This window comes from Wolffia australiana, chromosome 4 (genome assembly GCF_029677425.1).
Source record: "Wolffia australiana isolate 7733 chromosome 4, ASM2967742v1".
NCBI lineage: Eukaryota > Viridiplantae > Streptophyta > Magnoliopsida > Alismatales > Araceae > Wolffia > Wolffia australiana.
The window spans coordinates 1,147,932-1,215,159 of record NC_135838.1 but is presented as its reverse complement, the minus strand read 5'-3'; the positions used below and the strand labels follow the sequence as shown (position 1 = coordinate 1,215,159).

The 67,228-nt window shown below is 41.2% G+C and overlaps 2 protein-coding genes across 3 annotated transcripts; both read right to left on the bottom strand.

The window, feature by feature from the left end:
- Positions 1–7,437: 7,437 nt before the first annotated feature.
- LOC144702724 (putative polyribonucleotide nucleotidyltransferase 1, chloroplastic) lies at positions 7,438–32,785 on the bottom strand. Of its 2 annotated transcripts, none has more exons than XR_013581340.1 (25): positions 32,448–32,785; positions 31,363–31,431; positions 30,635–30,741; positions 30,515–30,557; positions 29,100–29,183; positions 28,369–28,433; positions 28,034–28,190; positions 26,842–26,898; positions 26,129–26,242; positions 23,510–23,767; positions 22,462–22,536; positions 21,575–21,688; positions 17,733–17,825; positions 16,844–17,022; positions 16,435–16,618; positions 16,319–16,366; positions 15,986–16,058; positions 12,541–12,614; positions 12,309–12,416; positions 12,150–12,244; positions 9,441–9,504; positions 8,268–8,321; positions 8,154–8,195; positions 7,667–8,073; positions 7,438–7,589 (listed from the first exon to the last, which is right to left on the bottom strand). XR_013581340.1 is itself a non-coding variant. In XM_078574740.1 (25 exons), exons 1-25 carry the CDS (start codon positions 32,712–32,714, stop codon positions 7,564–7,566), a joined length of 2,667 nt encoding a protein of 888 aa, XP_078430866.1. In that variant the 5' UTR covers positions 32,715–32,785; the 3' UTR covers positions 7,438–7,563. The 2 variants fall into 2 exon arrangements, 1 of the variants encoding a protein (XP_078430866.1); XM_078574740.1 differs by having other exon boundaries at positions 7,857–8,073.
- A 16,412-nt stretch (positions 32,786–49,197) lies between these two features.
- On the bottom strand, positions 49,198–50,004 carry LOC144701878 (uncharacterized). Its single transcript, XM_078573678.1, has one exon. The coding sequence runs from the start codon at positions 50,002–50,004 to the stop codon at positions 49,198–49,200; it is 807 nt and encodes a 268-aa protein (XP_078429804.1).
- Between the last annotated feature and the right edge of the window lie 17,224 nt (positions 50,005–67,228).

The following is a 67,228-nucleotide window of genomic DNA, read 5'->3' as shown; positions in this document are numbered from 1 at the left end:
TGCATCGCATAGAAGCACCAAACAGAAATAGCTCCAAATCTAGTTCTCTGGATCTGTCCAAGGCCTTGGTCAATAATCAGCCTATCTCTTATGGTGGGAATTGAGAAGGAAGAACATGTCATCCTCACCTTTCTATGAAACACTACGTATGGTTGAGCTGGAATTTGATCATACATACACAAATGTGAAGTTTCACATATGATCTTCCAAGAATGAAGGTCATATCTCAAAAAAATAATGAGGGATGATGGGTAGATAAAAATTCTAACAGTTCACCTCAATTTAAAGAAAAAAAAGTAGTTGAGACTTGAGAATTGGGGAAAGAGAATGGAGAAGAGGAAGAGAAACAAGGAGGAAGAAGGAATTGGGAATAACAAAGAGGGAGGAAATAATGGCTCTGGAGAGTCAGTAAATGAGAGATGACTGAGGTTTACTTTTTGTCATGATGAATCAAAGATTCATTAAAACAAATAAAATGCCCTCAAGGTCGAGAGAGGGAGGGAGAGTGGGAGCACGACAGAGAGAGAGAGAAAGGAAGATCGAGTGAGGGAGGGTGATTGGTGATTAGGTAAGCAAGTAAGAGGGAAACAGAGGATTCTGGGAGAGAGAGAGAAGGAGACTAAGAGAGATACATGGAATCAGAGAGAGGGAGAGAGAGAGGGAGAGTGGGTGATGCAGAACTACTTGTGATTGATGATTCTACTGGTGGTGCGCGTGAGTGGATGTAAAGAAGAGAAGGTAGCAAAGAGCCCACACAATGAGTCAAAATAGTGAGTTCTAGTAATTTAGAAGAGGTGACGGCCCCAACCCCGTACGAGGGCAGGCGCACTGTATGTTAGAGTCATATTGATCAGGTAAAAATGGGTAGCTCCCCGGTGAATATCCCTGAATGGTACTCGTGCTACACTACCCAATCTATGTCTACCCAAAGCAATTTATATATCCCAAGGCAATGGCAAAAGGTGAGGATATTAGATGAAGTAATAAACGCCGCTTAGAGTAGAGGAGAGAAGATGAATCTAGGAGGACTGGCAGCAATGGACGGCTGAAGGAGCGATGCTGCAAAATTCAGTGTGATGGAGTGTGGTGGAGACGGGCCGAGGCAATGCTCCAATGCTATGCCCAAGGAAGGAATGTTGGGGGGGGGGTGTGGTCGTCTCTAATGATGCAAGGCATGATAGCACAGTGGGGTCCGTCAACTACAACACATGTCAGCATGGTGGAAACGACGCTTATGAGGGATGAGACTGGTCAATTCTGTGCCTTGGTTCAATCATGGAAAATAAGTTTTTCCATGGATGCATCACATAAATGTTTATAGATTTATAATCGATCTATGAAATCATACTCACATGTACCTTATGGGGAACTTGTTTTGCCCTTTACCTGTTTACTTTGAGATTGTTCTAAAGTCGTTTACATGCCCAGCCTCTAGACGTATCCACATGATCACATTGCTCTTGGATCTCCACCAGTTCTTATTCAACTCTCCTTGAAAATCTTGAAGATCTTCTAACCATGAAGACAATCGCCTTGGTTGACTGGAGAAGAGATCAGAGTGGAGAAAGGGGAGCTCTCAATTCTGGCTGGCATGGGTGCTTGAGATGAGTGATCCTTCCCTATTTATATTTTATTTAAGATTTTTCCAGAAACCTTATAAAGTAAGATATGTTCAACAATGTCCTTATGACATTATGTGTGTGACCCTCTAGGCCCATGTATCATTCTAGTTAATATCTTTAGTGGCCCAATAACAGTTACTGGCTAACCTTATTAATTAACTATATCAACATAGAGATTAATTAACCAAGTATTGATTTGACCCAATTGATAGGTTAAGTTTACACCTTGTGGGTTTGTAAGCTACACCTAGTGCTCTAGAGGATACTGAGTAGTGTTTGAACTCTCTCAAGGAACCTTTACCATCATAGGTTACCGTATATATATAACCCATCATCCGTGTGAGACTCTCAAATGACTTAGTGTATGGTTTATCATCAAACCCTAATCCGTCATTTGATTACTACTGATCTGTATCAAAGATCATTAGAGAACACCTTCTCCAATATCCTCACTACCGTGGCCAGGGATTTTATGCATCGTCTTCTTTGATTCAATCGCGTCTTATACCGAGGGCAGATAATCCCTTCTTGACTACCTCAATCACCTCTGTGAGCTTCTTACTACATCCAAGCTATGACTTGTTTATCCCATTATTAGAGGCTTGTAAGTCGTACTCAAAATGTAGTCATCAATCCACGAGATGTCATTGGTGTCTTAGCTCAATGGATCACTTATACAACCGTGACATGAATCAACCTGATTGACATTTAGGTTTAATACCATTGAGGGATTTTTTGCATCAATTCAGAGAACTCTTTCTCCAAATATCACCCACTATACGTCCTTAGGTTCCCCACACTAATAGCCACATGATCAGCTATACTTATCGTATAAGTAGGATCAGTTAGTGATATTCTATCCAAATAATTTGATGTCCATCTCGACTATCCATCGAATAGGAATATTTAGAATACATGTTTAAAGACTAGTGATCATTGTATTATTATATCATCATAATTCACTCTGTCATTGCATGTATTCATGGATTTCATCATAAACATCACAATGGAATAATAATGAACATAATATTTTATTCAATGAACTTCAATAAACATGGTGGTGTGATTTGGCTTAACAGCCACATAATATCCATTAGAGACGGTGCATCCCCTAATGTGGTGGTGTGGCGGTGGATGCGATGGCATGGCATAAGACCATGGCAATGGGGTGCTATGGCGCATTGATGTGGGGATGCAATGGTGGCACGCGGAGGAGATGGCAAGGAAAATGCGGCATCACGGCAGTTGGCGGTGCGGCAGTAGAGCACAGCAGCATGGCAAGCGGTGGTGCGGTGGCAAAGCGTGGCAGCTCTACAAGCAGCACTGTGGCGGAGAGCAACAGCATGCAATAGGGAGCAGAAGGAAGAAGACGAACAATCTATTTTGTGGGGGCATATCTCAAAAATAAATAAAATTAGGGTCTTTTTGTGCTGGTTGTCGCGGGAAATGCCCTGCCTTGTCTCCACAAATGGGGAGACCATGTCTTGTTGAGCCAGCGGTGCATGGCTGTTGTGGTCCCCACAAGTGGGACTATGGGAGGGAGCTAGGTTGACAAAGTTCAGAGAAGGAGATAAGGGAATGGCAGAGAGAAGATAAGGAGAGAGCACAAAGAGGCATGCCTTTTATAGTGGTAGAGTCATAGGTAGTGAGGCAGAGTTTCAGCCTGTAGTAGAGGAAAGCAAGCAATGCGGTAACAGGAAGAGAAGAGACAAAAGTGCAGGTGATTTGTCCAGGCAAAATTGCAGGCAAGGAGAGGTCAATTTGTCCAAGCATAAGTGTAGGCGAACTGGCAAAGAGAAGAGGTCAATTTTTTGTCATTCCCTAGTGTCTAAATGTTGATATATTTTGTTTAATTAATTACTCATAGTTTTATTAATTGTCGATATGTCCTTTCATCCCATGTGATGGGACGATGGATGCAGTGGCGTGTAAAAAATATGTGACAGATTTTTGAAAAATCTAGGGACGTGTGACAGGGCAAGATACGTGAAAAAATTCTCGTCACACTCCTGTCCATCACCAATCATCATCCATCCCATCACGTCCGACCCCTCATGTCCCGGACGTGCCATTCCCTAGCTTGATCCTTCTCACTACTTGTAGCCTTCAAGGAGTTATTACCTCCCTGCATTTCGGCTTTTAGAGTAAATTTTTGTTATTTTTTCACTAAAAATTTGTTTATTATTATTTTGTACATTTTCCAAGATCACTTGCATCCCTAATGTCAGATTTCTCCCAATGATTGTTGGAGAATTCTCAGAAAAATCTCCAAGTATGAAGGTCATTCCATCCATCTACATTTAGGTGACAACTGAAATATTTGAGGCTTCCTTTGGCCAATTTCTTAGCCTCAAGAAGTTATAAGGGGGCATTGAGGTGAACACAGCCTTACGAGTCAGTCATTTTTATAGAACAACCAAGGGGGTGATGAAGTGTAGCAGTAACTAAGCCCTTGTCTCTAGAGGTAGAATTTTAATGCTTCTCAATTCTTTCCTGTCTATCTATCTCTTCTCTTCTATGATTTAAATGATTTTGGTTTTTTTATAAACTTAGGATCCATATATTTCCAATCATTCAGATTTTACTTAATGGAGTTGAGTTGAGGGATAAAAACTATGGTCAAACTTAACTTAGTTTCTTGTCAATTATCCTTATCCTTCACTCCACGGCTTATTTAAGAATATTTTGACAAAATTCCAACTGTGTTTTTAAATTCAACTTTGTGAAAAAAAATCAAGCCAGAAGTCCTTGCAGATTGACCTGGTGGATTACCGTAATCTTTTTTTTGAAAGTTTCCTACTTTAACATTTTTATATTTAGGTTTGAACTTCTGAAACAACAAAGTCTAGCCCTAACAATATGATATCTAGTAACTTATAAACACTCAGCTAAAAATTATACGAAATGATTGAACATGGATTGATATACAACAAAATGGAAGTATAAGAAACTGCATATGTCCTCTGAAAAGTTAGTACATTTGCCTTCCAATTTTTTCTTGATCTATTGTATTATTTCATCACATGGAAATTTTCACTATATCTTTCAAAAAAAGGTGTTTTTCCCAAGACATGAAGAGGAGGCAACCTTTAGGAAAACCAATGTACCTTTAAATAAGTTTTTAACAGTTGTGTCTTATTCAACAGACCTACATAGGAAGTGGTTTTTTCAGTTTTTCAAATAATAAGATAATACAAAATAAATTATTTGGCAAAAATAGTATTTTCGAATGGTGGAAAAAATTCCTCCAAAAAGTGTACAAACAATTATTGTGGGTCTTATCCAATCTGATTCAATTTGCACAAAAAAATTACCCCTAAAAATAAATGTGAATCAAGTAAATTTGGTGTAGAATCAAAATACAGATGGCATATTTCCACTAAAAATAAAATAGAACCATTTTCAAAACAAAATTTAGAGATATATGGGTGAGAAATTAAAAGAAGTTCAAAACTTGACCCTATAGACTAGGACAGGTCTAACTGCGATGGATCATTATCTTAGGGACATGAAGAGTCAAGGGATAGTAAGGAAGACATGTTATTCATCTCCACACCCTCTGCCCTTTGTTTCCAAGCATGTATAGGTGACATTTGAAGAATGTATCTATGATCAATTTAGTCCACCTCAGCCTCAGACACTTTGAAAAGATTTTATAAGGATTCATATGAAATAATGGCCATCAGGATGAAATATGGTTAAGAAAAAGAGTATAAGACTTATGACCAGAAGGGAATGATATATTTCCCACTGAAACCTAGACAAAATAAAAGGATAGAATACCTCCTGAATTTTAGAGCCAGTACAAGGTTCCCAAAAAAGAGGAGTGGAGATGTGAAATAAGAGTGATAAGGTTAGGGTTCTCCTACTAGACTTTGGTAGGCATTCGGGACATTTCCCTTTTTAGCATTGACACAAGGGCTGTAAATATCATCAAAGAAACTTACACCAAGGCCTTTATATTTTAGGTTTTAAATGCTAAATAAAACCTAAAATAGGCCATCCTACATTATAAATGGAGAAGATAACTTAAATTGGATTAAGAATAGGTCATAACCCACTATTGGATCATGGCCAACACATGTTAGGCAGCTTGGGCATAGGATCAGATGCCGTGGTCCATTAATGGACTGTCTATATTGTCCAATTGTTCAATATAGTCAACTCACCATGATGGCAGTCTAGGTGGCAGGGTGGTCATGTTTGAATTAGCTACCATGCCAGAATGATAAGGGCAATGTGATGGGAGGTTTATGGACCTATTGGCTGGGAAGAATAACCATGTCATCTCATATGAGATATTGGCATAAAGGTAGTAGGTTTTCATTAGCTAGTGGATTGAAGACATGGGGGATTTAGGGATTCTCCTATCGACTGACAATTGACGTGTTTAGTCTCGTACTGTTGAATTTTGTAATGTGTGAATTAGACAGTTTTTTTAACCAGATAGTTCCCTCATTAATGGGTTTGATCACGTATCAAAATTTTATAAAACTTGGAGCATTATGACCTCGAACCCCTGTAAAAAATTTAAATATAATACCTGGTCCCATATGCCCAACGTCCCTCTTTTAGACAGTTAGAAGGGGCTACTTATCCCTCGCTAAGGCTCACTTTGACTAGCATTAGTTTGCTTGTCAGACCTGATGGCTGATTTGATTGGGAAGATCTGGTCATGGATAACCTTGGTTCCCAACTGACGTGACTTGTTTACTGGTGGTCATAGTCTAGATTAATTCACTTGAGATCCAAATGATTTTTCCTTCTCCTTAAAAAACCCCAAGGCAACTTAACTTTAAGTACGCAAAAAAAATTCCCGAAAACTGGAAATTTTCATCTCACATTTTTTTTCTAAATATTGATTTCAAAAGTCAAGGGGTTAGCTGAAAGTAAATGCATGCATTTATATGCATAAACCTGTGTATCTAAATCCCTGATATATGCATATGATTGGATTCATTACTTCCAGAGTTTCTTAAGCTGATATGTGATTATTGAGTTGGTTATAAAAAAATACAGTAAAATTTTACATGTTTTAGTGCGTCAATAACCAATCAGAAAAGTCTCCTGAAATTTGTCAATTTCAGGGGATCTGCCCTACAAATGCGTCAACAGTCTCTTAAAATTTTAAATGTGTTTTAAATGCTTTATTTTCATGTTTTATGTCTTGTTATAAATAGATTCAAAGGTTCCAATTAAATTCAAAATGCTACAGAAAATTTAAATATTATATATTTATTTAAACCTATTTTATAAAATCTGATGAGCCGATATCCTACATAATGTTTCAATTGTACTTGTGAATAATTATTTAAAGAAATAGAGAAAAAAGACACGTAAAAGTTTTAATGGTTATTAACTTTGTCAAGTGGGAAGGTCGAATTATCTCACTATTAATCAAATATCCCCTTTGCTGCTAGTGTCTTCAGCCAATCTTAGCGGCACCCTGTATCCTCAGTATGGTTAGATATCGATTAAATTATGTGGTATCTAAAGTAATGTCTGCGGAAGGCCTTCAATACTACTACTATTAGGATATCATTTGGGATATTTTAGGATATCATGTTCTCTCATCACGAAAGTATGTCCAAGAAGAGCAAAAAATAGTCAGATATTGTTAAGACTATTGTTGAACTTGAATATTAGTGGTTTGACAACTCCTTATGGAGATAGGCTTCTACTCTACTCTGCACATGTCCAGTGAGTTGAATATAATCATACACCTAGTTCATTCATGCATCAACAAGGGCTCTACTCCAGCTTTGTACTCCATCCCTCAAGAAGGGATATGATTCCATGAAAAGAAGCGAAGAGATACAAGTAAAATGATCCATTCTCTTGTCGGCTTTGTCATTTCAAGTATAAGAATGTTAAATCATACCATATAAAATCAAGGAGTATATCCATAATCATGCCCACCACTTCCATCCTCTAAAAATGTTCACAGCCCTCCGATGCCTCCAACTCCTGAATTCAAGAACCAAAAAATTTAGAGAGATAGAATGAAATTAAGACAAACGGAAAGTGGATGGGCTAATCTTGACCTTTCATGTTCAGCCCATTTGCTCTTCATCTTCAGGACTCAACAGCCCAAAAAGTCAATCAAAAGCCATGTCAAAAACATTGGCTACTCAGCAACAGAGTCCGAGGCACCGGCATTGACCTTCTGACTCTCCTTGCTGACAATTGGTTGACTTTTAGGCTTGATGAGCTTGTCCTGTGATGGAGCCTTACCCATCAATCTCTCCTGATCTGATGTCGTCGACTTTGCCAGGCTCGGCCTTCGAACAACCTTAGGTTTGTCCTGTTTTGGGGCCACTTTGACTTCTTTCGCGTCAACAGTGCCAGCTTGAGGCTCAACGCTGGCACTCTCGGCACTGGGTTGGTCCGAAGGACCCTCATCTGGTAGGAGTGCTCGGCGGCTTAACCGCAGCTGCCCCTTCTCATTCACCTGGATTTTATTAAAAGAAATAAAGAATCTTGATAATTCTATTTAAAATGATAAAAAGATTTAAGGAATAGTTGCCAAACCTCAATGAGCTTGACATCAACACGGTCTCCAACTTTGACCACCTGTCAGCAAATTTTGGTCAAGGCTTTTGAAAAGAGCTAAATGGTGGAAAGCAATATGAAACACTTCCTTACATCCTCAGCTTTTGCCAGCCAACTCGAACTTAGTTCACTGATATGACAGAGACCCTGTTGCAATCAATATTTTCAATAGATAAAATTATTGTTCCGATAACTGTATCAAAGTAACAATGAGTTGAAAGTTAAAAAAAGGTGTCCTGAACCAAAACACGTTAGTAAAATTCATAAAATAATGAAATACTAAAATATCGGTGGATGTCCCAGTTACTATTGGAATCATAATAAGAAAACTGCATCAAACTAATCATAAGGTGTGAAAATTAAAAAGGTGTTATGAACCAAAATACATAGGAAAAAACTCAGATAAATATGAAATATTATCTGTCGATGTCCAAGTTACTATTGTCGCAATTGTTTTTTCACAGGCTTAGTTATTATTTGGAGAACCGAATCGAAGTAGCCGTGAGTCAGGAAAGATATTATGAATCAAAATAGATAGAAGAACTTCAGATAATTAAGAGATATCAAAATACTAGACGCAGATGTCTGGTCACTATTTGACATATGTTTCATCGGAGTACATGACTAGCAAAATATCAAGTGAAACCCTGATTACCAAATACTAAATATAATAATATGCCCAGTTCAGAGATATGATGGAGACAATGTTTCCACTTGTTAATGGGCTAAACCAGTCACATAGTTTGAGGTATTGGCCCTGTTAACATAGCCTTCGTATTCTCGTATTGGCCAGGATTCCTTTATACCCAATATTATCAATATATATTCTGAACCTTAATGTGAAATATAGGGCGGTTGTTATTTCTCTCTACTTATCTCCTGATTTTCCTTCCCAACTTGATCATCTTCATCAAGAGTGAACTTCACACCATTTTTTCTTCTTTACAGGTTTGATCGATATTAGAGAACCATGAGGTGAAAATTCAAAAAAATTATTAAGAAGAAAAATGTAATAGAAAAAAATCAGATAATTGTGGAATGCTAACATATATTTCCTGATGTGCGAGTTACTATATCTCATATGAGTAGAAAAATAACAAGTGAAAGCCAGGTCACCACAGATTCAAATTTAACGTTATGCAAGAAATATAGCTTAGATCCATGAAACATAATCGGCAATCATAAATTTACAGTGGCTCTTTTGGTACAAGCTAATATCATTACTTCAGATAAGGCCCCTGCATGGAAAAAAGTTATGAGACATACCTCGCGGCCAGGAGCAATCTCAACAAAAGCTCCATATGACGTAATGGACTTAATCTCGCAATTCCTGCAGAAGAAAGTGAGAGATTGACCATGAGGTAGTCAGTCAATAGTTCAAGTAAAAAAATGGGCAAGAATAGTGGAAGCTGTAAGCCATAATTTCATCATTTAATTTATCATCTGAACCGGAAATCAGTGCCCAAGTTTGTTTACTCTACAGCATGAGGAGACGGAGATCAACCAATATCGGTGATTAACCCAGTACTAAAGATATATGAACAAGAGTTAGGGATGCCAGACTGGCCACTCCACCATTCACACCCTTATAAACCAGCCTGAAACAAAACCCTCCACTTCATGAATAATGTCGTCTCTCGAAGCCGTCATCCCCTTGAAAACAATATCATTATGCTGCAGCCAGATGGCCCATAGAACCTCTATAGCCTTTCCCACTCCACCTCACTCCTGAATACTTTACCTCTAATCGAGGCCCATAAGGCTTCATCTTAAGTAACATCCACCAATGGAATCTTCTGGCTGACCCAAACCCCGAGTGGGCAGGTACTCGAAGAACAGATAGAAGCAGTTCCGAGAATAGTCTCTTCCGGAAGGCTCACTTCACAAGTCTATGGCAGAGTAGCAGCCAACCAAAGATACGCACATTTAACGGAACCTTCTGCTTCCATATGATTCAGCGTGCATGAATGGTGCTTATCTCTTCTTCAATCCGGTTGTCTTTGATCTTCGCATCACCCTCGGACAGAGAAAGATCTACTCGCCAACTCCCAGTCATCCTATGCCTCGTCGATAGGTCTAACATGGATTAAAGAATGCTACATGGGTATAAAATCTGCCATCATCTGGTAAGATAGAGTGCCCTCAAAGATCGGATTCCACATGCCCTCTCAGCAATCTCCGACCGTGGCACAATCGTCCAGTGTAAGGGTAAAAAGCTGTGGAAACTCTTGTAGAATGCCCTTAGCCGACCAGCCCTCTATCCTATGATGGAATAGTGAAATATCCCCCAGTTAGGCGTAGAACAAACAGACTTGAGGGAAAACCTGCCTCAAACCTGATACGGTATTTGCTAGAAAATGTATCAAATCAAAGACAGACGCACCTCTACAGCTTAGCAGTGAATCAATGCTGGGCCGGATCAGCAATGTAGCGGTCCTGATACAACCACCTCCAAGGAAGCTTCAAGATTTGGAGATTTGCCGCTCCTCTCTGCCTGGTCGAATGCAACCTAGAGCTGAGAGAGAACAAGACTTGCAACCGCTTCTTTGTCGGGGATAACTCCTAATGGCCCCCCCCACATCTCCTTATATACTTCTTCTTCCCGCCCTTATTCACTAGTGGGCCTTTATTCTCCTAAATGGGCCTGATTTAGCCATTTTATTGCAAGGTCATCATGTGCCCTCCACATGACACCCTTTTTATCCTTTTATAAAGTTGACCTAGGGTCAGCCCTTGGTTGACCCCCACTGTGATCCTTATTGATCACTGCCTCCTTAGTTAGGATCTCATCTATTGGTTCCTTCCTTGGTCTTTTCTTGTATGAGATGTATAGTACCTTATCAAAACCCTACCAAAATGCAGATGCCCTCCTGATTGGAGTCATCCGCCCCTCCCAGTCTAGACACCTGTCATAGGTTTCCATCAGTACTTTCAGCATCAGAGCCTCCCCAGAACTCATAATCTTGCCCACCACTTCGTCAGAAGTTCATTGTTTGTAAGTACAAAACCTCCAGCCTCCTTGGTTGACAGACCTGCAAACCACATCCCAAGAGACTATGGCCATCCCCGAACCTTCCCCTGACCCTGAGCCTTTCCAAAGAAATCTTCGCATCAAACTTCCAGCTGCTTTCCAACTTCCACAAGTAACTTGAAGACCGAGAGATAAAATATAGGTATCCCAGAAAGTACCAAGCACAGCAGCACAAGATATCCCCACTAGATAGTACCATGGGGTAACACCCCTCCAGCTGCCTCTCCACTTTCTCAATCACTGGCTGTCACTCTGTGATTGAAAGCTGATTCCTCATCAGGGGTAGGTTCAAATAATGCATGAGTAAAGCCCTAATCTACATCTCCAAGGCCTCTGCACACTGAACCACCTACTGCGATAACACTACGCCAACGAAATTGGATTTAGTGCTCTTATCTTGGAGACCTGCAAATTCCGCAAATAGATCCAGTAGCATGGAAATGTTCATGGCTTCCTCTAAGTAGCCTTCCATAAAAAAAGTGGTGTCATCAACATATTGCAATAAAGGGATACCCGCTGGGAAACTCGCCTTCTGCAAAACCCTTAACAAGTCGTATGAGCAAGATTGAAGCATTCATGAAGGTATCCACTGCTAGGACAAAGTGTAGTGACGCCAAGGGACATCCCTGCCTGACCCATCTATGCGGATGAATCCATCCCCCCTCTGGACACCCATTTACCAAAACAGAAAACAAGTGAGAGGTAATGCATATCTCCAACCCAGGTCACCCATTCTGCGGGAAAGCCTCTCCTCATGGAAGAACACAAGAACCTCCCAGTCTAGCAAATAATAAGCTGGCATTATGATTTACTTAGTTTACTTTATTATATATTCTTTGACTTTGTAATGTTCTTCAACTTCATAATGTGATTCATCAGAATGTAAGAAACTGAGAAAGATGAAATATCGGTGTCTTCAACTCGGAAATAAGAATTCGTTGCACCTGTAAATTTCGCCAACGATGGGAACCATAGTAAGGCTGGCAATTATGGCTTTAGACTTCTCCAAGCTCACCAAATCCTTCGCTGTGATCTTGACCTGAAAAAAAACATCGGAAAATAAGACAAGAGTTCAAGAGAAATTCACAAGGTAATGGGCTTACGATGCCATCATCTTGAGTGTCTATGGATTCTACTCCAGTCTCTTCAATGATGCTCTTCACCTTCTTCCCACCGGAGCCAATGATAGCATTTATCTTTTCAGGTTTGACCTAATTGAATTTTTTGAATCAGAAAATTGGTCTCTTTCACTTAACATGATGTTGGACCTCAAGAAAAACAATGAATGGTAAATTTTCAACAAATATGTGAAAGAGTATGTCAAGGAAAACAAACCCTCATCACGTGAATTAATGGTGCATGCTTAGAAAGCTTGCCAGATGGAGGAGGAGAAGACATATTCATTTCCGCTGGAAAGGAGAAATGAAGAAGACAAAGATGGTTAGGTTCTACACGGGTCTGCAGATTTTTTAAACCAAGTAGAAAATATATGCAATCAATAACGTACAAAAAATACAAATTAATCATTAGAGAAAAGATATAAGTAAAGTTCCGTGCATTTTCTATAAAATATCAAGAACATAAATGGGAAAGTCAAATCTCTATAAAAATATAATTCTGAACCAAAATGTATGTAATAAAATCTAGAAAAGTATGTCTGGGGGAGACTTTAACAAGACCTCATGGAGCTGGCCGTTGGAACCCCAGTTCAGCTGCTTTTTGATCCATATTTGTAGCACAGTTGCAGGAAATGGGGGCCAAAAGATTGTGTGTACACTTGGAGAAGAACGAGGGGCCTACCATGCTTTCTCGCACAGAAAGGATTTATGCTAGGGGTAACTTTTGGAGAAATTCCCCTTGGACGAATGTGCAATCACTAACCAGACTGCTGTTGGGTCACTCCCCAATAGTATGGCAGGCACATGAGGGCCAGAGAAGGTCCACATATTTCAAGATGGACAGAACGAGGCTGCAGAAGAAGGGGTTTAAGATAGAGGTGATGTCATGCTGGTTGTCACATTCTGGGCAGGGTGCAGCCACAGAGGTTGGACAGTAAACTAGCAAGTTTTAGCTAACAGACTACAAGAAGTGATTGATGATCCCGTCGGACATTTCCAATCCACTGTCAAACCAGACAGCAGTTAGTTGATGGTACAGTGGTGGCAGGTGAAATCCTAGCAGCTTGGCAACAAAATAGGAATAAAGGTTTCAAGTGAAAAGTTGATTTTGCAAAAGCCTAAAACTCTCTTGAATGGAAGAGAGAATTTCCAGCCGATTGGGTGCAATGGGCTAGGAGATGTGTCACGTCCCATTCGTTCTCAGTGTTGGTGAAGGGAAGACTGAAGGGAGGGTGGATACACCCCCAATTAGGGGTCAGGCAGGGATGCCCCATGGCACTGCTACTACTTGTTCTAGCAGTGGAGCCCTAGCCAACTGTACAATCAGCATATATGTTCATGGCTTGCAGTGGGGCTTACAAACGATAGGCTTCCCCACATGCTTTCCGCTACTGCAATATGCATCAAATATCACCTTTCCCGTGGAAGGCTCTATGGAGGAAGCTAGAAACTAGAAACCTCTCCATTTTGTTAGACCTTTTTGCAGATTTCTTGGATTCTCAGATCAACCAAGCAAAATCAGCATCTATAGGTTTTGGCCTACCACAGGAGGAAGAGGTACAATGCTCAGGCTCTGGGGACGCCCATTGGGGCATTACCCACACGCTATTTGGGATTACCACTGACAAGGGGAAGACTTTTGAGCACGGATTGGACTCTGGTGATTCAGATGGTGGAGATGAGAATAGCGGGCTGGCAAACCCCCATGATGTCAAGGGGAACTGTCTGGTACTGCAGCGATTGGTGCTGACTGCCATTCAATTATTTTACCTATCAGTCTTTGTTAGACGGAGTCATCTTCCATTCTTATATATCCTTCTTTTTTGGCTAATTTTACCTCTCTTTCTATTTGCAATATTTATTAAATCCTCTTTCTTAACGTATTTGTAAATGTGCCTTTAAGATGATCCACTAAAAGGGATCCTCTTGATGGGATAAGTGGGTCAGGCCCAACAGGCCAAAACATGTATTTCTACTGGCTGTTTGACAGCCTTAAGTGTATTTTGTGTTCCCACAAAACCCAACCCTAGTTAGGGCTTGCATCTGGGGACCTCCATAGAGAATTCAAAATCTGTCAGCCTTAAAGTTATTGGGAATTACACGGCACCTGGATGCCTTGATGAGGATTTTTTTCTGAAAAGGACATGAGGAGGAACGTCAGGGAACCCGCTAGGGTCTTTTAGGAGGTTATCTGCTGAACGGTGGAGTGAGGGGGACTGGGGGTGGTAAAACAGCAAGACATGAACATAGAACTGCAGACAAAATGGGCAGGCAAATATATGGGATTGGAGGGGAACATGAGCATCAAGGTCTTGAGAAACAGCTATTATACAGATGTGAACTGGGAGTGGCGCACCGCCTCAAGTAGAGGGGCATCTCCCTTCTGGCAAGGCATGAGGCAGATTTTTCCCCAAGTCCAGAGGTTCTTTGAAGCCTGCCTTGCAGACTGTTCATAATTCCACCACCAGATGGATGACTGATCTGCCTGAGGTCAGTTACGGGAGCAGTTCCCACACCTATTCCAGCTGGCAAGGAACCCTCAAATATTGATAAGAGAATATCGGAACGACACATGGAACCCAATTTTAGAGGGGCATTCTTTCAGACTAGACGTGTAGTAGGCTTTGTTATACTTGCAGGCTTTGAGAGAGACAAGAGACTGCTAGATGTGGAGAGGCACAGTTTTCTAAGTTCCTGATGCATACAAGAAGATTCGAGAGGGCCCAATGGACAAGGAGTCTACCATCCTTACCATCCGACTTCTATGGAAGCACAAGTTTCCATTAAAGGTGAGGATTTTTGGATGTCAACTCTTAAGGAGAAGAGTTATAATACCAGCCCTACAGAAACATATGTTTCCGGATACATCGCAGTGTGTCCCACGTGCACCCAAAGAGAAGAAAATTGTTCTCACCTTTTCTTCAATTGCTTGTCTGCGGAGTCCATCTGGAGTCAGCAGAAGCTCACAGGGTTGGATGTGGCTCAACGAGGCCTGTTGGGACTCAATCCGCGAGGAGCTGTGATCACAGGGTTGGATGTGATCACAGCTCACATGGAACTTATGGAATGGGGAAGGCTCCTCGCAGTATTATGGACGATATGGATGCGCCACAGTAAAGTTCTGTTTAAAGGAAGGGCCATATCTATGCTCAGTATCCTACATGATGTGTAGAGCATTATCTCATAATGTTTTCGGAGAGAGTGAAGATTGGAGAGAGGATCCTAGCAGTCGGCCATGTATTTCCCATTCATGTGCATATTATTTAATTTGGGTTCATCACCATTTGCAGGTGATCTTCCCTCTTTTCTTCAGAATTTTTTTTTTCAAAATTACTTTCAAAACCCCCAGAATAACTTTTAAGGAATAACTTTCAGGTGGTCTTCCCTCTTTTCATTCAGAATAACTTTTAAGGAATATAATTCACTCTCATGAAAAAAGTTCTGACGAACCTCTTGTGTATTTTATTGATGTAGTCAGTGTCGATATTACCTAAGGCTGATAAGAAAAACCAATGAAATTTAAAGAAAATATTTACAGAACCAGAAATGAGGCAGAAGAGGGTCAAATGAACGCCCAATTATATAGAGACTAATCAAATTTTCAATTAGATCACATAGTATCCCTCATTAAAAATTGCCTAGCGAAAATTAGACAGATTTACCGAGTATGTGTTTTCGCCCTTGTTTTGCCTGACGGAGTGCTTTCTCCATTACTTCTAAGGTGATTCCTCCAACCTTTTTTTCCAAATGCCACGAGTCACAAAGAAGAGTCAGAGGATGATTGAGTTAGTCCCATATGACTGATACAATACCTAAATATCTCTTTCTCATTTTATAACAAAGTACTAAACCAGTATCGAGAAAAAGAGAAACTTTTGGGATCAAGTAAGAAACCTAGAAAATTTTTCTTATTAGTAACAGAAAAGGCAAGCCAAGTCCAATGTTATTATGATATGAAGAGAGTAGAGATCAAAAACTCGACCACTTTTGGTTACCTTTATATCCATCTGAAAAGCTGTGATTCCGTTCTCATCTCCAGCAACCTAAAATCGTAGACATTTTTACAATAGAAAAAAACCTGATACAAAAAAGGGCAACCATGAAAACAAACCTTGAAATCCATGTCTCCAGATGCATCTTCTCCTCCACTAATATCAGATAAAATTAACGGGGTTCCATCCCCACCAAATTCTTTCGTGTCCAGAACCATGCCCATCGCTATTCCAGCAACAGAAGTTCTCACAGGAACACCGGCATCTAATAGCGCCAGGCAACCTCCACAAACAGATGCCATACTAAACAATGGAAAAAGAAAACTGTAAGACGACAGGGTAAGAATGATAGATTATTCTTTATTAGGGTGTTTTATTTAATTCAAACAGAATAGAGTGGAATGAAAGGTGTGTGATTCTCAGCCCAAGTATGTTCTCTTATCTTCTGTATCCAACAAAAAGCCTTGGATACAGAAGGTCATCTGAAAGTTTAATTAAGATAGAGAAAGACAGCGACAGATCTTTTACCTTGATGATCCATTGCTTTCAGTAATAGTGCTCTCTAATCGGACGGTGTAGGGGAAACTCTCTTCAGAAGGCAAAATCCGTTCAAGAGCTCTTTCTGCAAGCATTCCGTGTCCAATTTCTCTCCTACTTGGTGCTCCAATACGACCGACTTCTCCCACGCAAGACGGTGGAAAGGAATACTGGAAAGAGAAACCATAGCCTTTTCACATCCTAACGTGTCAGGATAAATAAGCCATGGAGCAAAGAAGTATCAACAGTTTTAAAATAAACCGAGTAACCTAAAAATCACATGACTTCTTGGGTGCACACCAGTGTACCCTTATATATTTTATTTTGATACTTATCCTCCATGTCGTAAACGGATGACAATCTGCTAAGGCGGAGTGGTATAAGTACATAGAGTAATAGAGTAAAGTAGGTCTTCTCGACATTTTTTCTTCAGTTTTTGGGCTGGAGAGGCATGAACAGGGCGATTGTTCTCCATTCTGGCAAGCCGAAGTTTTAGCCAACGGCTAGAAGCATCTAGCTTGTAAAGCTCTTTAAAACGGATACTGTTAAACATAAATTCCTCTTTATTATTCTTCCTCTTTTTTTACCATTTCTCAGACCCTTAAATTAGACTATCATTAAAATTCAGAAGAACAGAATTGAAAATCCACATTAATAATTGACTTTGGTCAACAAGGAGCAAGAGAAGATGAAAAGATGACCATACAATTAGAGTAAAACAAGGTAATGTTTTTCCTAGTTTTTTATGAAGAGAAACAAGAGAGCATAGGTATTAAGAAATGCAAGTTGCGATGAAAAATACGCAATGGAGGGATAGAGAACCTAAAGACTACTGCCAAAAAATATATTTAAACAGGAGTGCTAAAGTTTCAAGCTGAACCTGGAGATAGAAGATCTTATGTTCATCTGTATCCACAAGGTTATCAATCCTCTGAGCCATCTGCCTATCTCCCAGAGTAACGACCGCAAGTGCCTGACAAAACATGAAAGTTTTCAAAATCAAGAGAGTGAGATACTTACCAAATTTTGGAGAAATATGATCATGCATTATATAGGGAAAGGTCCCAAAGTGTCGTCTTTACACGCTCTTTCTCTTCAGATGGAATAAAGAAGAAAAAAAATTTAAGCACAAACATCAACCATCCCACTTCTAGACACTGACGCCTCAGCGGCTGAGTTGGTAGTGGGCTGAGTCCCATTAGTTGCAGTGACACGTCAGCAGTAGATAGCATTATCTGAGGATTTCCTCCGCCTGCACGCACCCTCCAAGCACGCATGAAGTAACTTCATTTACCAGCTTGAGAGGGGTGTCAGACAACTGGCGGAGAAAAGAAATTACAGTACTATTTGGGTGTGCTACATTAAAAAATAACATGTTATTTACCTATTTAAGGCAGATAGAATGTGTTTCTTCATTTCTGAGAGTTTTTTTTTCAAAGAAAATGTGTTTCTGAGAGTTCATAAACCCCCAATTGTGCTTTATGGAGGCAGGGTTCTTTCCATGCTGCCCTACCTTCTGTCATCTCTCTCCACAATCTCAAAACTTGCTACTTTCCAAAGACAGTGGCAAAACATGAGAAAAATACAAGCAGTAGATTAATATAAGCCAATGATTACAGTTTACTGGTCGAAAAAAAATCTATCAATAATAATGCAGATAATACTCTCTAACAAATAAATCATATTATCCTGATCTGAGCTGATAAGAAGAGTGACAGCACAAAATATAGCGGGTGATCACAGCAATCAAGTTAATATTTGAACATATTTTTTTGCGGAAACACAACAAAAACTTAGAGAGAGGATCCAAGAGGAAGATTTTCCAGTGGTCCTTTTGCAAAAGAACATCTTCTGTGGTCATGATTCTCAACTACTGAGAGGAGATGTGCCACAATCTCACAGAAATCGGTAAATAGACGCTAGAAGCAGCACATTTTCGGAAGTTCTATGCTTATGGCAATTCTTGAGTTTTGAAAAATCAAAGTTCTGAACACCTGAGAGACGTTCGACCTAATTCTTACCACGTAACTCAACAAGGAAACTTCTTGCACAAATCGACAACCTAGTACCTCCGTCAAATATAATATGATCACTCATGTAGGAACTAGCTGGAACGCTTTTCAAGTGATCATAATCTCCATTGCCTCATTATTAATTTTTCAAATACACTATTTTTTTAACAATAAAGAAGACCACACGGAACCGGTGGTCTACCTGCTATCATTAACAATAAAGGTTTTGCACAAACAAGGTACAATCAAACTCAAAATAGGCTATCCTCTCCCTCCGCTCCAAAACGACTTCAGCGCCTCCACATCATGAGCGGCATTCTCTACTGAAGCCGCCCTCCCGTTAAACACTACCTCGTTTCGATGCAGCCATATCGTCCAGAGCACCACGAGTAATCGGCCCCACTCAAGTCGGCTTCTGTGTCTCACGTCAGAAACTGAAGCCCAAAAGGCTACGTCCGAGGAGATATCCACCTCCGGTAAATGCTGCGATGCCCAGACACCCTGTGCGAACTGACATGCGAAGAACAGGTGGGAGCAATTTTCCTCTCCCCTGTCACACATAGGGCAGCCAATGGGCGCCGCAAGGGTCCATTTCCGTCGATAGACTCGTGTGACCAGCCTTCGATGCCTCAACAACCAACTGAAGAACCGCACTTTAAGGGGGACTTTGCGTGTCATCAACATATAGCAGGCCTTACTGGTCATCTCATCATCCCGAGTTGTTCCTCGGATTTTCAAATATGCATATTTCACCGAGAAGGACGACCCCCGCCATATCCAACCGTCACGGGAATCAATTACCGGTCTGAAAGGTAGAAGTGACTCTTGCAGCTCCATCAGCTCCCCAAACCGTGGCTCTGATAAAGCTTCTGTCAACATAGGGACCCAAGCCTCATCCCAACATTCCCTGACCGTGGCCTCACGATTCCTTGCTAGCGCAAATAGCCTTAGGAACCTCAAATTCATGGGGCCGTGGTTGGACCAATTGTCGGTCCAAAAGCGAAATGTTGCCCCATCTCCCAACCTGGGCTCAAAGAACTCGTGAATGCAAGGTATGGCTTGACGCAGACCGCTCCAGAAAGGGGACTCTCCTCTGACTCTAGCCCAGCGTCTCTCCCAGTCTATCTCAGAGCCATATCTGTCTCTCAGGAAGTTGAAAAGCAGCCCCTCCGCTGAAGTCACTATCCTTTCCACCCACTTGGTCAACAGTGCCAAATTCATAGATTCTAGATGCAGGATCCCCAGTCATCCGCATGCTGCAGAAGCGGGATACCCTCAGGGTAGCTCGCCGTTTGAAAGCCTTTGAAAATGCCTTGCTCGTAGGCTTTGACTGTGCAGGTGGCCAGGGTGTCCACCGCAAGTAGAAACAACAGTGGTGCTAGCGGGCAGCCTTGTCGGACTCACCTTTGTGGGCGGATCCATCCCTCCTCAGTTCGACCATTGACCAGTATCGAGAATGAGTGAGACGTAACACACCGTTTCACCCAGGTCACCCACTCATCGGGGAATCCACGTTTGCGCATAACAGACCATAGGAATCTCCAGTCGAGCGAGTCATATGCTTTAGCAAAATCAACCTTCCATATGAAACCCTTACTCTTCTTCGCCTTCCATGCTGATACGATCTCCCCGCCACCACCGCACTGTCCACCAGTTGTCTACCTGGGATGAAAGCTGATTGGAAAGTTCCGATTAGGTCTCCAATTACCACCCTTAGCCTATTCGCACCTTGGCGATGATAAGATATATGGAATTCAAGAGTGCAATGGGCCTAAAGTCCCCCACGTTGATGGCACCAGATCGCTTGGGCAGCAGAAATAAATATGATCGGTTTAGTCTCTCCAAGCAATAATTACCACGCCGGAATTCTTCCAATGTACTCATCACCTCTGTTAGTTAAGTGCTTATCCTCCTATTGGGCCCTATTCTATAAGCCCTTTAGGAGCTCTTATTTCCTCTCTCTCATAGGGTATAAATACCCCAATGTAAGCCACTTACTCTCTTATGTCAATCTATTCTCTCATTTCTCAACCTCCATCGACCCTTCTTCTCCTCCAAACCCTCTAGGGTTTGTCAACCTCTGATCCAACCACCTCCCAAAATTCGCTGAAGAAGAATACTGGGAATCCATCGGGGCCTGGTGCGCCCTCTTCATTCAAGCCCTTGATTGCCTTCTTCACTTCTTCCACAAGGAATGGCTTCACTAGCTCATCTTGTTGGACTTGTGTTAACTTGAATGCACTTTTACCGCTCCATCTCCACTGGTTCCGAGCCCCTCTTCTAGTCACTTCTCTGAAATGATTAGCCAGAACTTCTCCAATCACCTGTGTCCCGACAAATTCCTGCGCCCCCACCTTCAACCGGAGTATTTGATTCGAGCACCGTCTTCCATTTGCCGCTAAGTGAAAAAATCGAGTATTGGCGTCCCCATCCTTAAGCCATAGTTGGCGAGATCGCTGTCTCCAGTCAAGCTCTAGCTTCTTGTCTTCGTCTTCAACTATCCCTCTGCACTTTTTTCTTTTCAAATACACTATAACAAAGTGAAGGAAAAGAAATGCATAGCTAAAACAGAATGTGAAATGTAACATTCGCACAATTTTGTGGGATTAGTTCATAAAAATGAATTGTGGAATGGAATTAGGGCACGTTGGCACCATCCACAACCAAAAGGTTGATTCATTGATGAGAATAGAGAACATAAGAAGTCCACCTGCGTTTCACCCCGCGTGAATAAAGCGCTTCCATGAGCTCGAGGAAGCAAACCACATTGAGAGCTTATTGGCCGAATATCCAACGGACCCCTTCCATCACTTCGTTTTCCTCCCTGATTTCCAACAAAGTAAACCGCATGAACAGTATTCCTTGTCACCATGCGGAGAAAACTACAGGTACGAGAAAAGTTAATTCTCCAAATATTCAGCACAAAAAACTCATTGTGTGAAATTTCAATAGGGACCTGTGAAATCTCCTTACAAAAAAAATAGAGAAATGTGAATCAATTGATAAAATAGACTCTCTTCAAAAAAATAAGTTTCTTTACGGTATCCAACACAACGAAAATATTTTGGTACACAAACGAACAAGATATTTGTATTTAAAGTACGGTTTGGAGTTTGGAGTTTGGGGTTTGGGGTTTATTGACACTTTATTTTGGAAAACTAACTCAATTAGAATTAAACTTCCTTTTCCTATGATTGATGTCCTTCTCATCCCTGACAATGGAGCTCTAATGGCGGCTAGGGTTTACTCAAATCAGAAGTTCTGATTCCATTCAATTCGAGCTGGTGTAAGTACCAGCTAATACAAAAACGAATAGTGTTCCCCACTGTCATAAGTGACTTACTTGTCACAGTGGCCACTAATAACATGTGTCTAGCGAAGGAGAACTAAGAATACCAGATGGATTTCCAGAACTCATGATACCCCACTATATTTTATTATTGGCAAAGGTACCTATTTAATAGTTGTGTGTGATGATTAACGGAACGGTGCACATGAATTTATTTTGTCATGAAGCTAGAAAATATTATTACAACATATGGGAAAAAGATTATTACTCTTATAAACTAAAACAAGGAAACAACGAAAACCAATTACCTCAACTATGCGCTGCTGCAAGAATTTGGACGTTACTTCCTTGAACACCAGCCTGACATCAACTTCAGAGAACAGCTGTCAAGTACAAGGTCATGCCTCAACGTTAAGTCTTTCTGTTGCAAAATTGCATTAAATAAAATTAAGCATCCCTGAATTAACTGAAGTATAGTAGAACGGCAATAGAAAAGAATGACGAAAAGCCAATTGTTTTCTGTGTCGTCTGCTCTCAAGACCCGACGAAATTCAACAATTGGTGCCAAGCAAAGGCATTCCAAGAATTTGAGAGAGAAACACTTTTACGATATGAAAGATAGCGAAAAAGACTAAGAATGAGGAACTTAGGTTCCAAGCTCTACTAAATTGTAGCCGGAAGTTTCCTTTCCAAAACTGTCTAGGAGGTTATCATTCCAAAGAAAATATTATCCCTACAAAGATAAGGGTTCAAGAAAGATTCTAGTCACGCCAAGTATTGCTCTGAAATATTCGTGTTACTTGCATCATAGCCAAACATTATGAACCAAAGGGTACATTGTATTTCTTATAGAAAACCAAGAGCATCCCCTGGAACTCAATCCATCCAGTTGTGTAACAAATATATAAATTTCGGAGAGGGAAAATAATATTGTAGAGGCCCCGTCAAGAGGGAAGTAATAAAAGCAGGAGAGGGAAAGGAAGCATCAGTAAAGTGCCAAAGGTTCACTTAAGAATGCCAAAGGGCTTCAAAGGAAATCAAGAAGCTCAGATTGAGCTGTAATTGTATTTCATTTTACTTAAATAGTTTTGTCATTATGCCTTAATTTTTGCGTCTAGCTTCTATGCATTGACAAGCAATATTATGACAGCCCAAGGAATATTATAAAGTTGACCGTATCACCCAAATGAAAGTCTAAACTCATCAAAATACAAAAGCATAATAATTGGGAGCGCTTGCCTCTCTTGTAGCGGAACTATTTGTTTAATTAGAGACTGTTATCTTTCATTTGAATAAAAGATTTTCACGCAAAAGACCAGCAAGGCAGTCCTGATAAAAAAGTAGAAGATGACTCACCTTGGGAATTGATTTTCGTGGGATGGGCTTTATATGGACGTCGCCTTCATCAACCAAACCATCAACTATCACTTCATCCTCATCCTCGTCCTCGTCTTCAACAAAACCTGTAACGTTTGTGATAGCTCCATCCTTCTCAATGTAGCCATCTTCAGTAAGAATCGTAAGGACCTTGTCTTCTACAGCAGAAATAGCCTTCCTTCTGGGAATTTTGTTCTTTATCTGAAGAGCTTTCATCATTTCATCTCGAGAAATTTCCTGAAATATTTAAGGTACTTAGCTGAAACCATTGGAGAGAGACAAAAGAATGATGAAGGCGAAGGATAAACATAATACAAACTAGTACTACGCATCAAGAATAATTGACCTCAATATAATAAAACCAGAAATATGGGTGACAAGGAAAACTCCCAGTGAGACAGGAAAAATATAAAACCAGAAGAAAATAACTAAAAATTAATGCAAAAAAAGAAGGCTTTAAAAGATGACGATACAGGCATTACACAATAACAGTACCAGAGATCAATCAAACCAGGTTTAAAATGATACAGGCATTGCATCATTTTCACTTTTTCTGCCAAATCACTACATTCGTTTTTGAACCTCCTCCAGATCATGAATTCTAGCCTACGTATCTCATGGACTCCTGATGAGAGTCCATCAAAGATCAACAGGCTTAATGACAGAAAGAGGTAGATAAAAGAAGACGTGGCCAAGAATTACCAGGTGTAGCAACTCTTGGTGTGGAGAGCTGGATGCAGCTTTTAATCAAAGGTTTCACTCAAAAAAATTTGATTCATATATTGGTCGTGTGGTCTATAAAGGCTGGTGTATCTAAGAACCGGAGAGCTTGTGGTAAGTAAGCCCCCAGTTGGACCCCTCCCTATCGCTCTCTCCCAGCCCTGTTTGTCCCCTCCCCATCTGGGTCTTTTCTTTCCCTATGTTCCCTTGGAGACTCCTACTCAAGGGAATGCTCTCCTGTACTTCCTTCGTCTTCTATGATCCAGGCCAGCCGCTACTCCATTCCAAACTGTCAGCCGAAGAAGTAAGGCTTAGGTTCTGTCATCTGCTGTACTGCTATCAGGCCAAAATCCAGCTTTGTCTGGGCTCTAACGGACCGCCCAGAAAACAGCTGACACAAACGTCAGACATCAAGATCAGACAATCTCATATGTTTGAGAACAGGAAAGTAAGGAGGTCCCTTTCATTCTTTGATACCTTCATCACTGGCTAGAGTTGAGTGGAGGGCACCATCAGCCCATTAGGGGCAGGAGGTCAACATGGCCCTTTGGCTCATATTTCTATCCCTACACTTGGCGCCTAGTGCTTCCCCTTCACCCTCTCTTCCCAGATAGGAACTAGGTTACAATGAAAATTCTCCTTTCATTGGTGTCTGTTAAACAGAGCCATTTATTGTCCCTTTCATTTCACTGTTTAAGTGACCTCTTTATGTGAATTAAGCCACTTAAACTTGGGTCGGACCCTGGCCTAGTCTCGGGCACACTCCAGGCCAGGGCCCGGGCCCAAGCCCACAAGTGCAAGTCATGGGCATTTAAACCCCATACTCTGAGCACGAATTTGAAGTTGTCTTTTTTCTTTCTGAAACCCTAAATGAGGAGGCTGGCTGCTGGTCTGTTCTGCTCCGGCAGAGCTGACAGTGTCAGTCAGGGAAAGCATAGTTCTTTGATTTCCCTGAACCAGGGATTTTGTACAAGGCAAGAGAGACTTTAAAAAGAAGCCTAACACGAGAATACAAATCCAAAAATGTAGGAATCTACTGGGGCGGATGGATGGGACATAAAGTGTAATAAAATCCACGAGGTTCTCTTGATGGAATAGCTTCCATATTGAAAATTTTCGGGACTGAGAATCAAACCTGGAGTGCGCCAGGGATTGACAAAGAAGGCAGCAAGCAAAAAGATCTGATGAGATGATCACCAGGAGGCAGGGGATAGTTAGTGATTGAGGGCATGGGACTGAGGACAAAGAGAGCAGACAGGGATAGATACCCAACCATGTACTCCAACTGACTTCTTGATTGCAATCCCAACGGAGGGTACATCTATTTAAAAGGGAAAAACTAACCTACAGGGGAAAGACCAAAATACCTCCTAGAGGATAGAATAACATAAATGCAATTAATGGGCCAAAATGAACAAATTGGGGGTCATATCAAAACGGAAGTGAGAGGGAAAAGAGATGTTAGAGCATGGCGACAGGGTTCTTCCAGCCATTTTAAGAACCACATATCTAGAAAAAGATGAATATGTGAAGCTCCTTTTTTCTGCGAAGAAATTGCAGAGTTCAATTTATGATCTGGGTACCCAACCCTTATAGTGGAGTAGGGATCCTGTGGATAAATTACATAAAGTACCCTCATCTTCAACAAAACGAAAAAAGAACACAATGAGAAACATCTGCCCTTTATTTGTACCCTATCTTTCATTCATAGAATGACTAAACACGGGCGGTCTTTATAAATAAGTTAAATAAGCGGACAAGAATATGAAAAAAAAGGAAATAAGGAGAATTTGGAACACGAATATGCTTAGTAGTAACGTGAATATGAAACCACAATAGGAAAAATTTTCGCAAGAAAGGAAATGGATTATTTCATACTTCAACATGCCTGTAGAGCTCAGCAGGTGGTAACTTGATAGCTTCCGTCATTTTTTTCTTTCCGCACTTCCTCACCAAAGCTTCAACTTCTCTGCATATTCCCCGAATTGCATTCTGAGATAAAAAGATACTGTCCATTAATTGAAAAACCAGCAATCTATTGATCACAGTTATATGGATAGACAAATTGATTTAGGTGTGAGAGCTTTGCGATGCCCATATTGTATCCTCATTTTTGTCTCAGCATAACGCATCATCTGAACATTCATACTCCATTTGTTGAATAGCAATCTTTACAACAGATTTTCACAGATAGCCAGGAGATGGACAGCCAAAAGTTTATTTTTTGAAAAAATCTCACCATCCAGACTACTGAGACAACTTGCTCAGCGTCTTTTATAGCATGAGAAAAAATCTGCGTTTAAATAAGCAGGGGCCTGTGAAGGTTCTTTCAGTAAGAGAGAGGAGAATCGTTGGGGAAGCAGTGGGATAAACGGGATCAACTGACTCTCATATTAATGAGTTCAAATTATGGCAAGGTTCACACCAGAGTAATGAGGATAAACGGGATGTACTGCCAACTCATCGCCAAGGTACTTTGCCCATTTGTGAGTCACACAAGTGAAGGTGGCAATCAAAAGAAGAGAGAAGCCAAAAAAAGGATATGGGCAGAACGCAAGACAAGACAAAAAGAAATAAATAGTAAAAAGCACCTGTCCAACTTCAACTGCTTGAAGTAATTTTTCCTCCGGGAGAAAGTTGCAATAACCCTGAAAGGAAAATAATTGTAAATGCGACAGTACACTAGTAAACCGGATACAAAACGAACCGGCACTAATTTTTGTTCCCTCTAGGGTACCATATCTTAATTGATTTCATTTTGTAACTGCCAAAAGAAAATGATATCCATCACATAAGTATTATTATTTGTAAGAAGAGAGAAACTGGATCACAAACAAAAAGAAGATACAGGAATAGAGCGCATAAAAAGGAAAGGAGATGGAGACTATGAAATAACTGGATCTATATGGCTTCGGCGCCTGGACATATCAGGCACGATGCACGGTAACAATACTAAATGCAACCTATCTTACTAAGACATCCGTATTTCATTTCCCTTTGGCTCACTTTCAAGAAAAGATATTCGTCAAATCACACAAAAAATATACGGTCTGCTAGGGTTTAAGGTGTAAGGCAAGACATTTCGGCAGCTTGTTCAAAGAGTAAGGCAAGTGTAATAAAAACATATATTTACTCCAGATATTCACTCAATATCTAGATCTATTATGTAAGAGACGAGTTATGAGAATTTTCCTGTCGCAATTATGTCAATCAGTCCCTCACAACTCAATATTTACCACTGCTGAAAAGAGTTAAGATTACCTCCTAACAGATCCTGAATGGATTCTGCATCCCTCATGGTCGTTTCAACCTAATCGTTCCAGGAGATGAGATGAAACGCTCAATTCTTTTATCTGGTTTCGTGAGAGAATACTTTGCTCCTAGAAGATCCTGGGAAGAAAATCTCACTAAATTTCATTCCGGGAAGCTATGTCCTGACACCCAATCAACGCAGAAGATACGGCCAGGCTCCTGACAGACGCCTCTCTCTCTCTCTGCATTGATCAGCAAAATCTACACGGTCTACCGACCTATCACAAATGCTCTCGGGAAAAAACGTATGAAACCAGAATGCTACACTTTGAAAGCATATATTTCTCATGAATACTAAATCAAAGCAGACCTATGAATACGAACTTTATACTCACCCAGAATTGGCCCAGCCTATTTGTAACTGAACCACCACAAAACTACTGGTTTTAGACATATGGATTGTAGATGCAAATACTACAAAAAAGTAGGAGAATTTTGAATAATAAATACCTTAAAGACTAAAAATCTAACCTCTATCATAAAAATGGCACTATCGGTTCCAGCAATTATCAAGTCCAGCTCTGTCTCTTCCATCTCTTTTGTAGTTGGATTCACGATAAACCTGCCACCAATGAGCCCGACTCTGACCCCAGCAATCATTTGTGTGCTCGGAACCTCTGATAGAGCACTGCGCTAAGAAAATGATTCAGACTAAAACTACTGTTTACAATGGTCAAGTGAAAATCACTAACGTAGTAAAAGATCTCTCAAAATAAAAACCATGGAATACTCTTTATACAACCCAAACAAAAGCATGTCAATAATAGCATAAACAAAATAAAGCTAAGTAGTATCAACACTCTTACACGGCTATTCCCGCCGCTGTGACTGCCAGGCAATCAGGGGAATGAACTCCATCGTAACTAAAAACCTGTATTAAAGTTGTGATACGAATAGGTTAACACACGTGTCTAGAGGCGCAATGAATGCACATTGGTGCGGTTAAAACAACGTAGAAATAAGCCTCAAACCTTCATTTCAGGATTAACTCGTCCCTATTGAAAAAAGATTAGATTACAGTGACAAGACCAAAGCGCTCAATGACATGAATGCTTAAAGAATTTTCTTTTGCCTATTTGCCTTTTATAAAGGTATCGTGTATTTTAAAGATGTACGGGTCCTCTGGTCCAAGCTAGACATGCCTTAAAATGTTTTCAGGTCTGACCCATGAATTTGGCATAATTTTTATTGTATAATGATCTGCATTGTGCTGGTAAGAGATTAAACTGGAGGACATAATTTCTGCACACTTTCAGTGCTTAACAAGCCCGTGGGGGAAGGCCTGTAACTCGGCATCAGAATAACTAAAGAAGATGTGTACAGAGACAAGTTGATAAGTTAAATATGAGTCGGAAATATTTCATCAAAAGATAAGAATCATGGGTTTTCAATAATAGGCTAATCACAGCAAAAAAAATTGGCGGTAATGCCAAACGACAATCAAGAATGACACTCAACTCGGAACTGATAATTGCGGCATAAACTTTTAAAGAACATAACGAAGGAATTCACCAAAGCACAAGTTCATGGATCATACCCATGACAATATCTGGGTTTCATGATAGAAGCCCTTGGGCATCGTTGGCCTCAATGGTCTGTCAATTAGCCTGCATACAAGAACCTGTGCAAAAGAAAATTATCATGGTTAAATGACAAATGCATTACTTTCAATAATCATGAGTAACAGGAATCCCTTCACATTGAAATCTTGAAAACATATGTCTGAACAAAGTACGAAGCATTACATATTGTTGTGAAGTAGCAAATGACGCTTACGTGCTACGCTCCTTCAGTGTAAACTAAGCCATTAAAATGGCTATCGTAACTTAAATGTACATATGTGTGTTAACACAAGAGAAAGGTATCGTTCTTGTTCTTCCTCTTTTTACTGTCTCTCTATCGGTTCCCAGCTGCCCATACCCTACGGAGCATTCTGTCTTCCTCGTACAGTCAAATTAACCTAGAAGAAGCTCACAAGCATAATCTTGGCACCTAAAGAGGCGGACAGAGACTGAGTGGACGTCACCTAAAGAGAAGGCATGGTCTGGCAGGATGGGTTTCACCAGGTAAGGATAGGTAACAGAAGTGATGAACTTTACCAGGGAACAACTACATTCCATAACTTATAAACTTTTCGGGTTCCCTCCTAAAGAGAGCTATCCTATAAAAAGGAAAACACAAAGGGAAACTAGTGGACTGAAAATACAGAGATACACACACAGGAATTGGGGTTTTGAAAAGGACTCCGCAAGGACTTATTGTAGAAGGAAGGAGAGTCAACATGAGGCACCAGTGGTCGAAATGCAGAGGCGCCAATCGTTTCTTGACATACATTTTCCTCTACAAATACTGTAAGTCAAGGACAATGATGGTTAATGAAAATTGTACGAGGTCTTTAACACGGCAGCTGTACCCAGCAGTCTGTGAGGCAAGAGCTTCCTGATAGAGAACTTCGTGAGGTGGGAACGTAAATCGACCACATTGCATCCCTTCAGCAGTTTGAATCTTTGTAGACCGCCTTGAAGCTTACATCAGGTCTGTATCAGGTTCCCAGTGGTTTCTTTTTTAAGAAAATCATTTTTCCCCGAGGTATCACTCAGGATCAGGATAAATCCCTTCCACCCACTGAACGCACTCCTAGTTTTTTTGCCCTTAAAACAGCACTAAATTACAGAGTCTCTTCTGTTCCACGATAGGAGACTTCATGTCTTCTACCAACCTAGTAAATTGAGTGACATTCACCTCAGGGATTCTAATATCACATTACTCACCTCAGTGCTTCTTTCCCCCTCGGCATGGTTATCTACGAGAAAAAAACTGAGAAAATGTGTTTCCAGATTCAAAATCTTAATTTTCCAACGTTTAAACAATACAACAGAGGAAAATGACTATCCTTTGTAAAGCAGATAAACGAAGAAATAAATTGACACCAAAACCAGCTCCGGCCATTACCTCGTGGTCTTTTATTTTACCTTCACGTTTGAAAAAACCACCGCTGAAGACACAGGACGCAAATTTACAAAGTCAGACTCGTATAAAATTAACTTTTGTGCAGAAAATTACTAAGTATACCTTGTTCGGCCAGCAGCTGAAAGTCTCTCTTGATAGTGCACAGAGAGGGGAAAGAAATCAGAAGGTTCAATTGGAACATCAGACAAACAAACACTAGTGTGAACAATCTGCAGAAAAACGTTTCAAGGTAAATGCCATGAGTTAGACAATGTTAAAGACCAGGATAATGTCAAATTCAATGGCAAATTTTAGTTGAAAAACGGGGAAAATATACTTAAATAGACCTTAAGGTTATGATACAGTTATGGGCTATCTAGCAGTTAATCCCGAAAGTTTTACTGATCGCAGTGAATGTACCTCTTCGATACTGAACTTGTCAATTAATCGACAAAATGATTTTACAGCTTAGAGTAGGAAATTATTGGAATTCCATCACCGCGAAGCCAAATAATAAGAGCATGATGACCTCTAACAAACGCAAAAGAACTTTTAGAAGAATGCAATAAATGAATAGTGAGGTCGTAGATAACTTAAAAATGGAAGCTAGAGCATATCGGACATTCTTTGATCAAAATTTCTCTCCTGAGATATGATGCCCTCTCGTAGATGAATTAACATTAAATTTCGTCACAATTTTTAAAAATATTACGATAAGATCGTACAAGGAAAAGAAGATTTTGATTTATCGGACCAGCTTGATTGGTGTAACGCTTGGTCTTTCATTGTGGTTGTTCGATGAAATTGAAGCGACAAATATTAACAATGACGACAACGTTGGAAATAATTACCGTCTCCCCATCGGTGACACTAACATAGCCGCTAGCTTGTCTTCCGATGTGGCCTGTCTCAACCAAAATCTGCCAAAATAAAAAACTAATCAGAAAACCAAAGGAACAAGACAAATATGGACTGCAAGACTGCCCTCGTCTCAACTTCAGAAACACAACCCTGGTTTAAGCTGGTCCAAGTTCAAATAATTTTTATCAAATTTATCTTTTTTTGGAAAACTATAAATTAAAATGTCCTCCAACGGTACAAAAACCCAGTCAAACTAGCTCTAATCATTACAAAATAGGAAAAAAGTAGGAATTTTCAATTAAAGGAATTAATGAAATAAACAAAAATTCATTCCTTTAAAAATTAAACCCAGCTACAAGATTCCCCTCTACTCTGTATATACAAGCCGGGCGCTAACCAAGCACTTTTCCTTGGGAAGTAAACGAAAAAATAAACGAAAATTCATCCCTTTAACAAATTAAATCCAGCTAAGAAAGATTCTCCACTCCTCTGTTTTCACAAGTCTTGCGCCAACCAGGGAAATTCCCATTAAAAAAATCAGAAAAAAAAAACAAAAGCAGGATCATTCCAGTAATAATGAAACCCGGCTGATAGCGGAGACCAGAATTCAAAGAAATAAGAAAAATCATACCTAAAAAAAATGAAACCCAGTTGAAAGAGGAGACCATTATTCAAAGAAATAAGAAAAATCATTACTAAAAAATGAAACCCAGTTGATAGCGGAGACCAGAATTCAAAGAAATAAGAAAAATCATTACTAAAAAATGAAACCCAGTTGATAGCGGAGACCAGAATTCAAAGAAATAAGAAAAATCATAACTAAAAAATGAAACCCAGTTGATAGCGGAGACCAGAATAGGAAATAAGAAAAATCATTCCTAAAAAAATGAAACCCAGTTGAAAGTGGAGAACAGAGTTCAAAGAAATAAGAAAAATTATTCCTAAAAAAAACGAAACCCAGCTGACTAATTCTCCTCCTCACTCCAAAAATTCAACCAAGAGATTAAAAAACGAAAACCCATTCATTCAATAACCAAAAACCAAGCTGCAAAAATGTCCTCTCCTCCACCCTTACATGCCGGTCGCCAACAGGAATCCTGACGGAGCAAGGCTGCGACAAAACCCCACATTCAGAGCCCTCGACAGCCGCCTGCCCTTTCTGAAGTGCCAAAACGCGAGTTCCTCGATTCTTTCTCGTTCCTCGCAGATTTTGCGGCAAAATCACACCTCCATAACCGCGAACAAAGCGGCGATTGGGAGACAAGAGCGACGTCCCCGTCCGAGGAGCCCCGACGAGCGCCGGCCCTCCGCCATTGCCGAGAACGCTCCGATTGGCCAGCATTTAGCCCTCTCGACGTTCTTCTGCCCGGTGATTGCAAGGTCTGCCTGCCGTTTGACAAAGCTTTATCCGTTTTGCAAAGACTTTCTGTTAGAAAAAAATCTATGTATATATAGTGTTCTGGGTCCTAATTGGGCTCGTTTTATTTCCCTGTATTGGCCCATTTGAATTGTTCTGGAGGCAAGTGTCTTGGAGAGTGTGTATTAGTAGGGTTGGACATTTAGGACGGACCGGTCAGAATTGACCTAACCGAGAGGACCAGAGCGAATCGAGATGACCCGTCAGACTGGATTGAACGGGGAGGACTGGTTAGTCGGGCAGGTTTAGGTCCAAGGGTCAAAACAGACTGAATTGGGAGGACCGGAGCGAACTGAGATGGCCCGTCAGACAGGATTGAACGGGGAGGACTTGTTAGCCGGGCAGGTTTAGGTCCAAGGGTCAAAATAGACTGAACTGGGAGGACTGGTCAGACCGGACCGAACCGGGAGGACCAGAGCAAACCGAGATGACCCGTCAGACTGGATTGAACGAGGAGGACTGGTTAGCTAGGCAGGTTTAGGTCCAAGGGTCGAAACAGACTGAGTTGGGGGGACAGGGGCGAACCCAGATGGCCCGTCAGACTAGACTGAACAGGGAGGACTTGTTAGCCGGGCAGGTTTAGGTCCAAGGGTCAAAATAGACTGAACTGGGAGGACTGGTCAGACCGGACCGAACCGAGAGGACCGGAGCAAACCGAGATGACTCGTCAGACTGGATTGAACGGGGAGGACTTGTTAGCTGGGCAGGTTTAGGTCCAAGGGTCAAAACAGACTGAACTGGGAGGACTGGTCAGACCGGACCGAACCGGGAGGACCGGAGCAAACCGAGATGACCCGTCAGACTGGATTGAACGAGGAGGACTTGTTAGCTGGGCAGGTTTAGGTCCAAGGGTCAAAACAGACTGAATTGGGAGGACAGGGGCGAACCGAGATGGCCCGTCAGACTGGACTGAACAGGGAGGACTGGTTAGCCGGCAAGCTTAGGCCCAAGGGTCAAAATGGACTGAACTGGGAGGATCGGTCAAACCAAACCGAACCGAGAGGACCGAGCGAACCGAGATGACCCGTCCGACTAGATTGAACAGGGAGGACTGGTTAGCCGGGCAGGTTTAGGTCCAATGGTTAAAGCGGACTGAACTGGGAGGACCAGTCGACTGGACCAAACGGGGAAGAACGGAACAAATTGAGATGGCCTGCTAGACTGGATTGAACGGGGAGGACTGGTTAGCCTGTCAGGTTTAGGTCCACAGGTCAAACAGACTGAACTGGGAGGACCTGTCAGACCAGACTGAACTAAGGGGACCGAAGCAAACCGAGATAATAGTCAGACTTGACTGCACGGGGAGGCCTCATTAGTCGAGCAGGTTTAGGTCCAAGCATCAAAATGGACTAAACTGGGAGGACCCGCCAGACTGGACCAAACTGGATGGACTTTTTCGCCAGGCAGGTTAAGGTCTAAGGGTCAAACTGGACCAAGCTTGGAGGACCAATCAGACTGCACTGAAACGGGAGGATCGGGTTGGCCAGGCAGGTTAAGGTCCAAGGGTCAAACTTGACCAAGCTTGGAGGGCCGGTCAGACTGCACCGAACAGAGAGGACTGGTTGGCCAAGCAGGTTAAGGTCCAAGGGTCAAACTGGACCGAGCTAAGAGGACCGGTCAGACTGCACCGAATAGAGAGGACTGGTTGGCCAGCCAGGTTAAGGTCCAAGGGTCAAACTGGACCGAGGTAGGAGGACTGATCAGACTACACTGAATAGAGAGGACTGGTTGGCCAGGCAGGTTAAGGTCCAAGGGTCAAACTGGACCGAGCTAGGAGGACCGGTCAGACTGCACCAAATAGAGAGAATCGGCTGGCCTTGCAGGTTAAGGTCCAAGGGTCAAACCAGACCGAACTGAGAGGACAGATCGGACTGGACCGAACCGGGCAATCTGATCAAAGGCTCAAACTGGACAGGAACTAGACATACGACTATCAAATATTCATTTAATATTTTTTTTGTAAAATTCTAAAAAACAGTAAATAAAACTTGTAGGAGAGGTTTCTATTGAGCTTCGCATAGCCGCGGGATATTTTACTGTCCACAAGCAGCCACTTGATGAAGAGGAGCTCTTCTTCAAAGACGATGGACAAAGCTTTAAACAGTTTTGTGTCAAAGACAAAGACTTCCCATTTTGGAAAAAATATGTATTTATATAGTGTTCTAGGTCCTAATTGGATTCATCTTGTTGTTTGCCTCGACCCATTCCTTTGGCACGTTTCCAGAATTCAGGAGGCAACTCTGGGGGAGTTCCTAATAATGAAGGGATACGTAAACGTATTAAAATTATAATAATTTATAGCAAAATGTACATATATGTATGTATATAATTGCATATTTTTAAGCTATCAGTTACAATTCCTAATTTATATGTGATTAACTTAATGATGGGATTAAGACACTTATAACAATAAGTATGGTTATAAATTGTGTAGAGGGTAAGCCTGTCTTAATTATAATGATGGGATTAATTAAGATAAACTAAAGAGGCTTAAGTATCTCCTCTTTCTATAAATAGGGGCTAGGTCCTTGGGTCATAAGGCAATTGACTTTTCTCCTGAGCATCCCATTACTCAGAGAGACTTAAGGAAGTCATCCTGTATTGATCCAAAAGGCCTCCCCTAAAGATTGTTCGATTTAACGAAGAGAAGACGCGATGGATCGAGGTATGTTTTACATTGATTTACATTCATGTACGATCTTCATCATCCTTGAGAATCAATGCAAGACTCTTGCGGATCTAACATCTGTTTCTCTCGCTGACTCTCTCTCTGCTTCTCTCTCTCTGTTTCTCTTTCTAGATCTTTGTTTTTCTCGCTGACTCTCTCTCTCTGCTTCTCTCTCTATCTCTCTCTTGCTCTCTCTCCGCTTCTCTCTCTGTCTCTCTCTCTCTGCTTCTCTCTCTGTCTCTCTCTCTCTCGCTACTTCTCTCTCTGTCTCTCTCTCTCTGCTTCTCTCTCTGTCTCTCTCTCTCTCGCTACTTCTCTCTCTGTCTCTCTCTCTCTCGCTCTCTGTTTCTCTCGCTGTCTCTCTCTCTCTCTCGCTCTCTGTTTCTCTTGCTGTCTCTTTCTCTCTGCTTCTCTCTCTGTCTCTCTCTCTCTCTCAGTTTCTCTCGCTTACTCTCTCCGTCTCTACTTCTCTCTCCGTGTCTCTCTCGCTCTCTATTTTTCTCGCTGACTCTTTCTCTCTCTGCTTATCTCTCTGTCTGCTTCTCTCTCGCTCTCTATTTCTCTCGCTGACTCTTTCTCTCTCTGCTTATCTCTCTGTCTGCTTCTCTCTCGCTCTCTATTTCTCTCGCTGACTCTTTCTCTCTCTGCTTATCTCTCTGTCTGCTTCTCTCTCTGTCTGCTTCTCTCTCGCTCTCTGTTTCTCTCGCTGACTCTCTCTCTGCTTCTCTCTCTTTCTCTCTCTCTCTCGCTCTCTATTTCTCTCGCCTGACTCTCTCTCTCTGCTTCTCTCTCTTTCTCTCTCTCTTTCTCTCTCTCTCTCGCTCTCTATTTCTCTCGCCTGACTCTCTCTCTCTGCTTCTCTCTCTTTCTCTCTCTCTCTTGCTCTCTGTTTCTCTTGCTGACTCTCTCTCTCTGCTTCTCTCTCTTTCTTTCTCTCTCACTCTCTGTTTCTCTCGCTGACTCTCTCTCCGTGCTTCTCTCTCTTTCTCTCTCTCTCGCTCTCTATTTCTCTCGCTGACTCTCTCTCTTTCTCTCTCTCTCGCTCTCTATTTCTCTCGCTGACTCTCTCTCTGCTTCTCTCTCTTTCTCTCTCTCTCTCTCTCGCTCTCTATTTCTCTTGCTGACTCTCTCTCTGTTTCTCTCTCTCTCTCTCGCTCTATGTTTTTCTCGCTGACTCTCTCTTTGCTTCTCTCTCTTTCTCTCTCTCTCTCGCTCTCTGTTTCTCTGGCTGACTCTCTCTCTCTGCTTCTCTCTCTTTCTCTCTCTCTCTCTCTCTCGCTCTCTATTTCTCTCGCTGACTCTCTCTCTCTGCTTCTCTCTCGCTCTCTGTTTCTCTCGCTGACTCTCTCTCTCTGCTTCTCTCTCGCTCTTTGTTTCTCTCGCTGACTCTCTCTCTCTGCTTCTCTCTCTTTCTCTCTCTCTCTCTCTATTTCTCCCGCTGACTCTCTCTCTCTGCTTCTCTCTTTTTCTCTCTCTCTCTCGCACTATGTTTTTCTCGCTGACTCTCTCTTTGCTTCTCTCTCTTTCTCTCTCTCTCTCTCTCGCGCTCTGTTTCTCTCGCTGACTCTCTCTTTGCTTGTCTCTCTGTCTCTCTCTCTACTTCTCTCTCTCTCTGTTTCTCTCGCTGACTCTCTCTCTCTCTTCTCTCTCTCTCTGTTTCTCTCGCTAACTCTCTCCCTCTCTGCTTCTCTCCCTGTCTCTCTCTGTTTCTCTTTCTCCCTCTCTCTCTGTCTCTCTCTGTTTCTTTTCTCTGTCTCTTTCTCTTTCTTTCTTTCTCTCTCTCTTTCTTTTTCTCTCTCTCTTTCTCTTTCTTTCTCTCTGTCTCTCTCTGTTTCTTTCTCTCTGTCTCTCTCTTTCTCTCTCTCTCTCTGTGTCTCTTTCTCTCTCTCTTTCTCTTTCTTTCTTTCTCCCTCTCTTTCTCTTTCTTTCTCTCTGTGTGTCTCTCTCTCTTTATCTGTCTCCCTCTTTCCCTCTCTGTATCTCTCTCTTGCTTTCATGTTCTGCGTGTCTCGTAGGGATCGGGGATTCAAACACGTTGTTCAATCCGAACACAGATCTGTCCAGTTCAGATCTGAACAAGATGGCTGTTCATATTGAATTTTAGACTACGTTAAGATTCAAACACATTGTTCAAATCCAGCGCCGCCCGGCGGCGGCCAGCACTATTGGAATTCAATTTTTGATGTGGGCTACAACCGTTGGTTTTCTTAACGGTTGCAACCTTTGGCATTCAGCAGTTGCAAGCTCTTGATGGAGGGGCTTGCAACTGCCACCCTTTGGAATCCCTTGGGATCCTATTTAAGGGGTTTCGGGTCCCCTTGATCCCCCATCGAGAGAGTCCTCGAGGTACCATCGTCCTGAGGAAGAAACTCGTCGGTGAAGGATCAAGAAGGACCCTCCACCCTCAAGAAGAAAAGAAGAAAGAGATTCATCAATGGAAGGTATGTTTTAAGTTTATTGATCTATCAAGTGGTATCAGAGCATGATAGGTCGAGGAAAATCGATCACTCTGAGTGATGATCTTCATCGTTTTGGATCTCCATAATTCGTTTCCGCATTGAGTTTTCGCAGCTTTCGTCTCATTTTTTTTTTTTTGGGAAGACGAAGGCTATTATGGTTTATAATATATTAAATATACCCATTTTCGTAAAATGATGGTGGCTGGGTTGGTTAAGGCGTTTGAGGGAATGGTGGGTTGGGGGAGGCCGTGGGTTTAAGCCCCCCCCTCCTGCATCGATTTTTCTTCTTTTTTAAAAGGAACTGAAAATATAGCCCATTAAGAAAGGTCCATCCGAATTGGGCTTCATGAAAGGGCATAAGGTCATCTTCAAAACCATCCCAAAACAATTTTTATTCTTTTCTTTGGAAATATATATGACAATTTTTTTAATGCTCATATTGGCCTTATAATAGTGGCCCACTAGAGTTTATATCGGCATAGAAAAGGTTGAATGCAACATTGAAATATTTCCAAAATAATATTTTGTTCAAATTCTTTTATGTTAAAATGACATCCTTGTTATTTTTTAAAGTCTTTTCTTTTTTTTTTAATTCATGCAAATATATCCTAACCCAAAGGAGAGGAAATATTTGGCAGAATTTATTGCACACTAGGTCACTAAAATTTGAAATGGATCTAGTATTTTCGCATGCAATGTGATGGCTATATCAACCTTAGTTATTTCTTAAAATACTAAGATAAAGAAATGATTTTGTTCATGGAAGCACTTATTGGCCCAAAGGAAAATGAGTGCTTGGCTGAATGTAAGCCATGTTCATGATAGAAAATTTAACGATCATTATGTGTAAATGATCAGGATAAGTCATCCCAAAGGAGATCTTACCAATGATTATTTATGATTGTTTGAATTTAACTATCTTACGAAGTGGATCGTCATAGTTGATTATCATCCAAAGATGAAATTGATGTTGCATTTGATCGCTTGTGCCAAATTTCACTATTTGGTGTTGACGTAAATTTTGATTACGTTCTTATGTGAGTTTATTTATTCTTTGTATTTAGGCTCAAAATCTTCTGATATTTGCACGAATTTGAATTCCATTCCTATGTTAAGTGGTGCAGACTTCAAGAAATGGAAGGAATTCTTATCATTGTACTTGGGTGCTTCGGATCTTGATTATGCCCTCCGGAACGCACAACCACCGGCCATAAAGGAATCTTCTTCTCCTGAAGAAAAGAAGGCCCATGAAGTATGGGAAAGGTCCAATAGGATGTGCTTAATGGTAATCAAGTGCACCATTCCTGAATCCCTAAGGGACACCTTAGCGGAAGAGGCAACAGATGCCAAAATTCTCATTCAAGAAATTGAGAAACGGTATCATAAAGAAGATAGAGCTGAGATTAGTACTCTCATGAATCGCCTTACGAATATGAAGTATACAGGAAAAGCAATATACGAGAGTACATTATGGAAATGTCTCACATACGTTCCAAATTAAAGGGATTAAACTTGGAACTTCTGTAGGAATCCATTATTTACATGGCTTTAAACTCTCTCCCACATCAATTCAGTCAATTCAAGGTGAGCTATAATTGTCAAAAGGATCCATGGTCCTTGAATGAGCTCATCTCGCATTGTGTGCAAGAGGAAGAGAGACTGAAGTCAGAACAATGTGAAAGTGCTCATCTTACAGTTGCTTCTTCTGACAAATCTAAGGATAAGGGAAAAAGGAAGGGCAAACAAATTGCTGACGTTCCACCTAAAAGGAAGCTGCATAAGGAGATGCGTTGCTTCTTCTGCAAGAAAGGTGGACACATGAAGAAAGACTGTGCCAAGCGCATAGAATGGTTCAAGAAGAAAGGTATTTTTCTTTCTTATGTTTGTTCGGAAGTTAACTTAGCTTCTGTACCAAGGTACACTTGGTGGGTAGATTCTGGAGCCACTACTCATGTGATTGTATCCTTGCAGGGCTGCCTCAGCCATCGCAAACTGAATAACGGTGAAAAGTTCATCTATCAAGGTGACGGGAAAGCGGAGGTTGAAGCCGTTGGAGTCTTTAAAGTCGTTTTTAAAACTGGTTATCATTTGCTTTTAAATCAGACCTTTGTTGTGCCATCTTTTGGACATAACTTAATATCCGTTTCAGTATTGGACAAATCTGGTTACAATTGTTCATTTGGGGATGGAAAATTTGGTCTTTATAAGGATTCTGTACTTCTAGGTATAGGAAATTTAGGAGCTTATGATAATTTGTATTTGGTTGACACTAAAGCCTCTTCGGAATATTCCTATCAATTAAGTACGGTTGGTACAAAGCGAAAGTTGGGTGATGAGATTTCATCATTTTTGTGGCACAAAAGGTTAGGCCACATTTCTCAAAAGAGAATTGAAAGGCTTGTGTCAGATGGAATTCTTAATTACATAGATTTTAAGGATTTTGGCACCTGTGTCAAATGCATTAAGGGAAAACGGACAAATATTAGAAAATATGGTTCATATCGAGCTTCAGACGTCTTGGAATTGATTCATACTGACATTTGTGGTCCATTTCCTATACCCTCTTGGAATGGCCAACAATATTTTATCACTTTCATTGATGATTATTCTCGATATGGTTACTTGTATCTCATTCATGAGAAATCTCAAGCCATTGATGTGTTCAAAAACTTTAAGGTTGAAGTTGAAAATCAACTCAACAAAAGGATTAAGGCCATTAGATCTGACCGTGGTGGAGAATATTACGGCAGAAATGATGGATCGGGAGAACAACGTCTAGGACCTTTCGCTAAATATTTGGAAGAGTGTGGGATAGTCCCTCAATACACGATGCCAGGATCTCCTAGCATGAATGGTGTTGCCGAGAGACGAAATCGTACACTCAAGGATATGGTAAGAAGCATGATGAGCCAGACTTCTTTACCTGAACCATTATGGGGTGAAGCGCTAAAGTCAGCAGTTTATTTGACTAATAGAGTACCAACAAAGGCAACAAAAAAAACCCCTTATGAGCTTTGGACGGGCAAAAGACCTAGTCTAAGACATTTACGTGTTTGGGGTTGTCCTGCTGAGGCAAGACCTTATAAGCCTAATGAAAGGAAACTTGATTCTAGGATATTAAGCTGCCATTTCGTTGGATACTCCGAACGATCCAGGGGATACAAATTTTATGATCCTACAACTCGAACTATTTTTGAGACGGGGAATGCTATATTCTTTGAGGATGATGAGTTTGTGGGGGGAGATAAGGTTAGAACTATCGTCTTTGAAGAGGATTAACAATGCCTCCTATTGTTCACAACAATGCTCAAGATAAAGAAAAATCACTTGACATTGGTGAAACAATAATTCAAGTACAAGATGATAATCAAGAATCCTCCAACCCTGAAATTCAAACTCAACAACCTCAAGAATCAATACCATTAAGGAGATCCACTAGAGAGAAAAAGAGAGCTATTCCGGATGACTACTTTGTGTATCTTCAAGAGCATAAAGTAGACATGAGCATCGAGGAAGATGACCCAATAAACTTCCGTCAAGCCATGGAAAGCTCAGATTCTCAAAAGTGGATTGATGCCATGAAGGAAGAGATCAAATCCATGCATGATAATGGCATTTGGGAACTTGTTCCACTACATGATGGTGCAAAATCCATAGATTGTAAATGGATATTCAAGACCAAGAGGGATTCAAGAGGTAACAAGGAGAGACATAAAGCACGCCTCAGAGCCAAAGGATTTACTCAAAGGGAAGGTATTGATTACAAAGAGACTTTTGCTCCAGTTTCTTTAAAAGACTCTTTTAGAATAATAATGGCACTAGTTGCACTTTACAATCTTGAGCTTCATCAAATGGATGTAAAGACCGCCTTTCTCAATGGAGACATTGAGGAGACGATATACATGAAGCAACCAGAGTATTTTGAGTCCAAAGATTCAAATAATTTGGTTTGCAAATTAAGGAAATCCATTTATGGACTCAAGCAAGCTTCTCGTCAATGGTATCACAAATTCCATAAGGTTATCATTTCATATGGTTTTGAGATGAATAAAGTTGATAATTGTGTATATCATAAGTTCAGTTGGAGTAGGTACATATTTTTAGTTTTGTATGTGGATGATATTTTGCTTGCATGTAACGATATGGGATTATTGAGTGAAACCAAATCATTCCTGTCAAGGAATTTTGAGATGAAAGATCTCGGTGAAGCCTCATTTGTCTTAGGCATAGAGATATACCGAGATCGGACTCAAAATATTATGGGGTTATCACAAAAGACCTATATCGATAAAATCCTTAAGAGGTTTAACATGCAAAATTGCAAACCAGGAAATACCCCTGTATCAAGAGGAGACAAATTTTGTCTTAGTCAATGCCCTAAAAATAATCAGGAGGCAAAAGCAATGCATACTATTCCTTATGCATCAGCTATTGGAAGTATGATGTATGCCCAAGTTTGTACGCGTCCGGATATTGCATATATACTTGGAGTGCTTGGAAGATATTTGAGCAATCCAGTAATGGATCACTGGATAGCGGCCAAGAGAGTCATGCGCCATTTACAGAGAACTAAGGATTTCATGCTCACATATAAAAGGTCAAATCAATTGGAGATCATTGGATATTCTGATTCTGACTTTGCTGGATGCCAAGATTCAAGAAGATCCACGTCAGGTTATATATTTCTGTTGGCTGGAGGAGCCATTTCATGGAGGAATGCAAAGCAACCACTTGTAGCTTCATCCACTATGGCCGCGGAATATATTGCTATGTATGAGGCATCTAATCATGGAGTATGGTTGAGGAATTTTGTCACGGGGCTTCGAATTCTAGATCGTGTCGAAAGACCGTTGAAGATATATTGTGACAATAAGTCAGCCGTTCTGTTCTCCAACAACAATAGGAGCTTGACAAAGTCTAAGCATATAGACATCAAGTACTTAATTATCAAGGAAAGGATACAAAATGGAGAATTGTCTACACAGCATATTGGAACAAACTCAATGATTGCGGATCCGCTTACGAAAGGTGTATTGCCTAAAGTATTTATGGAGCATACTACTCACATGGGCATTCTTCATTGGGAAGAATAGTGAGTTTAAGTGGGAGTTTGTATGAAGGGTTCTTAATGTGGACATGTATACATTTTCTGCAGAATTAAAGTTTTTTTATTGTCCATTTTGTTTATAAGATCTCCATAAAGTGGGACTCAGATAAAATTTAATCTATGTCATTCTACATTATAGCATTAGTGATTGTGATGGCTGAATTGCGATAATGTGATGAAAGCTGTTCTGTCCTATGCTAAATATGTTGATGGACGAGATGAACATTTGTACTTTGACAAGTAGTAACCGTTTGAGCTCATTAAAGGTGGAAAGTCATGGTGTGTAGCCCAAGTGGGAGATTGTTGGAATTCAATTTTTGATGTGGGCTACAACCGTTGGTTTTCTTAACGGTTGCAACCTTTGGCATTCAGCAGTTGCAAGCTCTTGATGGAGGGGCTTGCAACTGCCACCCTTTGGAATCCCTTGGGATCCTATTTAAGGGGTTTCGGGTCCCCTTGATCCCCCATCGAGAGAGTCCTCGAGGTTCCATCGTCCTAAGGAAGAAACTCGTCGGTGAAGGATCAAGAAGGACCCTCCACCCTCAAGAAGAAAAGAAGAAGGAGATTCATCAATGGAAGGTATGTTTTAAGTTATTGATCTATCATCTTCCTCTCCCTCTTTGTCTCTCTCTTTATCGTTCTCTCTTCCTCTCTTTCTTGTTCTCTCCTCTCTCTTTCTGGTTCTCTCTTCCTCTTTCTCGCTCTCCCCTCGTCTCTCTCTATGGTTCTCTCTTCCTCTCTCTCTCTTTCTAGTTCTCTCTTTCTGTCTCCTTGTTCTCTCTTCCTGTCTCTTTGTAGTTCTCTCTCTTTCTTTCTCACTTTCCCTCTCTCTTTCCCTCTTTCTTTGTCTCTCTTTCTCTCTCGATTTCTCTCTCTCTCTCCGTCGGTGGAAAATCAATGAGAAAAATGAACTCTTCGCCGGCAACGGCGGCGATTGTCGTCTTCAGCTTGATTTTGTGCTTGTGGCGACGACGGCAGTGGCGAGAGAGAAGGAATATCTCAAGTACAAGGACAGGAATCTACCGTTGAATATTCGTCTGAATGATCTTCTGGGTCGCATGACCCTTGAAGAAAAGATCGGCCAGATGGCCCAGAGCGAACGCTCCATCGCTACGCCGGAGATCATGAAGAATCAGTTCGTTGGTCTGTCTCTTTCTATCAGTATCCACCTCATTTGATCTCTCATTTTGTCTAGATTATCGATCTGTCTTTCTCCGAACCTACCACTATCTCCATCTTTCTCCATTTCTGTTTCTATCTCTATATCTGTATATGTCTATCTATCTCTAGCTCAATCCCTAATTCTCCATCTTTACATCTTCTCTCTTTCTCTCTCTCTATTTCAGTCAATAACATCATTCGTATCTCTGTCTTCTTCACAACCCTTTCTCTCTCCATCTATGTTTTATCTCTATATCCATATCAGCCTATCTCGCTCCAATGCAATACTTTAAATCTCTATCAATATCTCAATCTCTATAATCATTCATATCTGATGCTGTCACATCCCTTTATCTCTCTCTCAGTCTCCATCTCCATTTGTATCTCTATCTCAATCTTTCGACCTCTATATCTCCATCTACCTTAATAGTTATCTCTTTTCCCTCTACATTTCTATTTCTACCTCTATCGCTTTCTCACATCTCAATCTCTATCTCTACCTATCTCTTTCTATCTTTGTTTCTCTCTTTGTCTCTCTCTCCATTTCTGCCTCTCTCACCATACTCATCTCTATCTCTGCCTCTCTCTTTTTAATCTATACCTCACTCTCTCCCCCATATTCATCTCTATCTCTGCCTCTCTCGTTTGACCTCTATCTCTTTCATTCTCTCCTCATATACCACTCTATATCTGCCTCTTTCTTGTTAATCTCTATCTCCCTCTCTCTCTCTCTCCCCATATTGATCTCTATCTCTGCCTCTCTCTTTTTACCTCTATATATATCTCGCTCTTCCCATATTCATCTCTATTTCTGCTGCTCTCTTTTTACCTCTATCTCTCTCTCTCTCCATCCATATTCATCCATATTCGTCCCATATTCATCTCTATCTCTACCTGTATATTCTTTTATGCGCTACGCGTATCTATCTCTCTACCTTCAACTACATCTAGGCCTCGATCCCCTAAAATATTTCAATCTTGATATCAATCTCAATCGCTATCAAAATCTTTATCGCTATCTCAGTCTATAACTTTGTCCTTCCATGTCTACTGCAACTGTTCGACGGCGGAGCAGGGAGCGTGCTCTGCGGGCCCGACGGCGGTCCGAGAGACAAGGCGTCGGTGGGCAAGTGGGCGAAGACGGTGTAGAAACTGCAGAGAGGGGCACTCAGAAGCCGCCTTGGCATCCCCATGATATATGGCATCGATGCCATCCATGGCCACAACAACGTGTATGGGGCCACTGTTGGCCTTTAGCAGAGGATCTCTCTCCTTTCTCAAATTTCTCTCTCGCCTGAGGAGGGTCGCAGACCAATGGCAAAGAAAAAAAAACAAAATTGACTTGTTCTGTGTTCAGGCTATCACTTAAATAGACAAATCAGAATCCCACGATCCTGACTTCGTGCGCTTGGCACGTTTGGAGGAAGGCTGGAAAAAATAAACTGATCTCACGACGCCCAAGTCGTGTACCAACGAGTGGGGGGAGGAGTTGCCACGTTTTCCTCCTTTGACCCATTCTAACTGCCACGTCCGGAGCACTGGAGGGCCTTCAAGGGTTTAGTTTCAACATTCTCCCCCCTAATCCTGGAGTGGCTCAAGGTTGCGGACACCGAGTAGATGCCGCATCGTCGCCAGCTTTACCGCCGGCAATGCCTTCGTCAAGGGATCGGCTCTTTGCTCCTCGGTTCGAATGAACTCAATGATGATCTGACCTCCCTCGACACACTCACGGATGAAGTGGAACTTGGTGTCGATGTGCTTAGTGCGTCCATGGAACACCGAATTCTTCATTAGTGCAATCGGTGATTTATTGTCGATGAACATCTTCACGGGCTTTGGTTGTCCTCCGATCAACTCGCATAGTAAACTTCGTAGCCATAGTGCGTGACACGCTGCCGCTATTGCCGCCATGAACTCGGCTTCACATGACGAGAGCACCACTATCTTCTGCTTCTGGGAGTTCCAAGCAACAAGGCTTTCATTAATATAGAACGCCATGCCTCCCGTGCTTTTGCGATCATCCATGTCACCGCCCAAATCACTATCGGTGAATCCAGTGATTTCTTCTACACCTCCTCTGTTGTACACCAGGCCGAAGTGCATTGTTCCCTTCAGATATCTCAAGATCTGTTTGACTGCCTTGTGATGCATGACAGTAGGCCGCTCCATAAATCTGCTTGCTACACCAACTGCGTAGGACAGGTCTGGTCGTGTGTGGAGAAGATACCGGAGACACCCGATGATGCGGCGATACTCTGTGGCGTCCACTGGGTATCCCTCACCATCCTTATGTAGTTGCATCCTTGGCTCCATGGGATACTTGGTGGAATTACATTCACTCATACCAAATTGCTCCAGAACCTTCTTGGCATATGCAGCTTGCTTGATGGAGATTCCACTTTCGCCTTGTGCCACTTCAATGCCGAGGTAGTAGTGCAGCAATCCGAGATCACTCATCTCGAATTTGGCCATCATCTGCTCCTTGAATTGTGCTATGGCGCATGGATCTTGACCCGTCACAATAATATCATCAACATATACTCCGATGATAATACCAGTGTTGTCTTCTCCTGGGGTGTACACTGCTTGCTCCTGCACACACCTTGTAAAACCAAGGTCCTTCAAGCTCCGGTCGAGGCGTGCGTTCCAAGCTCGTGGCGCTTGCCGTAGACCGTACAAAGCTTTGTGCAGCCGATACACCATATGCTCCTTGCCTCTCACCATGAAGCCTTCTGGTTGTGCAACATACACTTCCTCCTTCAGCTCACCGTTGAGGAAGGCTGACTTGACATCTAAGTGATGCACCTGCCACCCTCGGTTTGCCGCAACCGCAAGGATGACACGTACTGTATTAAGGCGGGCGACCGGCGCAAACACTTCTTCAAAGTCGATACCCTGACGTTGCACATACCCCTTTGCTACGCGTCGTGCCTTGTGCTTGATCACCTCCCCATCTGAGTTCTTCTTGAGCTTGAAGACCCACTTGAGGCCGATTGCCTTATGCCCATTTGGAAGCTTTGCCAAGGACCACGTTTCATTCCTTTCGATTGACTCGATCTCCTTGCTCATTGCATCTTCCCACTCTTGTTGGCCAGCCGCTTCACGATAGCATGACGGCTCCTCCATCTTCATCAACAATGCTTCTCCATCGGCTTCTTCCGCATCTTCTAGGTCAATACGACGCGTCTCCTTCATGATGTCGGCGATGAGCTTGTACCGGACAGGACCGTCGGGTGATTCATCCCCGCCTTCTAGAAGAGGAGAGGCCCTTTCCGGAGGTGACATCTCAATGCTGTGATCAGGTGTCTCTGTCCTAGCCGATGAGACTCCCTCGGCCGTTGGCGCACCTGCCTCAGCCGATGGCAGACTTGCTCCTGTCGATATGACAGCCCAAGACGACGGACTTGCCCCAGCCATTGGTTCTTCAACAACAAACTCTCGTGATTGGGCGGCTGATGTTCCTGCACTCCAACTCCATTCCACATTCTCCTCAAAGTGAACATCTCGACTAACATGTACCTTGTTGCGATGTGGATTGAATAGCCGATGTGCCTTGCTCCCATCCTCGACGCCAAGGTACACCATTGGTTGACTTCTATCGTCTAGCTTCTTTAAGTGTGGGCTTGTCACCTTCTCATGCGCCTTGCACCCGAACACGCGGAGATGGGCAAGATGTGGCTTCCTTTCGTTCCAAGCTTCATATGGAGTGCGGCTACCCATGGCCCTCGTCGGTAGTCGATTGAGGAGATAGACTGCATGCCTTACCGCCTCCCCCCAAAACCTTCCTGGAACAGACATGCTCTTCAACAAAGCTCTCGCCATATCCATCACCGTGCGGTTCCTCCTCTCCACCACCCCGTTCTGCTGAGGTGTGTACGGGGCGGTGAATTGGCGATCGATGCCGAAGTCTTCGCACATCCGTGTGAATTCGGCCGAGAGAAATTCTCCCCCACGATCTGTACGAAGAATCTTGATCTTGAGTCCCTGTGCATTCTCAACCAACGCCTTGAACTTTGTGAATGCCGGAAGTGCATGGTCCTTCGTTTTAATCACATACACCCACATCCAGCGAGTGTAATCATCCACAAGAAGCAAAAAATACTGGTTACCACCATTTGTTGCTGGCGTGATCGGCCCACAGAGATCCCCGTGGATTAGTTCGAGTGGCTTCTCTGCCCGAAAATTTGTTGCTGCCAGGAACGTATGCCTTGCCTGGTTGGCCACCAGGTAGCCCTGGCAAAGCTGCTGTGGATGAGATATCGGTGGTACTCCTCCCGCCATCGACTTATCGGCAAGCATCTTCAGCGCTTGGAAATTCACATGACCCAGGCGTGCATGCCACAGCCACGCCGGATCATCCAAGCTCGCCATCAAGGATATTGGGTATGCCAAGGTGAGCTCAATCCTATAGAGCCGGTTTGGAGTGCGCCTCACCTTCATAATCAACCGCATCGGATTTTTCCCATAGACTTCAATTTGATCTTCGTCCATGATCTCCTTGTGGCCTGCTTCGGTGAGTTGGCCAAGACTGACCATATTGCTGCACAAGCTGGGAATGTAGTATACCTCCTCAAGTAGCCATTGGTCTCCATTCTTGCAAGCGAAGAGTATGGATCCCTTCCCCTTGATCTCCACCGATCGGTCATCTCCAAATCTCACCTTCCCCGTGACGGCCTCGTCGAGCTCCCGGAACTTGTTCCTATCCCCCGTCATGTGGTTGCTTGCACCATTGTCGAGGAACCAACTAGATGTCGGCAATGTGCTGCAGTCGGCCTGGTGCAGCTCTGGTGGCATCTTCTCCTCGTTCAGCAACACCACTACCTGCTCCATCTCCTCTAACACTGCAAGGAGTAGTGCCGGTTCGATGTCTCCGGTCTGCGTGAGGTGGACTTCCTCCGTCTTCTTGGGGGCTTTGCACTGCGTGGAGTAGTGTCCCATTTTGCTGCAATTAAAACAGCGTATTTGACTCTTGTCACGTGCACCACCTCCAGAGCCACCTGAGCCTTGAGCATTCTACTGCTCTCCACAGACACCTCTGCCGTGACCCTGGCTACGACCACGGCCGTCTCGACCACGGTTCTCGCCTCCTGCGGATGCTTTGCCCTTCTGGCTTGATGATGAGTCACCTCCATTTTTCTTCTGCCACGCCTCCCACTCGGCCTGAGTGAAGAGAAGCTGTCCACCGACATTAACACCACCACCGGCTTGGCGTAGGCGTGTGCGTTCATCGAACGCCTTCAACCGGGACAATGCTTCCTCAAACAACATCATGTCGATGTCGCAGAATTGCTCGATGCCGGCGATGACAGGCAGATATCGATCAGGCACGGTGTCTAAGAGCTTTTTCACCAGAGCCGTGTCGTCCAACGTTCCTCCAACGTTGGTGTATCTGACCGACATCGTCGACAGCCTCCCTGCATAATCATCAAGAGATTCGCCATCGATCATCCGCATGGCGTCGAAGTCGCTCTTCAATGCTCGCAGTCGTGCATTCTTGACGCGATCGGCTCCCACGAACCTCGTGCTCAGAGCCTCCCAGATTTCCTTCGACGTCCTCTTCTGTGCCACCTGCATCAGAATGTCCTCCGGAAGTGCTTGGAGTAGGTGCACCTTCGCCTTCCTGTCCAGCTTGATGTCGACGGCAGCATCTGGTGCCGGTTGGACTTCTGTCCAGACGCCCTGGTCCTCCATAATCGCTTGGACCCGTATCGCCCAACTGGTGTAGTGTGACGCCGAGAGTTGCGGGTACTGATACGAGCTCATGCTTCCGCCACCACTGTTGCTACTGCTTGCCGACGGGATCAACGATATCTTCTCCATGAGAGGATTTGAGATTGGCAACCTGGAAGCTCTGATACCAAATGTTGGCCTTCAGCAGAGGATCTCTCTCCTTTCTCAAATTTCTCCCTCGCCTGAGGAGGGTCGCAGACCAATGGAAAAGAAAAAAAAACAAAATTGACTTGTTCTGTGTTCAGGCTATCACTTAAATAGACAAATCAGAATCCCACGATCCTGACTTCGTGCGCTTGGCACGTTTGGAGGAAGACTGGAAAAAATAAACTGATCTCACGATGCCCAAGTCGTGTACCAACGAGTGGGGGGAGGAGTTGCCACGTTTTCCTCCTTTGACCCATTCTAACTGCCACGTCCGGAGCACCGCAGGGCCTTCAAGGGTTTAGTTTCAACAGCCACCATCTTCCCCCATAACGTCGGTCTCGGCTCCACCAGGTATGCCTCAACTCTCTCTTTACTCTCTTTTTCTCTCTCTCTCTCTTTGCTCTCTTTTCTCTCTCGCTCTCTTTTCTGTCTTCTCTCTGTACCCTCTTTTCTATCTCTCTCTACCCTCTCCTCGCTCTTCTATCATTCTTACACTTGTCTCTCTCCACACTATCCTCTCTCTCTACCCTCTTCTCTATCTCTCTCTGCGCTTCTCTCTACCCTCTCCTCTCTCTTCTATCATTCTTACACTTATCTTCTCCATACTCTCCTCTCTCTCTAACCACTTCTCAATCTCTCTCGACACTTCTCTCTCTACTCTTTCCTCTCTCTCTTCTATCATTCTTCCACTTGTGTCTCTCCCCACTTTCCTCTTTCTCTACCCTCTTCTCTATCACTCTCTACCCTCTCCTCTCTCTTCTATCATTCTTACACTTGTCTCTCTCCACACTCTCCTCTCTCTCTGCCCTCTTCACTATATCTACCCATACTTCTGTCTCTCCACCCTATCCTCTCTCTTCTATCATTCTTACACTTCTCTCTCCACCCTATCCTCTCTCTTCTATCATTCTTACACTTCTCTCTCCACCCTATCTTCTCTCTTCTATCATTATTACACTTCTCTCTCCACCCTATCCTCTCTCTTCTATCATTATTACACTTCTCTTTCTCCACCATATCCTCTCTCTTCTATCATTCTTACACTTCTTTCTCCATCCTATCCTCTCTTGTATCATTCTTACACTTCTCTCTCTCCACCCTCTCTTCTCTCTATCATTCTTACACCTCTCTCTCCACCCTATCCTCTCTCTTAAATCATTCTTGCACTTCTCTCTTTCTTCACCCTCTCCTCTCTCTTCTATCATTCCTGGACTTCTCTCTCTCTCCATCCTCTCCTCTCTCTTCTATCATTCTTGCACTTCTCTCTCTCTCCGCCCTCTCCTCTCTCTTCTATCATTCTTGCAGTTCTCTCTCTATCCACCCTCTCCTCTCTCTCTTCTCTCTCTACCCTCTTCACTTTCTCTCTCTACGATTCTCTTTGTACCCTCTTCTCTAACTCTTTGTAAACCTCTCTCTCGACTCCCTCCTCTATCTCTCTCTAAACTTCTCTCTCGACACTCTCCTCGACCTCTCTTTACAATTCTCTCACTCAACCCTCTTCTCTAACTCTTTGTACACCTCTCCCAACCCTCTCCTCTATCTCTCTCTAAACCTTTCTCTCTACCCTCTCTTCTATCTCTCTCTGCACTTCTCTCTGTCTACCCCCTCCTCCCTCTTCTATCACTCTTACACTTTTCTCTCTCTACTCTCTCCTCTCTCTCTTCTCATTCTTTCTACCCTCTTCTCTTCCCGTACCTCTTCTCTCCCTCCCACCTCTCTTTTTTCAATACCGTCTTGTCTCTCTCTCTCTTTGACCAAAGGTCGAGCGCTGTCCCTTTCTGTATCTCTCTCTATTTGCTTCTTTTTCTCTCTACGCGAAGAGTCAAACTTTCTCAATCTCTCTCCCCCTAACGTCTATGGCCGGTATTTTTCTTTCTCTACCATCTTCTCTGGCGTCCTCTCTCTATCGCCGGAGGGTCTAGCTCTCCGCCCGCCTTTTTCCTTCTCTATGAGCAAACGTCGAGCTTCCTCTTTATAAAATTATCTTTCTCTCTCTTATAACAGGGGTCAAGATTTCTCACCCTTGCTCTCTCCAGTCACCTCTCTCTCGCATAGGAGAGTCTAACTTCCTCTTTCAAACTCTTTATGTGCCTCTTTCCTTTTCTATCACCAAATGTCGAGTTTTCTCTCTCTTTCTCACTCTACACTACTCTTTCGCTCTCAAACCATCTCAACCCGCCACTTCCTCTCTGTATGACCAGAGTGGTACTTTTTCTTGTCTCTTTCTGTCTGCCTCATCTTCTCTCTAAGATCGAAACTCTTAACTTTCTCAAACTTTCTCTCTCTAAGACCAAAGGCCTGTTTGTTCTTCTAGAATCACCGTATCCAAGGACGAAGAGGAAAGAAAGAAGGGAAGAGAAGAAGTAGAGAAGAAGTAGAGAAGAAGAAGAGAAGAGAAGACTCAGAGGTAGATCAAGATCGTTGTATTAATCCGCAAGCTTTTCCTTTAACATCGATTGTGTATTTATATGCAAGTATAAGTAGATATCGTATTCATATCCATTGTAACAGTTTACAATGGATGTAAGTTTCAAATATTGTTTTAATATCGACCGTTATAACAGATCGGGATCACCGATCTCAGCCGTTGATCGGTGCCTTATACCCGACTTTATAACAACTAATCGTATCCGTTATAACTGATTGGGTGCACCGATCATAGCCGTTGATCGGTGCTATGAACCCATAGTGTATAACGGATATAACAGAATGAATCCTGACCGTTATAACTCTTTAGTGTTTTAATCCTGGCCGTCTACTGTTTGATCATAACTATATTGAATCCTAATTTATGTTTAATCCTATATTGAATCCTATTATCTAATCTCTTACGAGTATATATCGTATATTCGATTTTACTAACTAATCTTTTAAGTTCCTATCAGAAGAATCATCAGCCGTCTGAGGACACGATGGCTTGAGACATCTGCCGGTGGAGTGAAGCAACGACTGCTCGGCGGTGTGAAGCAACGGCGGAGTGAGTCGCCTCCCGAGCTGTCTTCACAGCTTCTGCTCGGCGAGTAAAACTCCTCAATACCCCCCTGGAAGATCATCTTCGGTGCAGGCGACGTTGAGCTTGTTCCTGAGAAAAAAGAAACTTTGTTTTTGAGAGTGGTTTTGTAAAACAGTCAGCCACTTGTTTTTCACTACTAATAAACTGAATTTTGAGAGCTCCAGCTGTGACTTGTTCTTGAACAAAATGATAATCTATCTCAATGTGCTTCATCCTTGCGTGAAATATTGGATTTGCAGCAAGATATGTCGCACCCAAATTATCGCACCATAATGTTGGGACTGTGTCAGCAGTAATTTTTAATTCTTTTACTAATGATCGAATCCATAAGATTTCTGCCGTTGCATTTGCTGGAGCCTTATATTCAGCCTCTATGCTTGATCTTGCGACTGTTGACTGTTTCTTTGAACTCCATGAGACTAAATTTTTTCCAACAAAAATTAAGTACGCTCCAATTGATCTTCTGTCTTTATTATCACCTGCCCAATCAGAATCACTAAACGCAATAATGTTAGTATTAGAATGTTTATAAAAGAGTAAGCCATGTGATAGGCTGCCTTTAAGATAACGAAGTAGATGTTTGAGTGCATTCCAATCGTCTGAATCTGGAGCATGCATTTTCTGGCATGCTCTGTTTACTGCAAATGCTATATCAGGGCGTGTCAATGTTAAATATTGAAGAGCCCAAAGAATTTGTCTGTATAATGTATCTAAAGAGGAATCAATTTTATTTTTGAGTTTTACTGTTGAGGAAAGTGCAACAGAAGTCGATAACGGCTTTGAATGTTCCATCCCTGATTTTTTAAGAATTGACAAGAGATATCTAGATTAAGTAAAAAACCATCCTGATTTTTTAAGAAAAGTGTTTGGCAGGTCCTAAGTCACGAATAGCAAACTTTTCGTGTAATTTTGAGACAATGAACTGAATTTCTTTAGCTTCAGGAGAAATAATAAGAATATCATCAACATATATTAAAATAAAAACTGGAACTTTTTCAGTGTTAAAGAATAAAGATGTATCTGTTTTAGATCTGATAAAACCGAGCGCATGTAAAGATGTTGACAGTTTATGAAACCATGCTCTAGGTGATTGTTTTAAACCATAGATTGACTTTTTAATTAAACAAATAGAATCAGGAAGAGATGGATCTTTGAAACCTGGTGGTTGTTCCATGTAGACTGTTTCTTCAAGCTCTCCATGTATAAATGCATTGGATACATCAAGTTGATGTATTTTCCAACATTTGCTAATATCAACAGAGAGTAGTAACCGAATTGTAGTATGCTTAATTACTGGGCTAAAAGTCTCATTAAAATCAAAACCTTCTTGTTGCTTGAAGCCTTTAGCAACTAATCTAGCTTTGTATCTATCAATTGTACCGTCAGGTTTATATTTTAATTTATATACCCATTTACAACCTATAACATTAAGATTTTTATTTCTGGGTACCAAAATCCAAGTTTTGTTTTGTACAAGAGCATCATATTCTTGTTTCATTGCCAGCATCCAGTTACTGTCTTTTGACGCATCATTATAAGTGTTTGGTTCAATGTTACTAATGCTGGCAAGAAAACACTCGGGAATAGGATGTTTAACGGCTGAGAAGGAGAGATGATTAGTTTTACCATCTCTGGAGTAAACATCCTTTAGTGTTCTTATTTTGATCGGAATTCCTGGTTCAGGTGTTCGATCAAGTGTTGAATATAAGTCTATAACAGACATATTTGAGTTTGAAGTCTTAGAAGTAGTTTCTATAAAAGGAACATTATCATTATTCAAATCAAGGTTTTCTTCAAAATTAATCGACTCTGAATCATCCGATTTTTTTTCATCAACAACAGTTTGAGATATGGATGAGCTATTTATATTATTACCAATATTCATTTCTGATGTTGGTAATAATGTGTTTGATTGCTCAATATTGGGAATATTGGATATTACATTTGGATGTGATCCAAGTATTCCCGAATTTGTTTTATCAGACAAATTAGATGAAAATGGAAATACTTGTTCATGGAAAACAACATGTCTTGAAATAAAAATTTTAACTGATTGGATAGAAAGACACCTGTACCCAACATGCGTTGAGCTGTACCCTATGAAGACGCATTTTTATGATCTTGGATCCAGTTTATGCTGTGCATATGAACTCAAATAGGGATAACAAAGACAACCAAACATTCTTAAAAAGGAATAATCAGGTTTACTGTTGTATAGAATTTCAAAAGGTGATTTGTTTTCTAAAATAGGAGTTGGCAATCTATTTATAAGATAAATTTCTGTAGATACAGCTTCATCCCCGAAAATTTTAGGAATAGAAGCGTGATTTAATAGAGTCAAGGCAGTTTCAACTATATGTCTATGTTTTCTTTCTGCTGTTCCATTTTGTTTAGGGGTATGGGGACATGATACCCGATGAATAATTCCCTGTGTTTTCAAAATTGAGTGGAGAGTTTGATACTCTCCTCCCCAATCTGATTGAAAAAACTTAATTTTGGTAGAAAATTGATTTTCTACACTTCTTTGAAATTCAATAAATTTATCCTTTACTTCATTTTTACGTTTTAACAGATATAACCAGGCATATTTACTATAATCATCAACAAATACTACATAATAAGAAAAACCAAAGTTAGATAAAATAGGCGATGGACCCCATAGGTCTGAATGTATTATTTCAAGAGGTTTATCAGATTTATGATGGGTTTCAGAAAATGCAAGTTTATGCAATTTTGAAATACTGCAAGAATCACAAAAAATCTTTTTTGAAAGATCTGAAAAGGGTAGTCCAAATTTCTTTATGACAAATTTTAAAATTCAAAAGTGAGGATGCCCAAGCCGGGAATGCCACACATCTGATGATGATTTTTCTCCCATGAATGCAGCTGGAATTTCAGAATTTTGCTCTAAACAGTAAAGTCCATCTTTAATTGTTCCCCGGAGTAGGATTTTGTCTGTTTTCTTGTCCTTCACAAGACAATAAAATGGGTGAAATTCAATAAAAACATCATTATCCAGAGTTAGTTTATGAACAGATAACAGATTCTTTTTAATTTCAGGTACATGCAGTATATCCTTTAAAAATAAGTTTTTATCACAAGTGGAAATCTTAGAGGAACCAACAGGCAGAATTTTCAAACCTGTACCATTACCGATGAGTAGATGATCATTCCCTTGAAAATTTGAGGTGGAGCAGATCATGTTGGGATTTGATGTAACATGGTGGGTTGCCCCACTATCAAGAAACCATGCTCCTTCTCCAGGAGCATTGACCACGAATGCCTGTGGATTGGCTTGAAAATTTTGCCTCTGTTGTCTCCAAGTTTGTTGATTTCTTGTGAATTCTTGACATTCTCGTGCCCTGTGACCAAATTGAGTGCATAGTTGGCACCTTGGTTGAAATTGATTTGTTCTTCCTCTTCCTCGACCTCAATTGTAACCTTTTGCTTGATAGCTTTCTCTCCTTGGCGTATACTTTGATGTAGAACTCTGCACTTGGTTAGCCATAGGAGGAAATGTACTAGAATTTAAACTTTGCTGATACGACAGGTATATTTCCTGGGACTTGAGATTGGTCACAATCTCCTCAAACTTCATGTGACCAAGATTAGCATTTACACACATAACGAACTGACTATACTCAGTACCTAGACCTCTTAAAAAGGTATAGTTTATTGTATCTTCATCAACCTTTTCTCCAGCTGCCTCTAATGATTCAGTAACAAATCTAAAATGTCGTACATATTCTCCAACATACATGGTACCTTTTGCCATAGTGTGAAATTTTCTATGGAGCTCCATCACTCTGGCTTTATTCCTACCGGAGAAGACACTCTCAAGCAAATTCCACGCTTCTTTGGTTGTTTTGGCTTGACTGACGCATGGAATTACAGACTCTGAGAGCGTTGAATGAAGAAATCCCAAGACCTTTTGGTCATTTAGCCACCATTGTCGGTATCCTGGATTCTCCATGATGTTTCCCAGTGGATCTTGAATGGATAGAGGAGGCGGGTCATTCTGAAAAAATGTAAACATTTCATACCCTTGCAGAATAGGAAGAATTGAAGTCTTCCATGTCTGATAATTTTCGTCATTGAGCTTGATCAAGACGGTGGCTCCTGGTGAAATATTCACTGAGACTTGTCTAACGGTGACACTACTTCTCGTCGAAGATGAAGCATCTGAGAAAGAGGCTACCACGATCGTTGCTTCTGCCTTGGAAACAACTGGCTCTGATACCATGTTTGTTCTTCTAGAATCACCGTATCCATGGCCGAAGATGAAAGAAAGAAGGGAAGAGAAGAAGAAGAGAAGAGAAGAGAAGACTCAGAGGTAGATCAAGATCGTTGTATTAATCCGCAAGCTTTTCCTTTAACATCGATTGTGTATTTATATGCAAGTATAAGTAGTTATCGTATTCATATCCGTTGTACCAGTTTACAACGGATATAAGTTTCAAATATTGTTTTAATCTCGACCGTTATAACAGATCGGGATCACCAATCTCAGCTATTGATCGATGCCTTATACCTGACTTTATAACAACTAATCGTATCCGTTATAACTGATTGGGTGCACCGATCATAGCCGTTGATCAGTGCTATGAACCCATAGTGTATAACGGATATATCAGAATGAATCCTGACCGTTATAACTCCTTAGTGTTTTAATCCTGGCCGTCTACTGTCTGATCCTAACTATATTGAATCCTAATTTATGTTTAATCCTATATTGGATCCTATTATCTAATCTCTAACGAGTATATATCGTATATTCGATTTTACTAACTAATCTTTTAAGTTCCTATCAGAAGAATCATCGGCCGTCTGAGGAGACGATGGCTTGAGACGTCTGCCGGTGGAGTGAGGCAACGACTGCTAGGCGGTGTGAAGCAACGGCAGAGTGAGTCGCCTCCCGAGCTGTCTTCACAGCTACTGCTCGGCGAGTAAAACTCCTCAATAACGCCGGGTTTTCTCTCTTTCTCTCTCTTTTTCCCCGTACTTTCTCTCTCTTACTCCTATTATGTTTCTCTCTCAAATAACTTTGGCTCTTTCAGGGATCCCGAGCTAGTGAAGAGGATCGGCGCGGCTACGGCGCTTGAAGTTCGCGCGACGGGGATACCTTACGGCCTCGCCCCATGCGTCGCTGTAATTGGTCTTCCCCTTCTTCTATTATTTTGCATACTTCTTGTTTTTTATCTCCATCATCACAATTATTCATTCTTATTCTTCTTCGTATTGTTTTTTCATAGTTACTGTTCTTCATCTCCATCATCACAAATTCACAATCATTCATTCTTTATATTATTTAATGCTCCTTCTTCATCCCACTCATTCATTCTTCTTCATTTCATACTGTTCTTTCATTACACTCATTTATCCATTCTTATTCTTCATATTATTGTTTCATCACTCTTGTTCTCCTTATTCATCATCATCATCTTTTTCCTCATACTTGTTTTTTAAAAAATAAATTTTCTTCCTCATACTACTGCTTCGTCATTCATGTTCTTCTTCTTGTTATTATTATTGTTATTATTACCTTTGTCCATGGTTGCGTTTCACCGTCCTTGTTCTTCTCACCCGTCATGAAAATGGTTCATTCTTCTTTTTATTCTTGCTCTTCCTTTCCATATTTTTTCTCTATGCTTGCTCTTCTTGTTCATCATCTCAACGGTACATTATTATTATTATTATCAATCATACTTATTTGACAGAATTCATCAAACTGGTTCAGGTATGCCAAGACCCACGGTGGGGGCGCTGCTACAAGAGCTACAGCAACGACCCAAAGATTGTGCAAGCAATGACGACGCTTATCTCCGGGCTGCAGGGAGACATTGTTGGGGCTTGGGAACAAAACTCGCTACTAACTTGGATATGCAACACAACATAACACAGAAAATGAAATGTAAAACTTATTTTTAATTTTCAAACTAGGTACATATATAGGAACTAATGTTCCAACTGACATAGTGACCGACATAAAAGTCTTTAGAAAAGTCAACAATACTAACATATCCTCTTTAATGTTGACTGTTTGACTCCTAGATGATCTCTAAATTTCTCAAATCCTCCTTGAGCCAAAGCCTTGGTAAATCCATCTGGAACTTGATCAAGAGATGAACAATGTTTCATAATAATTGCTCCGGCATTGACTTGTTCTCTAATATAATGATGCTTTATCTCTATATGTTTGGTTCTTCCATGAAATACTGGATTATTGGCCATAGAAATTGTTGACATGTTATCACATAACAAAATAAAAGCTTTTTCTTGATCTACACCAAGATCCTTCAAAATCATTTTGAGCCATATTCCATGTTGAGTTGCACTTGCTGCGGCTACATTCTCAGTTTCTGAAGAAGATAATGCCACTGTCTTGTGCTTCTTTGAACTCCATGAAACAGCTCTTAAGCCGATGAGAAAAACATATCCACTTGTGTTCTTTCTTTCATCTCTATCTCCTGCCCAATCACTATCCACATATCCTCGCAACTGAAGATTAGATGATCGATCATGTAGTAATCCATACTCTTTGGTTCCACCTATATATCTCATAATTCTTTTCACTGCTCCAAAATGATGGGTAGAAGGATAACTCAAAAATCTTGACACCAAACTTACAGATAGCATAATATCTGGTCTTGTATTTGTCAAATACATTAAACTCCCTACCATGCTTCTGTAAAATTGCTCATCGACCAAAGTCATACCATCATTCAAAGTCAACTTTTCATTTGAATTCATAGTAGTACATGACTTGCATGATATCATATTAAATTTTTTTAACGTTTCTAATGCATACCTTTCTTGAGAGATAAATATTCCCGTTTCATCTTGAAATATTTGAAGACCAAGAAAATGATGAAGTAAACCAAGATCAGTCATCTCAAATTCAGACATCATTAGGTTCTTGAATTCTTGAATAAGAGAATCAGATGATCCCATATAAATCATGTCATCAACATAAATACTCACAATCATAATATCACCTTTGCTCCTCTTGATGTATAAGGTATGTTCATTTTCACTTCTTTGAAAACCATACTTTATCAAAAAATGATGTAACCTTCCATACCATGCTCTTGGTGCTTGTTTTAAACCATATAAAGCTTTCTTCAACTTGTAAACTTTGTCCTCTTTTCCCTTAACCACAAATCCTTCAGGTTGCATAACATAAACTTCTTCATTCAAAATACCATTCAAGAAAGCAGATTTAACATCAAACTGATATACCTTCCATGCCTTTTGAGCTGCAATGGCTAACAAAATTCTTATTGTTTCAAGTCTTGCAACAGGTGAAAATGTTTCAAAATAGTCTATTCCATAATTTTGTGCATAACCTTTGGCTACTAACCTTGCCTTATACCTCTGTATACTCCCATCTGCTGCATGCTTGATTTTTTAAACCCATTTTACTCCAATAGGTTTAATTGAAGATGTAAAATCCATAAGCTTCCAGGTGTCATTTTTCTCAATACACCTAATTTCATCTTCCATTGCATTCTTCCACTCTTTATTGCTTTTAGCTTCTTCAAAGCTTACTAGTTCATCATGTGACAAAAGTGCAAAAATACTTGTCTCATATAATTCTTTTACCGACTTTGTCTTCCTTGGTGGTGATGGGGATTCATCTTCAATCAGTCGTGGTTCAAAATTTTTATCTGAATCAAGGATAGAACCATACTTTCTCCATTTCATTCTTTGTATTTCAGAATTCCTTTCTCCTTCTTGATGTGTAGGACTTTCACTCCAATCCCAAAAGATTTCCTCATAAAAAATAACATCTCTTCTAATAATCACCTTTTTTGTTAAAGGATTATATAATCTGTAACCTTTGCTTTCGTTACTGTATCCAACAAAAATGCATTTCTCACTTTTCTTGTCCAACTTCCTACGTTCACTTTGATCAATTAAAGCATAAGTAATGCATCCAAATACTCTTAAATGACCAACAACTGGTATCTTCTCATACCAGGCTTCAAAAGGTATCATATCATTCACGGCTTTCGTAGGAGAAATATTTTGAATATAAGCTACAACAGCAACAGCTTCAGCCCAAAATTCAGTAGACAAATTTTTTTCTTGCATCATGCTCCTAGCAGCTTCAACAAGTGTCATGTTCTTCCTCTCAGCAGCTTCATTCTGCTGAGGAGTTTTTCTTACAGTCAATTGTCTACGAATTCCAACTTTTCTGCAATAATCCTCAAATGACTTTGAAAGAAATTCTCATCCTCTATCTATACGTAGAATTTTCAAAGTATGCCCACACATATTTTCAGCCATTGCTTTGAATTCAAAAAATTTATGAAATACCTCTGATTTCTCTTTCAAAAAATAAACCCAGCACATTCTTGAGTAATCATCAACAAATAGTAGGAAATACTAACTTCCACTCAAAGATGAGGTTTTCATAGGACCACATTCATCTGCATGAACTAATTCTAAGGGTGCTCTTCCTCTCCATGGATGTTCATTTGAAAAATTTCTCTTCTTCCGCTTGCCATAAATGCAACCCTCACAAATATCATTTTCTTCAGAAATAAACGGCAAGCCATATACAAGTTTTCATTTACTTAAAAACTTAAATGCTTTGAAATTCAAATGACTAAACCTTTTATGCCATAACCATGTATCATTCATCTTTTCTGAAATCATTGCATGATTGAGAAACTCTTTTACTTTCACAGGGAACATCCTTTTACCAATGCTGTTAATATACATGACTGGCTTCTCCTTCCTCTGGTACTTAACAATACATGTATTATGCTCAAAATGAAATTTCATACCTTTCTCCATCGGTTGTCCCAAACTCAATAAGGTATGATGAAAATTTGGAACAAAATATACATCTTCCAGTCTCTTCTTTCCTCCTAAAGTCTGAACTTCAATTGTTCCTTTTCCTTCAATATTTACTTTCTTTCCATCACCCACTTTAACTTCTCCTCTTCGTGTCTCATCAAATTCAACAAATATATTTTTGTTGAAAACCATATGATTGCTGCAAGCTGAGTCAGGAAACCATAGATCTTTCAAATCAGAATAAGATGTAATATTAGACATAAATGCGTCATGTTCTTCAGCTTCCATATAATTGGCTTGGTAATTTTGTTTTGAATAGTAGTATGCTTCAAGATGCCCAAATCTCTTGCAATAATTGCTTTGATACCAATCTTTGAAATTGACTTGAGCGTGACAACATAACCTGCTCTTCTTTTTTAGACAAATCAATATTTGCCTTAAATGCTTCTTCAATTGATTTTTCCTTTGACCTGTTCATTCTATCTTCATGAGCAATCAAAGAGCTCATTAAATCATCATGGGTATATGTATCAAAATCTTTTGATTCTTCAATTGCAGTAACAACATAATCAAACTTAGTGGGCAAACTTCGTAGGATCTTCTCCACTATTTTTCTCTCTAAAATATCTTCTCCATATTTTGCTCATTTGATTCACAATTAAGAAAACTCTAGTAAAATAGTCTTGGACAGATTCTTCAACCTTCATAGATAAAGATTCAAACTCTCTTCTCAATGTTTGTAATTTTACCATTACTACTTTATCACCTCCTTGAAAATCTTTCTTCAAAATATACCAAGCATCATGTGTTGTAGTTGCCTCATAAATCTTTGTAAAAACTTTTTCAGTAACAGATTCTTGAAAAATAAACAAAGCCTTTGCATCTTTTCTATTCAAATCTCTAAATTCAGTTTTCTTTGTTTCATCTGGTATAAAACCATTTTCAACAATATCCCATAAATCTTTACTTCTAAATAGGGACTTCATCTTGGAACTCCACATAGAATATTTTTCTCCATTAAAAGGAGTTGCAGTAATGATAGACTCTTCCCAGGGTGCTTTCCCAGACATTTAAAATAAAAACAACACCAAATCAAAACCAAAAGTAAGCTCAACTTTATCTTACTGTTGTAATAAGTCAGTAACCTGAACTCTTAGAGCTTTGCTTTTACTTCTCTTCCACAATCCTTTTGAAAACACCAGCTCTGATACCAATCTGTTGGGGCTTGGAAACAAAACTCACTACTCACTTGGATATGCAACACAACATAACACGGAAAATGAAATGTAAAACTTATTTTTAATTTTCAAACTAGGTACATATATAGGAACTAATGTTCCAACTGACATAGTGACCGACATAAAAGTCTTTAGAAAAGTCAACAATACTAACAGACATCCCTCCCAACTCTCACAAGGGCGTCCCCGTTGTTCCCGGGAGGTACACTTCTTCTCTTTCTTCTCTTTCTTCTCTTTCCTCTATCTCTCTCTCTAGCTCTCTCTCTCTCTTCTTTCTCCTCTCTATCTTTCTCTCTCTAGCTCTTTGTCCCTTCCTCTCTCTTCTTTCTCCTCTCTACACTTCTCTCTCTAGTTTTCTTTCCCTTCATCTCTTTTCTTTCTCCTCTCTACCCTTCTCTCTAGCTCTCTGTCCCTTCCTCTCTACCCTTCTTCTCTCTCTTCTCTTTCCTCTCTATCTCTCTCTAGTTCTCTCTCCCTTCCTCTCTCTTCCTTCTCCTCTCTATCTTCTTCCTCGCTCCTCTCTCCCTCACTATTCTCTCTATCCCTCTCTTCTAATTCCTCTCAACTCCCACAATGGCGTCCCCTTCGTTGCCGGGAGGTTCCCTTCTTCTCTCTCTTCTTTTTCCCCTCTCTCTCTCTCTAGCTCTCTCTCCTTCTTCCTCTCTCTTATCTTTCCTTTATCTTCTTCTTCTTCTCTCCTCACTTTTTCCGTCTCTCTTCTCTCCGTGTTCTTCATCTCTGTTCTCTCTCTTCTCGCTCCTCTCTCCTCTAAATTTTATCGCTCTCTCTATCTGATCTATATCTTCTCACTCGTCTCCTCTCTCCTCTCTCCTCTCTCTTCTCACCCCTCTCTTCTCTCTTCTCACCCCTCTCTCCTCTCTCTCCGTTCTTCTCACTCCTATCTCCTCTCACCTTCCTCTCTATTCTTAGTCCTCTCACCTTTCTCTCTCTTCTTACTCCTCTCATCTTTCTCTCTCTTCTCACTCCTACACCAGTACCCCGTCTACCCTCTCTCTCCTCTCACCTTTCTCACTCTTCTTACTCCTCTCTTCTCTCATCTTTCTCTCTCCTCTCACTCCTACCCCAGTACCCAGTCTATCCTCTCTCTCCACTCACCTTTTTCTCTCTCTTCTCACTCCTATCTCGTCTCTCCTCTCTCCTATACTTTTCTCTCCCTTCTCACTCCTCCCTCCTCTCACCTTTCTCTCTCCCTTCTCTTTCTTCTTTCTCTTTGTTCTCTCTCTTCTCACTCTTTGTGCTCTCCCTTCTTGTTCCTCTTACCTCATATATTTCATTCGCTCCTCTTTGTTCACTCTCCTCTCATTTCTCTCTCCATCTAATCTCCTTTCTATATCCTCGCTCTTTTCGCTCATCTCTTTTCTCCCTCTATTTCTTTTCCATCATCAACAACTTGAAGTATAGAGCAGTTCACCTTCCGGCGCCATCTCTCTTGCTTCTTTTACACTCATCACCAACCTCTTCAGCGTAGAAACGCTCGTCGTCGGGCACCACCTTTTCTCGCTCTACTATCTTCTCTTACATCTCCGAGCTCTGGAAGAAGAGAGAGACTAGCCGAAGGCCACCGTGTTTGTTTCGCTCTCTTCCCCCTCACTCTCTCTAGTCGCGGCGTTTTGCTTGCACAGAGAAGCTCGCTATCATCCACCCACCCTTTCTCTCTCTTCTCATCCCTTCACTTTCCTTCCATTCTCTCTCATTTCCGAGCGCTGTTTCTCTCTCCCTCGGGGACTACCCTCTCTCTCTCTTCTCTATTTTCTCTTCCCCCTATCTCTCTCTCTCTTCTCCCTTTTCCACCTTTCTCTTTCATTTCTCGAGCTCTAAAGGAAAGACAAGCTCCTCATCGGGCACCATCTTTGCTTTCTTTCTTATCTCCGAGCACCGTTTCTCTCACTCGGGCACCACCCTCTCTCTCTTCACCCTTTTCTCCAGTCTCTTCCCTTCTTCTTTCTCTCTCCCTCACTTCAAGCCTGCCTATCATTTCCCTTTCTCTATCTTCCCTCTAATCTCTCTCATACCCACGAGCTCTAAATTGACCATCTACTCTCGTCTATTTCTCTCTTCTTTCTTTCCTCTCCATCTCTCTTCTCGCTTCTCACTCCTCTCTTCTCCACCTTTATCTCTCATACCCGAACCTCTGTAGAAGAGAGAAACTCTTGATCAGGGACGATGCATTCCTTTCTCTGCTCTCTTCTCCATCTTTCTCTCTCATACCCGGAGCTCCGGATGAGAGAGAAAATCGTAATCTGGGACCATCCATGTACTCTCTTCTTTCTTGCCCTGCAATTTCACTTCTCGCTTCTCTCTCATACCCGGAGCTCCGGATGAGAGAGAAACTCATAATCAGGGACCATCCACTATCTATCTCTTCTTTCTTTCCCTCCCATCTCTCTGCTCTCTTCTCGCTTCTCACTCCTCTCTTCTCCATATTTAGCCCTCATACCCGGAGCTCTGGAAGAGAGAGAAACTCGTAATGAGGAGCCATCCACTCCATCTCTCTTCTCACTTCTTTTTCTTTCATGCCCGGACCTCACGAGGAGAGAGAAACTCGTTATCAGTGGCGATCCAGTCCCTCTCCTTTCTCACTCCTCTCTTCTCCATCTTTCTCTCTCATGCCCAAACCTTGCAGGGAGAGAGAAACTTGTTATTGAGACGATCCACTCCCTCTCTCATCGACGATCCACCATCTTCTGTGTTATAATCATTGGCGGTATCTCTTTCATATACCACCATCAATCGTCACTAGAGACTGCCACAGCACCCAGGAAGGTTCTTTTTTCAATTCTTTAGTATTTTTCTACTATAAATTTGTGTTAAAATAATTAGTCGTTTCTATAGATTATACATAAACTGGGTTTATTAACGAACTCAAAGTAGGTATGCAAAGTATGTTGTGTCATAAACTATGTGAACAAAGTGTACTTAAAACAAAGTAAAGATGAGAGTGCAAATGTTTTTTGGTCACATCTACAACATTTCATTGTAAACTACATTGTGAATTCAAAGGCACAATGAGTTTGTAACGAACTGTTGCAGACCAATTTGATAAACCATAAATTCGGAATATAAATATTGTTTAAAGCTTATGAATTATGTAACAATATTTATATTTTTTCCTTTACGACCAATAAGCGAGCAAGTTTTTTTTCCCTAGGTGGCATCCTTGTGTTTTGACTTGGCCCTTTAGGATAATCATACTACCATTTACTACCTCCGCTACCTGCTGACGTTGCTCACATGCATTATGATGGGCCAGTGGACTCCATTTCAAGGAGTGAAGTTTTTAGACATCTGAATTAAAAACAAGAAACAACTTGAAATGAAAGATACTATGCCCAAGAAATTCAAAAATGCCAACTTAATTACGCCCAATAAATTATCGTAGACAACTAATACTGAAAATGAATCACAATAAATACCGGGGCAGAATATTCAATAATTTTTGAGATAAAAAGTGGACTTTGACTCAATTCAATGCCCATTTCTTAACAGAATGATGAGTAAGCTGCTGCTCGTATAAAAAGTGCCAATGCATAAGACCTTTCGGAATCATATTCAGATAAAAAATTTTATTGGAATTTTTTTATCGGATAATTTCAAACTCTCATATCATATGTATGGAAATGATTTTAGATCTTAGGTGATGCTAGGTAAATGAAATCCTCTAAAGATCATAAGCATGAATAAATATTATGCTACAGATGCAAACAAATATGAATAAAATGAGTCTCTCATAAGCCCTCAAGAAGTCATTTTTTTCTCACCTTCCCAGGGCGACAACGTCAAGGAATGGCGACATCAGAGGGGGCAAGGTGAGGGGGACATTTTTTGTCAGGATCGGCGCGACTTGAACTGTATGTCTCTACTATTTTTATTTAAAGTTTATTTTATATTTCACTTTTCCTCATACATAATTCCATCAGCCACTCTGTTTTCTGTCACGGAGTAATGACAAAACATAACTGATGACAGAGTGGTAAAGATGGCAAATTGTGGACAGATGACAATTTGTAGAAGAGGAATTATCTTGGATGGATTGACTGAACAAAAATCCATCAGTCCCGTGCAGTCCATCTGAATGGGTCATCCATCATTT

Excerpts from the sequence above, each read along its gene's own strand:
- LOC144702724 (XM_078574740.1), bottom strand. The coding sequence starts at position 32,714 with ATGCTGGCCAATCGGAGCGTTCTCGGCAATGGCGGAGGGCCGGCGCTC. Across the intron at positions 30,558-30,634 it reads TCAGCTGCTGGCCGAACAAG|CGGTGGTTTTTTCAAACGTG; the intron begins GTATACTTAGTA and ends CTGTGTCTTCAG. Across the intron at positions 16,367-16,434 it reads CTGGAGACATGGATTTCAAG|GTTGCTGGAGATGAGAACGG; the intron begins GTTTGTTTTCAT and ends CTACGATTTTAG.
- LOC144701878 (XM_078573678.1), bottom strand. The coding sequence starts at position 50,004 with ATGGAGAAGATATCGTTGATCCCGTCGGCAAGCAGTAGCAACAGTGGT.